General features: G+C 41.5%; 3 protein-coding genes across 4 annotated transcripts; 1 reads left to right on the top strand and 2 right to left on the bottom strand.

Annotated features, from left to right (window-relative positions):
- Window positions 1–22,828: 22,828 nt before the first annotated feature.
- On the bottom strand, window positions 22,829–54,094 carry zgc:113054 (uncharacterized protein LOC541322 homolog). Its single transcript, XM_017691776.2, has 11 exons — window positions 54,006–54,094; window positions 50,193–50,382; window positions 48,800–48,891; window positions 48,477–48,709; window positions 47,169–47,405; window positions 44,705–44,776; window positions 44,297–44,513; window positions 42,130–42,338; window positions 39,651–39,723; window positions 26,642–26,759; window positions 22,829–23,214 (listed from the first exon to the last, which is right to left on the bottom strand). Exons 1-11 carry the CDS (start codon window positions 54,019–54,021, stop codon window positions 23,019–23,021), a joined length of 1,653 nt encoding a protein of 550 aa, XP_017547265.1. The 5' UTR covers window positions 54,022–54,094; the 3' UTR covers window positions 22,829–23,018.
- Window positions 54,095–57,177: 3,083 nt separating this feature from the next.
- Window positions 57,178–62,281, top strand: eevs (2-epi-5-epi-valiolone synthase). Its single transcript, XM_017691777.2, has 5 exons — window positions 57,178–57,505; window positions 58,250–58,883; window positions 58,964–59,200; window positions 59,479–59,731; window positions 61,437–62,281. The coding sequence occupies exons 1-5, from the start codon at window positions 57,363–57,365 to the stop codon at window positions 61,520–61,522; spliced, it is 1,353 nt and encodes a 450-aa protein (XP_017547266.1). The 5' UTR covers window positions 57,178–57,362; the 3' UTR covers window positions 61,523–62,281.
- Window positions 62,282–64,033: 1,752 nt separating this feature from the next.
- Window positions 64,034–71,297, bottom strand: mitfa (melanocyte inducing transcription factor a). 2 transcript variants are annotated; one of them, XM_017691778.2, is made up of 9 exons: window positions 71,094–71,297; window positions 70,513–70,740; window positions 70,306–70,401; window positions 69,206–69,323; window positions 68,724–68,804; window positions 68,293–68,349; window positions 67,898–67,973; window positions 65,586–65,733; window positions 64,034–65,047 (listed from the first exon to the last, which is right to left on the bottom strand). In XM_017691778.2, the coding sequence occupies exons 1-9, from the start codon at window positions 71,124–71,126 to the stop codon at window positions 64,637–64,639; spliced, it is 1,248 nt and encodes a 415-aa protein (XP_017547267.1). In that variant the 5' UTR covers window positions 71,127–71,297; the 3' UTR covers window positions 64,034–64,636. The 2 variants fall into 2 exon arrangements, with proteins under 2 accessions (XP_017547267.1, XP_017547268.1); XM_017691779.2 differs by lacking the exon at window positions 68,724–68,804.
- Between the last annotated feature and the right edge of the window lie 792 nt (window positions 71,298–72,089).

Here is a 72,089-nt window from a genome sequence, read left to right as displayed (position 1 = left end):
GTAGATCACGGCCTCCATTGCACTGCATGAGCTCTTTTCGTAAACCATATAAAGTGAATGCAGGATGGCCCAGTGATGCATGTTCAACATTACAGGATTTGGCTGCAACAAGAGGGGTCTCAGTTTGTGTCCAATTTGCTTATTGCTTGAGTGTAATTACAAAACCGAGTTAATATGGTGCCATAAAAAGCGATTAGAGGCCCATTGTGGTTTTTCCGCACAAGTCATGCCTGCGCAAACAGATGCTTGGTTAAACCGAAAACATCTGCACGTCTTAAACTTTTTGGATCTCTGTCAAATTTCCTGATAGCCGTGGGAGCAGCATGGGCTGTTCAGGTTTTCTAATGGTTTTGCATATGGTGCAAATGTCCCATCATCTGCTCGAACAAATTTATTTCAATATGTCCTTATACAGTGTAATGCGGAGTCCCGGAATGCGTCTGTGGGACCCAGTTCACAGTTTGCAATGTAGAACAACACCACCGATGGATCCATGGATGTTTTGTGCACGCAAGGGTATTCTGAACTGGTACGAATGCGAAAATACCCAAGTTAATTGCTGCTTCATTGACAAACACGGTCTCTTTTCATGGGGTTGCCGTGTTTACATGTTGTTTTTTTCTTTCCTTCTTTGCTTCATCATTAGACGTTTCTTTGTTGCTCGTCTCTCTGTGCCCCTCATTAATGAGAAACAAGACAAGGCTTTCCTCTGAAGCTCACAACACTAATACGATCTCCCATCAGTGGCTTTTTTTATCCTGCTACGAGCAGCCCTCCTGTGGGGCACAGCGCAATGAAATATTAACATTGTGCGTTTAAAGCCTTTTTTTAAAAACAGCAGTGGTGTCAGCATCTCGCCAAGCGTTCCCTAAGCCTCGCTCCGTGCGGAACCGCGCTCCCAAAGGTTTATGTTGCTCAGCGTCTGTGGAATTATTTAGACATGTTGTCCTAATGGGCTTTCTGTGTTAATATCTGCTACATTTTCACTGTGATTTTGAGCAAAGCAGTTGAGGCAGCTGTAAAAGCGGCGCAAGTGGACTCGCAGAGTTCTGTGGTTGTCTTTAAGTGCACGGTATAGTTATTTGAAGAGGTAAATGCTGTTTGTTATATCATTTCTTTTCTGGACTGTGATATTTGGCCAGTTTTTACTAAATAAATCTCAGGTCAATACAACTATCAATGCCATGATGCCTAAAAATATGTTACCAGATGTCACGATTAAAGCACAATATGTATGTATGTATGTATTTGTATGAATAAATGAAGGTTTGAAATGACCACAGTGGCACTGTGTCTTACTATATAACCACTCATAGCATTTTGCATATCAGGCAATCTCTAGGGTCGGGCTGTATGACAATATTTATCATCATTGTTGTGGCCTTTTCAACTCCTTGGGACCACCGGTGGGTCCAAAACGCACTTGGTCATGTTCTTCATAACGTTCATACTCCATAAGCTCCATTCAGAAGCTGGGCGTCGTGTGAGGCTGTAGCTCTTCTCTCCAGTCTAATAGACGGTGACGTCATTTTAAACCCTTATAATAAAAGAAGCTGAACTCAGTTTGTTTTTCTACTGAAAGTCGAGCCGTTTTCCCCCAAATCTGGGCTCTAAACTATAAACAGACGGCGTCTCTTCAGTGATCTGCTCTGGAAACATCACTTTTAGAAAACAACACAAAGAGCGGCCGAGATTTCTGGCTTTCAGCAGTAAATTGTAAGGATGTAGTGATGTGTGGAGATCATAAAACATATTTTCTGTTAAAAATATCTGCCGAGCTCTCCTGCTGCCCACTTCAGACCAGCTGCCCATGCCCCAGCTGCCACCACCTGCCTTGGACTAGCTGCCCACCCTACACTGATGTTCTCATGGACTCCCAGCTATTCCTAATACCAATATTACTGCTATTAATATTAGTAGTATAATCACTTGTAGGTAGTTTGACCAGAGGAGGATGGGTCCCCCCTGGTGAGCCTGGTTCCTCCCAAGGTTTCTTCCTCAGCTCTGAGGGAGGTTCTCCTTGCCATGTTGCCCCCTGGCTTGCCTGCCAGGGGTTTTCTACATTTTTTTTTTTTTTTTTTTTAATTCCTGTTAAAACTCTGTCTTTTCTGGAATTCTGTGAAGCTGCTTTGTGACAACATCCATTGTAAAAAGCGCTACAAATAAATTTGATTTGATGTTAATTTGAGGGGAGCTTTTACAAAAAATAAATAAAAAACTGTGTTTATTTCACGCAGTTGCTGAATAATTTGTCTTAAGATTTGGTCACGAAAATTCAGATGTAAAAACCAAAATAAACCCTGGAGAGTCAGAGGATGAACAGTCTCACGCCCAGGAGTATGTTGTGGATATACTTGAAGAACTTATTTGTGAACTTCACTGTGGAACGTTGCTTAAATATCATCATAGTTTTTGGTAGTATTTATGTAATGTGGCAGTACCGGGGCTTTTTTTCCTTACCAAACCTCAGAAAAAGTAAATGTTGTGGCATCCACCACAGGCCGTGCTGCCGGGTTGTGGGTCGAGTGTCTACTAATCCTAGGACTCCCGTCTGTGGTAATGACCTTCCTACTACTCTGGCTTCAGTAGCTCTGGGATGGTGAATTTCCCTTGCTGTGTGTTCAATAAAAGAGCACTTGCCTGTAAGCACCGTGTTTCCTGCGTCGTCTTCAATGCCAACACCACCATATAATGAGAAATATCGTGTACAAAGAAAATATCTTAAAGTATTGTGGTATATTTTGCCCGCCCCTGCTCAGAGTACAGTCTCTAGTTTACTGAACATCTGATCGTATAAAAGCAGAGAACCGCTCAGTGGTATTAAGAGCAAGGTTGATGTAAGGCCTCACTCAGGATTGTTTTTTGGAAGACCCTGTTTCAACCCACAAGTAGCGCAGAGCAGGGAACAACTTTGGTTTTTACTGAATAATTTAAAGACGTTTTTGAGGTTTATTGTATACAAGCAAAGCAAACACTCCTCAGTTACAAATGAAACCAAATACTTTGCTTCCAGTAGCGCCCATTTATAAACCGTTCAGCTGAGAACAGCAGGAGTGCAAACTAACCCCATAGGTAGAGTTAACTGGAGCAGACTCTGCTGAAGCCTGCTAAATGGATTCGGAGCACAAATGATTCAATACTGTATTGTTTGAACCAGAGAAGCTTTCCAAGTTCAAGTTGGAAGTTTATTTGTCATTTGCATGTTTATTTGACATGTCAGGACATTTATGCATTGGAATGCGTGTGGTGAGGCTCAGCGTATCACTCCACAGAATGTAAATGAGGAAAAATAAAATATAAGAAAAACGGAAATATATTAAATATACACAAAATATAGAGACATTTCAAAGTGACAAGTGACAGTGTTTTTGTTCTTTAAAGCTGAATACATATGTTTACATGATACATGATATAAAACAAAAATATGCTCATTAAATATAATTTTTGTTTCAAACATGGCAAATTTATTTTTGACCATGCAGTAAAAAAAAAAACTTTTTTGATCCCACAAACGGGGAAATTCCACCTCCGCATTTAACCCATCAGTGAAGTGAAACACCACATACACACTAGTGAACACACACACTAGGGGCAGTGAGCACACTTGCCCGGAGCGGTGGGCAGCCCTATCCACGGCGCCCGGGGAGCAGTTGGGGGTTAGGTGTCTTGCTCAAGGACACCTCAGTCATGGACTGTCGGCCCTGGGGATCGAACCCGGCGACCTTCCGGTCACAGGGCCAGATCCCTGACCTCCAGCCCACGACTGCCCCCAGTAGAAGAGTTAATATCAGCTAATTGTTGTTATCAGCTAATAACAACTTAAAATTGTAATGCATTGCATGTATGTGAGATACTTTTTTTTTTTTTTTTTTTTTTTTTTTTAGTATGTGCATAAAAACTTTCTTAAAAATGATTGTGTTGTTATTGTGAATATATACAGGGATCAGGATGTTTTCTTTGGGAGGCTTAAGCCCTACTTGGATGGGATTAGTCAGAGTGAGATTACATGGAGAGGTGGGGTAAAGTAAAGTTTACTTCCGGTTCTGGTAACAACTTTATTTAGAGTGCTCCTTTGTAGATGACTAATAAACCCTTAACAGATCATCATTAACACATCAACAGCGTATCAGTGAGGTAGCAGTAGTGAAGCGTCTATATCTCTATATCTATATCTAAACGTAAATATCTCGTAGATGTTCTGTTGATACAACCTGGAATCAGCCAGAAATGAACCCAACACCATTCGCCAAACTAAACGGGCTGTAAGAAGCTTTACAGACCGGCTGGAACAGAACAACATTAATACTGATCTGGAGAAACTGACCAAACTGAGCTGAACCTGATATTGGGTCAGTTTTACGGCTCAGTCCGATTTGGTCCGACTCTGAAGATCAGACACGTCTGGCGAATGGTGTTGGGTTCATTTCTGGCTGATTCCAGGTTGTTCAGCTGTTCTTCTGTCACAGCTGCCGACAGAAAAGCTGCTCAGTGGTGACGACAGTTTAGGAATTTAGTGTAAGGAGCTGGAGAACGAACTGCCGGCTGAGCAGCGAGTGGGCGGAGCTCGTTACTCTGACGTAGCAACGAGCTGCTCGTTAAGGAGCTCTAATTAGGAGGAAGGAACTGAACATTAAAACATATTAAAGCCGCGTTCACGGCCAGTTTATTCATTTCTTACTGTATTTATTTAACTGCTGTATTAAAGCAATAAAACATTTGAGGTTGTGTGGTATCGCTGCAACATCACAGCTGCCGACTGAAAAGCTGCTCAGTGGTGACGACAGTTTGGGAATTTAGTGTAAGGAGCTGGAGAACGAACTGCCGGCTGAGCGGCGAGTGGGCGGAGCTCGTTACTCTGACGTAAGTTAAGAACTTTATCACATTTTCCTGAAAAGTTTCCGCGTTAGGTGCGGAGAACTGTCGTGCTTAAAAAATGAACACTGAATGGTGCAGATGGAAGATGTGACACCAATGTCCATGCAGAAAAAGAAGATGCGTACAAAAGACAAGAGGAAACACAACAGGCCAGTGTTGCAGGGAAAGGAGATTTACTGAGGTCGAGGGGTGGCTATGAGGAGTTATAGCAGCCTCATCAGCAGAGGCCACAGAGTGTGGGATCGATACTCTCCTAATGCAGCGCTCATTATTTCTCTGAGTCAATCCTCCCGACTCAGGGACGGACACTAAAAGCACCCCGGACCGTCCCGGTGGCTCCGGGACCCTAAAGGGGCCTCTAGCTGTCCGAGCCCCAGACGAGCTCTCAGGACCTTTTACCACCGAGTGCTGAGGGGACACATTAAGACGGAGTCCTTTTGTGTGCTGCATCCGGCATTTTGATGCGGCTAACAAGAACACAATAAATCGTTCCTCATTACGCAGTAATTAACTCCGCAGCCCCACCCCCCCCACCTCCCAGAGCTGAGTCTTAAATCAACCTCCCCTCCCACCTCCATCCTCTCCTCCCCTCCTCCTGCTGCGCGCCTCTTTAATTTCCTCACCTCCGCAGGGGGTAGGGGCGTACAGATAGTGTATCGCACTCCATCATTTCCTGCCATATGTGCCCTCCCCTGCCACGTCAACCCCACCCTTTTTCCTTACCCCACCTGAGGGGGGGGTGGGGGTTGGGTAGATCTGGGCCCCTTATAGGACAACACCTGGGAGAGGGCAGGAGTCTCTTGACCCGGGAGGAGGAAAATGAACTTTGGAGCCGTGCTCCAGCCTGTTTAAGTGGTAGGATAGTCGGAGCGGCGGAAACGGATGAGAAGTCTTTGCTAACCGCTGGTTGCCGTTCCCTGAAGGCCAAGCAAAGTCTACAGAGGTTTTCAAAGAACTTCCACTGTTAATTGTTAAAATGAGGTTATTAATTGGACATAGAGAAAATCACCTGTCACTTCAGATGGGGATCACTTGGTGATTGAAAGGTATCTCTAATGCAGGCCTACAGGCCAGCTACGCAGCCCCCATTGGGGATTGCCTATTGAGTCTAGGTAGCCCAAAGGCACATATCCTAGCCTACTTACTGAGAGGGGGGTTCGGTTTTGATTGTGCACGGAACTGACACACCCTCTCAGATGGCCCAGATACTGTAGGGGAGAGTGGGGTACGAACAAACCCAGGGTAAAATGTAACACAGATATTTTATGTACTTGAACTAATTCACGCAGGTTGTGCTTTTAGTCATCTTCTCGTATTCCTATAGCGACGTCATTGGTGAACTTTCAGAAAGATCATTTTTTGCATCATAAAAGTATTTTTTTCATCATAAGTGGTTCTGATAATTGAGATGCATTTACAAGTCACATAATTCACTCCTATTTAAGCAGTAGAACATCACAGCTGTGCTGTTGCAGCGATGCCACACAACCTCAAATGTTTTATTGCTTTAATACAGCAGTTAAATAAATACAGTAAGAAATGAATAAACTGGCCGTGAACGCGGCGTTTAATATGTTTTAATGTTCAGTTCCTTCCTCCTAATTAGAGCTCCTTAACGAGCAGCTCGTTGCTACGTCAGAGTAACGAGCTCCGCCCACTCGCTGCTGAGCCGGCAGTTCGTTCTCCAGCTCCTTACACTAAATTCCCAAACTGTGGTCACCACTGAGCAGCTTTTCAGTCGGCAGCTGTGACAGAAGAACAGCTGAACAACCTGGAATCAGCCAGAAATGAACCCAACACCATTCGCCAGACGTGTCTGATCTTCAGAGTCGGACCAAATCAGACTGAACCGTAAAACTGACCCAATATCAGGTTCAGCTCAGTTTGGTCAGTTTGTCCAGATCAGTATTAATGTTGTTTTGTTCCAGCCGGTCTGTAAAGCTTCTTACAGCCCGTTTAGTTTGGAGAATGGTGTTCGTGAAAAGGTTCTTCAGATTGAAGGAGAGTCTTTTGTATATGGTTCTGTACAAAAACGTTTTGAAAATGTTCTACGTATGTAGCACCACACAGGATTCTTCTATTGTTATGATAACTGTAATAGAACAATAGAAGAACCCTTTTCAAAAAGGGTTCTTCTTCTGTTATGATGTCAACTTGTAACAGTAGAAGAGCTCTTTTCGGTGCTATATAGAACCCTTTTCAAAAAGTTTATATAGAACCATGTAAAGCACATTCTCCATTATTCTAAAGAACCCTTTTAGAATGCAGAGAACTCTAATCATGCAAGGGGTTCCTTGAGTGTTCGAGGTTGTACATAGAACCATTTTCTGTCCTAAAGAACCCTTGAAGAACCATCTTTTTTAATAGTGTGGGAAGTTTCATTTCGTGGTTTGTCGCCTTCCAGATGATATCAGCCAAAAACAAATCAGTATAATAAAAAAGTATAAAAAAAAAAAGAAAGAAGAACGCAGTCACGTTTTCTGAATCCCAACAAACGGAAAAGGTTAAACAGCGCCATCCGGAACCGATCGTCCAGACTGCTCTCAGTGCCGGGCCTGGGAAACACAACTCTTTGATATGTGACATATGAGATGTGATTTCAGAACAAAGCCACTGTCATCCCGAAGCAGGCGGGCCAGCCTGATTCTTATTGAGTATCCGTCACATGTGATTCACAAGCACCAGTATCCCTGTACGCTTCAGTGTCTGCCGCCGACCCCCCAGAGAAGATCTCAATAAAATCACAATAACGGCACGTAGCATGACGCATCGTCCTGAGCTCTGCATTACGGCGCATCCAAAGTTAGAAAGACATACATTACACGTTTACATTGATGGTATATTTACACTGACAGTGCATCCAGCTGTTGAACATCACGGTGAGCTCCAGTGGTTGAATCACAAATATTCTGTTTTCCTTAAATTCTTATAATATAAGCTTCGTCGTTTCTTTTAATAGAAGTGATTTATTTCTTCTTTGTTGCCAGTTTGACACGCACAATTTGTACTAATACATATTTTAATCTGGAATAAATGAATATTCTAATCTGATTAGTGCGCCGAGTAGCGGGCCCGCTCCTGTGCTGTAGCCTAAATAAAAATGTTTCATCTCCAGATGAATCTGCCTTTGAAATGATCTCTCTAGAAGAATGAGAAGCATGTGGAATGACTGTAGAATGTTAATGAGGGCTTCTTCGGACGTGCATAAATTAAGCGATGAGGTGCTGGCAATCATATGAGGTTGTGAGGAGCCACTATTAATAGATAGAATTTCAAATAAGGCTTTATTTATGACACATGTCTAGAGCTCGTCCTGTGAGGCACTCCGGGGTTTAGAGCTGTGGATGTGTTGCTTGGGAGGTGTTTAGTAAAATAGGACTTTGAGACGAAGCTGCTTTCGGAACAATAAGATCAGTCATCAGTCATGCTGCACGGATTCTTTGTCTATATGCACATAAAGACATTTCCTAAGCATGTCATGGTCAAAACGTATTAGCTGAAGATATTATATTAGTGCCATATAAATTACTCGGAATAACAATTCCTTTGTTTATTGTGTGCTTCTGTTAATGTACAAGCATCCCAATTGGGTGATTAGTTATCTCACTTCCTAGCTCTTGACGTAAAATAAACAAACATCACTCAGCTCCGCCCTCTAAAGACGTCATTAACGACCATCAAATAAACAAACGCCGCTCAGCTCCGCCCTCTAAAGGCGTCATTAACGACCATCAAATAAACAAACGCCGCTCAGCTCCGCCCTCTAAAGACGTCAATAACAACCATCAAATAAACAAACGCCGCTCAGCTCCGCCCTCTAAAGACGTCATTAACGACCATCAAATAAACAAACGCCGCTCAGCTCCGCCCTCTAAAGACGTCATTAACGACCATCAAATAAACAAACGCCGCTCAGCTCCGCCCTCTAAAGACATCATTAACGACCATCAAATAAACAAACTCCGCTCAGCTCCGCCCTCTAAAGACGTCATTAACGACCATCAAATAAACAAACGCCGCTCAGCTCCGCCCTCTAAAGACGTCATTAACGACCATCAAATAAACAAACGCCGCTCAGCTCCGCCCTCTAAAGACATCATTAACGACCATCAAATAAACAAACGCCGCTCAGCTCCGCCCTCTAAAGACATCATTAACGACCATCAAATAAACAAACGCCACTCAGCTCCGCCCTCTAAAGACGTCAATAACAACCATCAAATAAACAAACTCCGCTCAGCTCCGCCCTCTAAAGGCGTCATTAACGACCATCAAATAAACAAACGCCGCTCAGCTCCGCCCTCTAAAGACGTCATTAACGACCATCAAATAAACAAACGCCGCTCAGCTCCGCCCTCTAAAGACATCATTAACGACCATCAAATAAACAAACGCCGCTCAGCTCCGCCCTCTAAAGACGTCATTAACGACCATCAAATAAACAAACGCCGCTCAGCTCCGCCCTCTAAAGACGTCATTAACGACCATCAATAAACAAACGCCACTCAGCTCCGCCCTCTAAAGACGTCATTAACGACCATCAAATAAACAAACGCCGCTCAGCTCCGCCCTCTAAAGACATCATTAACGACCATCAAATAAACAAACGCCGCTCAGCTCCGCCCTCTAAAGACGTCATTAACGACCATCAAATAAACAAACGCCGCTCAGCTCCGCCCTCTAAAGACGTCATTAACGACCATCAATAGACAAACGCCGCTCAGCTCCACCCTCTAAAGACGTCATTAACGACCATCAAATAAACAAACGCCGCTCAGCTCCGCCCTCTAAAGACGTCATTAACGACCATCAAATAAACAAACGCCGCTCAGCTCCGCCCTCTAAAGACGTCATTAACGACCATCAATAAACAAACGCCACTCAGCTCCGCCCTCTAAAGGCGTCATTAACGACCATCAAATAAACAAACGCCGCTCAGCTCCGCCCTCTAAAGGCGTCATTAACGACCATCAAATAAACAAACGCCGCTCAGCTCCGCCCTCTAAAGGCGTCATTAACGACCATCAAATAAACAAACGCCGCTCAGCTCCGCCCTCTAAAGACGTCATTAACAACCATCAAATAAACAAACGCCGCTCAGCTCCGCCCTCTAAAGACGTCATTAACAACCATCAAATAAACAAACGCCGCTCAGCTCCGCCCTGTAAAGACGTCATTAACAACCATCAAATAAACAAACGCCGCTCAGCTCCGCCCTCTAAAGGCGTCATTAACAACCATCAAATAAACAAACGCCGCTCAGCTCCGCCCTCTAAAGACGTCATTAACAACCATCAAATAAACAAACTCCGCTCAGCTCCGCCCTCTACAGACGTCATTAACAACCATCAAATAAACAAACGCCGCTCAGCTCCGCCCTCTAAAGACGTCATTAACAACCATCAAATAAACAAACGCCGCTCAGCTCCGCCCTCTAAAGACGTCATTAACGACCATCAAATAAACAAACGCCGCTCAGCTCCGCCCTCTACAGACGTCATTAACAACCATCAAGTAAACAAACGCCACTCAGCTCCGCCCTCTAAAGACGTCATTAACAACCATCAAATAAACAAACGCCGCTCAGCTCCGCCCTCTAAAGACGTCATTAACAACCATCAAATAAACAAACGCCGCTCAGCTCCGCCCTCTAAAGACGTCATTAACAACCATCAAGTAAACAAACGCCACTCAGCTCCGCCCTCTAAAGACGTCATTAACAACCATCAAGTAAACAAACGCCACTCAGCTCCGCCCTCTAAAGACGTCATTAACAACCATCAAGTAAACAAACGCCACTCAGCTCCGCCCTCTAAAGACGTCATTAACAACCATCAAATAAACAAACGCCACTCAGCTCCGCCCTCTAAAGACGTCATTAACAACCATCAAATAAACAAACGCCGCTCAGCTCCGCCCTCTAAAGACGTCATTAACGACCATCAAATAAACAAACGCCGCTCAGCTCCGCCCTCTAAAGACGTCATTAACAACCATCAAATAAACAAACGCCACTCAGCTCCGCCCTCTAAAGACGTCATTAACAACCATCAAATAAACAAACGCCGCTCAGCTCCGCCCTCTAAAGACGTCATTAACGACCATCAAATAAACAAACGCCGCTCAGCTCCGCCCTCTAAAGACGTCATTAACAACCATCAAGTAAACAAACGCCACTCAGCTCCGCCCTCTAAAGACGTCATTAACAACCATCAAATAAACAAACGCCACTCAGCTCCGCCCTCTAAAGACGTCATTAACAACCATCAAATAAACAAACGCCGCTCAGCTCCGCCCTCTAAAGACGTCATTAACGACCATCAAATAAACAAACGCCGCTCAGCTCCGCCCTCTAAAGACGTCATTAACAACCATCAAGTAAACAAACGCCGCTCAGCTCCGCCCTCTAAAGACGTCATTAACGACCATCAAATAAACAAACGCCGCTCAGCTCCGCCCTCTAAAGACGTCATTAACGACCATCAAATAAACAAACGCCGCTCAGCTCCGCCCTCTAAAATTCGAAAAGGTTGTATATTGAACCGTATCCCACACTTTCTCCATCCGTCTGATCAACCGTATATGATGCGAAGACTCCTTCACGCATGCCAATGGTTCTGTGAGTGTTTATGATCCAAGTCTTCTCTTAAACAGTTTAATCATTTATCATAAGCACTTACTGATCCAAATTGCTCTGACCGGTCCAGCAATAAAAGAAGACTTGCACACCTTTTATACAGTGATAGGAAACACAGTCGCACACAGAAAGCTCCGATTCTATGCGGTAAGGTTTTGAAAACGTTTGTGAATAATATTTTTTCGCCGTTTGAGTATTTTGACACCATCTGGTCCTCTTTGAAGAAAGTCTGGACACCCTGCTGTATAGCTTTCTTTCTGAAATATAGCTGGTTTAAACAAGTGAGGCCTAATTCTGTTTAGTTGCACCCTATTAATTTCTCCTACTGATGTTGGTATTATAGAGCCATCCATTGGATATCCATCCATTAAGCGCTTTGTTTTCCTTCTAAACCTCATTTAGGAGGCTGCCTCATTGTGTAGCGCTCTTGTGTACTCCTGAGACCCCTCAGGGACCTGTAACAGCTACCCTGCTCTGTGGTTTTGAGGAGACAAAACAGTTTTACGCCACGCGAGCCGACTTTTTCAATTCATCATATCAGCACAACACACGCATCGCGCTCCCAACTGGATACTCCCCCAAGGAACAAACGTGTCAGAGTTAAAATCAAGTATACCAACAGAGCGTTAGGTAATCAGACTACCTCATTAATCAACATGAGTTATAACTTGTGTAATATTTAAAACTTTTCTGTATGACAAACTCATGCATTTGTGATGAAAGTTACCCAGCTTGAATTGCAATGGGAGTCAGCGATATTGGAATTCGCAGGAACGTTGGACACAAAAATCGACTTCTTCATCCAAAGAAAGCAGATCAGATTGTGTCTGTCTGGCCTATTAATGAAACAAAGATATAATTAATACCACCACAAAGAAATATATAAATATATATGGCTTTAAATCACTGAACAAAGCAACTGTGATGTGATGGTCAGCAGAAAAGAGCATTAGGCCCAGTGCATATGAGTGATCCACGGTTTATAATGAAGTCAAATATCAGTAATTCATGAAGTGTAATGCCAAACTGGCCTATAATCGGGGCCCGATAGGTACGCTACTGAGGAATGCGCATCAATAATGCACACCTTAGCGCCCAGTTTACTGCTACTATTTGAATATAATACTGCAACCCAGCGCAAGTTGACAAAATGTCACCCTTTTCATTATTTATGGTAAACGTACCGTTCCTACACACGGCGGTGCGGTTTGAAGCGCTGTCTGTCAGCAGGTGAGCCTGATCTGAGCAAACCGCATGAGACTGCAGTCATCAATAAGCCATGAGATCACAAACAGGGCATAAACAAAGCTTATACATCAGTCACTCCCGTCTCCAACCAGGCACGATAACCAACTATAAGTCGAAAGATGTGTGAAGACATTATGTGAATAGTAGATTTAAAACCTCCCAGTGCCCGTGTTGGCACTGTGGTCTGTGTGAATGCTGCTGAACTAAATGTGCTTGACAGGGATTTAATAAATGATTTGCAACAGCCTAGATGGTCACCGAATCCTCCCTCAGGCATAAGCAACTTGGGTTTATCAATAATTGCTCATTTAAACATGCATATAATTAGACCCCACCGCTGTTCCAAGTTCGAATCAAGGTCCCTCAAATGTCAATTGCCTGTTACTTTGTAAACGTTGCTGTTGTGAGGACCCGGTGTGTAAGAGAGACATTTGTCCCTCTTACCGCTTTCTGACCCACCAGACCCAATTTCGGGATTGATATGGACTAAATTATTTCATGTTGCGGCATTTCTTAAAAGTTTTCGGGGTGGGGGCATTGAGGGGTGCTTGTAAAGTAGAAATTATGCGTGGGGAGTTTCTGTTCCGTGTCGGTTCAGCCAAATAAACGCATTCCACCCATTTATATTTTGGAGCTTATTGATTGGTTGCACTCATTGAGGAGAAAAACCTCAGAAACCTCAGAAATTTTGGTGGAAAAAACGCATCTTTCAGAAAGATCCTCATTAAACAGGCAAACGGTGACTCTAGGCTACCTTCCTCTTTGGAAAAGTGAAAGTAGCAAGGAGAGCTTCAGAAACTGAAACTTGGGGTTCTTCCACATATAACTTGGATGTTTGTTGCCCAGTTTGGGCCCCTTTTGAGCTGCTTTTGGAGATTCTGATCCTTGTGATGCCTGCCAAAAAGTTCCAGTTGCGGGACATACCGTCATCTTGGTTGTCGCCATGCCAACCAAGTTAGCCAGTTAGCTTTAATTTGCCAGAATCAAATATGTTCTGTAGTGAACGGAGCTGTTATCATGCTAAGTTAACACCTCTGTTTAACATTCATCAGTTGTTAGACAGATGCCTTGACGTTTGTTAAATGATTGCCTTGAACATTGTGCACTGTGTTCATTTATTTGGCGACCATGTAAGTATACTACTCTTTTGTATTAGCGCTTTTAAAAAAATCTGTATATTTTAACCACACTGCAGAAAACCATGGTAATTATTATCACTAGCTAATTTTTATCATCCAATTTTTATTTAATTAAACATCTGTTTAATTAAATTCAAACAATTGAAATGTTGCTAAACAGTTTTGCCTGTTAGGCTGGATTTCCATCAGGATTTCAATCAACATTTTTCGCCCCTGGGGTTTACTTATCACATATGTGTGTCTTTATGTACCAAATAATTAATTTTTATGGTCATTTTCCAAATACAATTAAACAAGTTGTTTTTATTACTGAGCCTTTAAGGCATATGTAAATGAGCTATGTTCTGATTGGTTGCCCGGTATTATGCCTCATTTAAAAAGCAATCCAAACCGAACTAAACATAAACTACCGCAGTCTAAAAACAAATTTTTGTTTTTTGTGACATCACAAAAACGTTGAATTCAGAATAAGCGGTTCTTACAGCTTAGTTTTGATAAAGGACTGTATGGTGTATTTTGAAATTTTAAGATTTTAAATTTACAAACTACATCAAAAATATTATGAAAATTCAGTTTTACATGTTTATATATCGCTGCTGTCAGAAGAAAACCTTGCATCTCCATTTTTCAGTTTTCGACATAATTTGAAAATGCCTGTTGTCCTTTACATTGTGTGTAAATTTCATGAAGAACGGACCAAAAGAAACGGCCAAAATGACTTGGAAAGACGTCTGGTTCCATTGGCTTACATTAAAAGTACAGTAGGTTTTTTCCTTCTCCTGTAAAGTTACCATTTTGGAGATACGAGGTTTTGATCCGACAACAGCAACATGTTCCTTTTAATAGAAACACTTCTGAGAAATATGGAGTGAGTTCACACAGAAATCTTGAATGTTGGGCAGCTTCCCGTAACTATTTTAATTTTATGGGTGTATTGAGCATCGTAGAAGCCAGCTAAGGCCACAAAAACAGAAGCGCGATCAGTCACGTGACTTTTTTCTACATTATTTACTCAGCAGTTGTGTTTCTATCATAATTAATTACATTACATTTTATCTAAAATACAATAGGTGCACCTCAAGTGAGCATACAAACCTGAATTTTGGTGACTGTGTAATATTTGCCTTTTCCATCAAGTCTTAATTTTATATGTCAGAATTTGCATGAAAATATGAATCACGACAGGACATTTTCATACCGTCCCTCACCTTAAAGGTCTTAAATACAGCTGTGTGTACAGTGTAAGTTCTCCCTGCTCACTGTTGCAAGGTTTAAAAATATCTGTTTACAACCACCAATGTAAGTTAAAACAACATCATTTATTAGTCTGTCCTGCAGGGGTGTCTGCATCCAACATCCTTCGTATCATTCGCATCCTGCTCCCTTCCCGAGCCGTTCTCTCTAACCTAGCTGTACTCCCCTCGCTCTTCCACTGGAGCTGTCTAATCGGACGAGCCTCCACATTAATCAAAGTTGATCTGGAGTGTGCGTGTGCATGTGAGAGAGTGAGAGTGAGAGAGAGAGAGAGAGAGAGAGAGAGAGAGAGAGAGAGAGAGAGAGTGAGAGAGCACAAGTGCCATTTCCGCTGAAGACCTGTTTAGCACAACATGGCAGTGAGTGCGGCCCACGCTTCTGGCGGTAATTGCAGCACAAGGAGGTCATCAATAATGTATTCAAGATCACTTATAGCTCATGAAGCAAGCCATAGGTTTGAAGAGTGATGCTTTTCTCCGCACAAAAAAATCCCGATTTGGCTGCACTTTCGAGGGAAAACAAGGCCTTCCGAGAGGGCTCGGAATCCGTTTAGTGCAATAGAGAAAACATAATAACACGAAAACAGCAGGTTTGCAGAACTCGATTTCGATGCTGGGCTTGTGCCCCGGTAAATGTCACACTGATGTTTGTTCACCTTCTTGAACGTTGAGTTTAGCTGTGGATTGTCTTGTCAGAGAGGCAATGCACTGTTTACATTTGACATGTAAAACAACTGTAGGAATTCGTTGGCCTGAAAGGCAGGCCTACAGTGAAGGATGGTCATTTTCATGACCATTTACAGCCTCTCTTTATCCCCTAGAATTAAACAGGCTGTTTTTGTTTCTCTGCATGTAGGACTGAATGAGCTGTCTTGTCATTGGATGCCCTGTATTGTGCCTCAAACACCAGTTTAGGCTAAAACATTTTTTATAACTTTAGTACAAATAGACGGGTCTAAACTACTGTAGGCTGAATAGGTAGGTGGACACATGTGGGGCCAGAAGAGGAGAGATGAGGACTGAGTCTGTTGCTAAATCATAGATTTATTTTATCCACATATGGACACCATACTGTACACATTGCACTTTCTGCACACCTTATCGCACATCTGGACACTCCACACCTGGACATTTTATTTCAGTATCAATATACGCACATAATTATGCAGCATTGTCATTAGACGCTCTTACCTGCGCCTCCTTGTACAGTTATTATTGCACTGCCTTTTTATCTCAGGGTAGATCTTATTGCATATTGTTGTATATTTCTAGTTGTATATATTTCAACTGACCGACCTACCTACCTACCGACCTACCTACTTAACTCCCCCTACCTACCAACCTACCTACCGACCGACCTACCTAACTCCCCCTACCTACCAACCTACCTACCGACCGACCTACCTACCTACTGACCTACCTACCTAACTCCCCCTACCTACCTACCTACTGACCTACCTACCTAACTCCCCCTACCTACCTACCAACCGACCGACCGACCTACCTACCTACCGACCTACCTACTTAACTCCCTCTACCTACCTACCTACCTACCTACCTACCGACCGACCAGCCGACTGACCGACCTACCTGCCTAACTCCCCCTACCTACCTACTGATCTACCTAACTCCCCCTGCCTACCTACCTACCTACCAACCGACTGACCGACCTACCTACCGACCTACCTACCGACCTACCTACCTACCTCCTGACCGACCGACCAACTGACCTACCTACCAACCTACCTGCCTAACTCCACCTACCTACCTACATACCTACCTACCTAAATATTCGGGTTTTGTGACATCACAAAAAGCTAAAGCCAGAACGGGCTGTTTTTCAGTGCTTAGTTTCCATATATGCGCTGGGGACGAAGAGTACATTTAGAAATTTTAACATTCTAAATTTACTGCATTGAGCTCTTTTATTCCAAAAAGATAATGGAAATTCGGCTTTCCATGGCATGGGCCCTTTAATAAAAACACTAAGAAATTTCAGCGAGTTTACAGAGAAATATTTAATTTGTTTAATTATGTGGTTCAATTCCCAAACATATTAGCGCAGTGAATGACTACGGTGGCTAACAACAACCGTCTGTTGACATTATAATATCGCTGTCCTGTTCTATTTCTTTCTTTCTTTATTGTTAGATAAAGGTAAAACAACTGTTTGTTCACTTATTTTAAATTAAAGAGTTCGACACAGTATGTAAACATTTAAAACATACCATTACCTCTCCAATCAGTACAGTCTAGTTATGCAAACTAGCTGCAAAAACAGACTGTTTTGAATTCATTGTTTTTGTGAGGTCACAAAAACCAACACTTCACATATATTCACCTGTTCAGCCCACAGCAGGTTAGCACCACTCATTCCTACTGAAAGTACAGGGACTGTTTCAGCCTGGACTGCTTTTTCGAATTAGGCACAATAAAAGGCAGCCAATCAGAGCAGAGCTCATTTACATATATCAGTTTTAAAGGCACAGTAACACGAACAGCCTGTTTAATTCAGAGAGGTTGGAAAATGGTTATTTAAAAATGAATGGACTGTTTTTGGTACATAAATCTATGCAAACGTCATCAGTGATCCTCAGTGATCATCAGTGATCCTCAATGTAGAAAATGGGCCCTTTTATAGAAAACGTGGATATTAGGAGATACTGAAGAAAAAATGTATCGTATCAACTCCTTTGCTGTATCCTATGGCTTATTACTTAGTAACTACATAGAGAACAATGCAAACTGACTGCGTTACACTTTAATTATAGACGTGTGTGATAAACTCTGGCCCTGCTGGCTATCGGGTTAAAAGGAGCTTAAAATGCTACATTTATGTCCAGTGAATCACCATTTACTACCCATGAAGGATGAAAGACCGTAGATCACACCTAGTTACAACAGTTTGTTAGTTGTTTTACGTGCAGTATGTTTCTTTCTTTTCCTCACTTTGTGAACAATGTCACTGCTCATACAGCGGAGGGAAAATGATATGATTGATAACCACAGTGATCTATACCACTTCATTCCCAGCAAAGAAAGCATGTGTTAGTCCAGCACCCTGGCTCCAGACTGCCCCTTGGTGGACACGTGCTGCAGTACAGATCACAGGCTTCTTTAAATCCGACTGCTTTGAGGCAGCATTTACAACTTCAACACCTTTACTCTCCGCTAAGATTTTCCCCAAGATAACGGTACCTGGCCATTCATAGGGACAGTCAGGATTAAGATCATGTTATTTGGGCTGGAGGAATGACCATGAAGATCATCGTCCTTTTTTTTCTACAAGCATGAGATTTGATGGACAGCTCGCTACTCATAACTGTGGTTCGAACAGAACAGCATGGAATTTCTAATAGGCCTAACATAATAATGGACCTCTTCAGCACCGGCCTCCTAATTTCCCGTCCTCATTATGTAAATACGTGGCCCTAGTATCGTAGCTGATGGCGTGAAATTGTAGATGCTCGCACACATCAGCGCTATCCTATTGCATTACTAATGGCACTAATTGGCCACTCCTTTGGAATAATTGCACTGACCGGGGTCAAGTTCTCCGCCGGCCTTTCCTTTCAAGTATTGTTTTTGCCGCATATAAACAGAGCAGAGAGCGATGAAGGAGAGCGCGGAGAGAGGCTCTCACAGAGCCGTTCAGGAGAGGTGACAGTGAAAGAGAGATGAGTAGAGGTGTACAGGAGGACACAGAGAGGACATTAGAGAGAGATAGGAGGGGGGTGTGTTGTGTTGTGCTGGATGTGGATTGCTGGCTTAGTAATATTGTCCCAGACAGCTGCATAGACAGGTACGGTATAACGTCACCGTTACGTTATTTTGTGTGATATTTTCATATTACAGCTCGATAACCCTTGTAATTCTGATTTCTGCAATCCATTTATGCAAACTAGCTGCAAAAACAGACTGTTTTGAATTCATTGTTTTTGTGATGTCACAAAAACCGACACTACATATATTCACCTATTCAGCCTACAGCAGGTTAGCGCCACTCATTCCTACTGAAGTTGTAAGGAATGTTTCAGCCTGGACTGCTTTTTAAATAAGGCACAATACAAGGCAGCCAATCAGAGCAGAGCTCATGCACATATATTAGTCTTAAAGGCACAGTAACACAAACAGCCCTTGAGGTTGGAAAATGGACGTTAGAAATGAACTGACCGAATTGAATGAATTTGGTACGTAAACATATGCAAATGTCATCAATGGTCCGCAGGGTCATTGTAATTCTGTTATTGCCTCGTATTATTACCTGCACTACTCAAGAACGCCAGCTGCCCTTTATTCTGCTGTACAACGCTGTGCAGGCCTCACCTGCACGCCACCGACCCTCCTGACGATACTGCGGCATTTTTAATCGCAGACTTTGCTTCTCCTGCTTTTCCCCTTTTCTGTATCTTACACTTACACTAATGGTCAAAGCTTATTCTCTGCTGTTGTGGTTTGCTATCCAGTGTTTTAACCAGAGGAGTCCCCTTTGGAGTCTTGGCTCCTCTCAAGGTTTCTTCTTGTTGCTTTCAGGGAGTTTTTCTTTGCCACTGTCACCGTTGGCGACGCTCATGGGGGCTCGGACCTGGATTTTTCTGTAAAGCTGTTTTTATTTTTCTGTTGTAAAAAGCACTATATAAATAAGCTTTTTTGATTTTCTGTTGTAATAATATTTCAAGGTGAATAGACCAATAAAAATGGCCTAAAATGACTTGGAATAAAATCCTGTGTTAATACACAGTACTGTGCAAAGGTCAAAGATCACTTCGTTTGTTTAATTTACAGTCAAAACAATCATTACATACAAGTAATTACACAGAATATTATTTTTTCCAGAATTTAGTATGGCAACTGCTTATTTTTCCACACCTCCACTGTTATTCCTTGTATATTCCTCTGCTTTTCACAGAGGTTTCAGGGGTTTCTTGAGTAACCCCAAAATTTTGACGTGACAGTCCATTGTAAAGGTCTTCTTATCTTGGATATTCAGTCTCGGTATCAAGTATAACTTTTCACAGTGAGGTTCTTCTTGAACATCTACACGTCCTTTCAGACCCACAGCGCTGAGTGGTCTTCTCACAGTGGAAGGATGGACAGAAACAGCTGTGGATGTTCTCAGATCTGAAGCAGCTTGATCTTCTCCTCTCTCTCAGAGATCAAAGCTTTCAGTGCTGTTTATCTGATGGGGCAGTTTTGATGGGGCTTCCAGGTGGTTGTTAAGAGTCCAGCTTCTCTGCATCGTTTTGGATACACTCTTTCTCCACTCATTTTTCTTTGACTTGCAACTGGATTATTTTAATCCACTTAATCTCCTCTGAATGGTCTCCTGAGAAATATATCATCTGCCCGTTTTGTTTTGTTTTCTGAAGAATGTTTTCTGTTCTGACTATTTTGAAGTTACAACATGCGCTCAATATTAAAAGGAGTAAGAAAGATGAAATGTGCACAGAGAAGAATATGTATTCTGAATATGCCTAAATGTAAAACCCATGAAAAACATTTTAAATAAGTCACAGGCACAATAATTAGCCAATAGCTACACACAGCGCTTCACTCGCCCCCTTTCTTAATATCAGGAATTGCTGAAACTGCACCATTGCCACCTCATCAGTTTTCTAACAGAGTGAATGATAACTGCACATAATTCATGTTTTAGTGGCTGCAGCTTTTTAATGTCCTGTATTTTGTTCTCCACCAAATATTTGTCAGCTTCAGCAAGTTCTTATATGGTCCTTAAAGACAGAGTACATCATGTTCTGTTCCCCGCTGCAGTATCATCACAGCTGGTTAGATTGCTTAAGTGGAATCTGATACTGATTACAAATTCCGTCACTAAAGATATAGTCAATAACATAATCTTTAGCCAATCGGATTTCTTTCGGATAATTTGCATTCTGCCTCATTAAACTTGGTTTTACATTCTCAGACCAAAGGTACTGTACAGGTACGCTGTTGTTAATCAGTGTGCACACAGTGCAACTGTACCTTTAGAAAAGGTACAATGGTCTTAAGTTCCAACTGGGGAAAGGTACATATTTGTACCTGGAGACAAGACATGGTGTGAGGAGTCAATACAGCTTAAAAAGTACATAATTGCAGTAGATGATGGTTCAATTCTCTTTCTTAACTGAAGGTACTGAAGACCAACCCTTGGGCGTACCAGCCCAGTGACGGGAGGGGTACCACCTCAGTGACAGTCGAGTACATTTTTTTGTGTTTAGTGTTCCATTATTCCTTCTTTCTTCCGAAACCAATGACCCATCAGTAACAGTGACACTGCTGTACTCTTGGAAACAGGATTTTCCGAAAAAGCTATAGAGAAGCTGGACTCAATCGCCTGGAAGACCTGGTAGACACCAAAAGTGCCTCCATCAGATAAACAAGCTTTCAACTTTGAGAGAGAGGAGAACATCAAGCTGCTTCAGATCTGAAAACATCCACAGGGGTTTCTGTCCATCCTTCCACTGTGAGAAGACCACTCAGCGCTGTGGGTCTGAAAGGACGTGTATCTGATCAAGAAGAACCTCACTGAGAAAAGGAGACGGACAAAAAAAAAAGTTATACTTGATACGGAGACTGAATATCCAAGATGAGAAGACCTTACAGTGGACTGTCAAGTCAAAATTTTGAATTGGGGTTACTCGGACTGTGAAAAGCAGAAAATACAAGCAGCAGTGGAGGTGTAATTTTTATTTAATCTGTGTAATTTTTATTTAATCTGTGTAATTTTTATTTAATCTGTGTAATTTTTATTTTTAGTGTGGATTATGGTTCAATTCTCTTACTTAACTGAAAGCACTGGAGGCTGACTCTTGGGCGTACCACCGCAGTGACAGTTGAGTGCATTTTTTGTCTGTTTACTGTTCCTTCTTTCCTTCTTTCCATCAAAACCAATGACCTGTCAGTAACTGACTCTGCTGTTATCCAGCTGTGGGCCAACTCATGAAATTAAGAATTCATAGACTGATTTATCAACATTGCCGACCCTAAAATATAACCTTCAAAAACAGTCATTCTTAAAACAGTGGTCAACAACCCGTGTCCTGGAGATCTAAAGTACTGTACAAATGCCAGAGACCAGCTTTTATTTAACTGGCTCTTTCAGTTTTTCAATGAAAACCCTCCAAAGTTCAGTCTGAGAAGTTGGCTGCAATTTCAGATTCCTGATATACAAATAATCCCAAACACATTCAGTGATGTTGCTGAACTCTGGGTGACACTTTCTGAACTTCGTTTTTGGAAATTTCTATTTTTCACTTATTTTCTTTTGACCTTTTCTCATTTCATGTAGATTATTTTAAATCGAATCTCCTCAGAGATATCTCCTAAAAAGTGACTAACTTCTACTTAATGGCTATTCTGACTGGAAGTTAAATAAAGGGTGATTTCTGCACGGTACTGTACCTTATTGAGGAGTTCAGCTTCAACCTGCATCTAACATGCTGCCCCTTAGCTAACACTAATGCGTCTGATCCAGCCACTCAGGGTCTTGAGCTCATCTGATCCAGCCACTCAGGGTCTTGAGCTCATCTGATCCAGCCACTCAGGGTCTTGAGCTCATCTGATCCAGCCACTCAGGGTCTTGAGCTCATCTGATCCAGCCACTCAGGGTCTCTAGACTTTGCAGGTAGATCCCCAGTCACAGGGTTGGTTGTAAAACAATGCCTACAACCTGGTTAAGTATCCAACTCTATTTAATTTTTGAAATGAGATCATGGAATCCAGATTATATGTAGTCCAGTAATACCCAACACTGAATATCATCAAACAGTACATACAAAGGGAACCTCTCCGAATTGCTCTGTGGAGAAAGGACAAGCTTTGTTTTTCCCCTTCTGATCTCAGTCAGTGAAAGCCAAAGTTTCTCTACCACAGACTTTGCCCACCCTCTATGACTAAGTTATGCCCTGTCATGTAGTCTGAGGCTTCAGATGCCAAGTAGACCACTGCCGCTTGCAGGTCTGTCACTTGAGCCAGCCGTCCGGCTGGGATGTCTGACAGCCAGCGCTGAAGCAGGGGCTCCAGACTCTCCGAGTGGATGAGAGGGGTGTCAACTATCCCCCTGAAAGAGAAAGGAGAGAGAAGAAAAACAACCACACACATCAGACTTCAGAGGCGAGGAGTGACAGCGCTGTCTCATAGTCACTGGCCTCAGTCACAGCGACACAAAACAAGACCAATTACCCTTCAGACGATCCAGTGCTGTGAGGAACAGGGCAGCGGTCATGTTTTAAGTGGGATCTTTTGTCATTTAATGACCAGACACTGTGGTTAAGGCACCGTCACCCCTCATGGGTGATTTGACATCAGGTGTCCTAGTTTTGATTCCAGTCATTTTCAGTTCTCCCCAAGGAACTCAAATACAGTTCCATTTACAGAATTGCGTCGGTGTGATTGGTGACGTTTAGCATCAGTGCTGGAAAAAAGAGAACCTAAGTTACACCGGTAAGTGTGCTGTGGTCTCTGTGGTCATTCGGTTTGCTGGAAGAAAATTTCTATTTGATAGCAATCAGGGCTACAAGTGCTCTAATGCTGGCTCCTTCCCTGCCACTCCGCTCAGGGGTTTCCAATGGAGAATTCTATTGACGGGGCAATGTAGTCTAAAAACAGGCGTAGTATGCTCAGAAATCCAGCCCTAAGAGCTGGGACATTAAGCAGATGCCAAGTTCAAGTTAAGCTGAAATCAAAAGTGACCTTTTTATATCTGGTTGGTTTATGTCCCTGGTCATATTAAGCACTATGCACCATAACATACAATTAAAAAGACATAATTATTGTTTTCACATCATTTTTGAGTAAAGTGTAATGAATTTGGCTGCCTCAAAAACTGCATGAACGGTATGATTTTCTAAAGTTTCAGTATATTTAAATGGTTAGTCATTCAGCGTGGTTTGATATGAAATGTGCCATTGTAGAGAAACTTAAGAGTCAGAATTGTTCAGGGAAGCATTTAGTACATCTAATAGCTCCCTCACAGAAAGCTGTTACATAAAATAGTTATGAAAATGTTGCCTGATGGCTGAGACACGGTGTTATAACAGTTCTGAAATGAACTTTTGGCCCAAAATATACTGTTTAAAATCCACTCATGGGCGCGATGGGCATTGTAAGGCAAAATAGCACCCAAGGAAAACTGGCGATTATTTTCTCGATTAATCGTTTAGATGTTTGGTCTACAAATGTCAATCAGTGTTTTCCAAAGCCCAAAATGACGTCCTCAAATGTCTTTTATCTTCTCCGCTTCCCTAAGATATTCAGTTAGGTGTCACAGAGGGGTAAAGATACCACAAAATATTCACAAAATTCACTCAAACTGTTTGATCGATCATGAAATTAATTGGCGATTAATTCAATAATCGACTGCTCATTTTCAGATTTACCACTATTTTATCATTATCCATTGTACATATAAGAAACCCAAGTCATGTGGCCCTCTGCTCATTTTGGGAAATTTTGAAAAAAATCTGTCACAAAGTCAGAAATTTCTTGTTTATTGATTTTTCTTCTTTCAAACAAACGAAAGCAGTTCATTCTAAACTGAAACAAATGCACCTCTACATGGTCTCTAATGGAAACAACGATCAACACGACAGCATCTAAAAGCCATCAGTCATCGCTGCCGTTTAGGGCCAACCGAAATATATTACTTCTCTTGATATCGAACCCAACGTGGAGGTAAATGACTGCTTCCAAAGCGGCGTGTGACACCTTCGGTTAACATATTTCAACCTCAATTATATTTCTCTTCGGCAGCGCTTTATCTGGGAACCCTTCCTGGCAATCAGAGGGCTTGCTGTTTTCCCTCAGCCAATTTTCTAGATAATGCAGCTTATCACCGCAGCGGCTGAAGTTGCCAATGAAATCAGGCGGCAGTCAACCTCACTTGTGCTAATTGTGTCCCCCTCCACGTCCCTTTTATGCATATTTACCCACTGTCACTTCACAGGAATCAGGGGCCCATCGAGAGACACCCCCCCACCCCATACAAGGGGGGAGGGGTGGGATTGCTTCCTTGCAGATTAAAATTAGCAAACAAGCTTGCGATAAATAAAAATGAGGAGAGGGAGACGGAGCACGTGTGCATGCAGCGGATTTGCTGTGGGAATCGCAGGGGCTCGGGGACGCGCTGCTTCGAGCGGCACGCGCATTTCCTCTTCATCTTTTCTTCTCTTTCCTCAGAAGAGCAACGCTGACAAATAGATACAAACAACACTGCCATTGTTGTGCTGACATTTCTGCTGAGGAGGCTAATTTGAATCCCTAATTGAATATGACAATTAAAGAAACTGTTTGGTTGATTCTTCCCTCTAGACGTCATCCAATTAAGCAGGATTGCACTGTTTCGCACATAAATTAGTGCCCCGTTCTCAATTGTATGCCTCTATGGAAAATAATACATTTATTTTTTTTGGCCTTGTCACAACAAATTAAGATTTGGCACAAACACCAAACCCGCCTTTCGCTTAATTGTGACGATACGTAAATACAAAGAAAGTCTTTTTCGTGTTATGTATGAGGAAAGCTGGCACTGGTCCATGCATTTCTATGCATATACATATAGTGTAAGAACGCTGCCAGGAAATATGAGCCTGCTTGAATGTAGGTAAAGGTAAAATAATTATATTGGCGACATTGACAACATACTTAGCCTTCAGACAATGCCACATTCAGTGTAAGGTAACTTGATTGTGTGGTTTTCTGTAGGAGTGAGCAGTATGATTATATTTAACATCTCACTATGCTTTTCTGGGTATCTCATGGATTTTGTCCATCGTACAGGAACACTGACCAACTGCATGTTTTATTATGAAGAGAGTATAATTGGTGCTGTTTAACTGGATGTAGTGCAGTGAAATATGTGAATCATTGAATAAAAATTGCTGCTGATATTTTTTGGATGTTCTAGTTTATCAAACCTCAGTCCAAATTTTGCTCTACATGTTGTGAAAATGTCTTAACCCTTGCGTGGTGTTGATGTGTTTGTTACTCAGTGGTCTGCTGGACCCACCACATTATTGTTTTTTAAATCAGTACAGCCACAACAATTTATGTAAAAATATCAGATGTTTAAAATATCAAGTGTCCAGCGTGGGGTTCTCCTTTAGCAGCTGTAGCCAGTCAGCAGCCTGTCCATGTTGTCCATACGCATGCACACACACACACACACACACACACACACACACTAACAGCAGGCCATGTAGGAGGAGAACAGAGTGAAGGACACAGCACCTCCACACTTTTACTCCCCGCGGGTTCAGCCCAGCACCACATGTGTAATATAAAGGGGGGGGGGGGGGGGGTGAACAGAGTGAAGACCCTGAAAATGGGTTATTTTATATTCTTCACAGAAAATCAGCATCATTTTTTCTTTTGGTAAACACTGAAAGTGGGTCTCACAGACCTGAACACCACACAAGGGTTGACATATTGCAAAATAATGTGTTACATTTTTGCCATATCACCCACCCTCAGATCTCTCTGTCACTTACGGTGAGATGCAGTTGACTCGAACCCCTCGGTCGATCCACTCAGTCCCCAAGGTTTGGGTGAGTTTCACCACTCCGGCTTTAGAGGTGTTGTAGGCCAGCTGTTTCTGAGGGTGAGGTACTGTTAGGGGGAGAAGAGAAAACACACACAAAAAATCTCACCAGGCATTTAGAAATAATGTAAATATAATCACAGCTTCATTTTCTCCTCTCTCAGATTTTCTCCTTTCTCTCAGATTTTCTCCTCTCTCAGATTTTCTCCCCTCTCTCAGATTTTCTCTCCTCTCTCAGATTTTCTCCTCTCTCTCAGATTTTCTCCTCTCTCTCAGATTTTCTCCTCACTCTCAGATTTTCTCCTTTCTCTCAGATTTTCTCCTCTCTCAGATTTTCTCCTCTCTCAGATTTTCTCCCCTCTCTCAGATTTTCTCCCCTCTCTCAGATTTTCTCCTCTCTCTCAGATTTTCTCCTCTCTCTCAGATTTTCTCCTCTCTCTCAGATTTTCTCCTCTCTCAGATTTTCTCCTCGCTCTCAGATTTTCTCCTTTCTCTCAGATTTTCTGCTCTCTCTCAGATTTTCTCCTCTCTCTCAGATTTTCTCCTCTCTCTCAGATTTTCTCCCCTCTCTCAGATTTTCTCCTCTCTCAGATTTTCTCCTCTCTCTCAGATTTTCTCCTCTCTCTCAGATTTTCTCCCCTCTCTCAGATTTTCTCCTTTCTCTCAGATTTTCTCCTCTCAGATTTTCTCCTTTCTCTCAGATTTTCTCCTCTCTCTCAGATTTTCTCCTCTCTCTCAGATTTTCTCCTTTCTCTCAGATTTTCTCCTTTCTCTCAGATTTTCTCCTCGCTCTCAGATTTTCTCCTCTCTCTCAGATTTTCTCCTCTCTCTCAGATTTTCTCCTCTCTCAGATTTTCTCCTTTCTCTCAGATTTTCTCCTCTCTCTCAGATTTTCTCCTTTCTCTCAGATTTTCTCCTCTCTCTCAGATTTTCTCCTTTCTCTCAGATTTTCTCCTTTCTCTCAGATTTTCTCCTCTCTCTCAGATTTTCTCCTCTCTCTCAGATTTTCTCCTTTCTCTCAGATTTTCTCCTCGCTCTCAGATTTTCTCCTCGCTCTCAGATTTTCTCCTCTCTCTCAGATTTTCTCCTCTCTCAGATTTTCTCCTTTCTCTCAGATTTTCTCCTCTCTCTCAGATTTTCTCCTCTCTCTCAGATTTTCTCCTTTCTCTCAGATTTTCTCCTTTCTCTCAGATTTTCTCCTCTCTCTCAGATTTTCTCCTCTCTCTCAGATTTTCTCCTTTCTCTCAGATTTTCTCCTCGCTCTCAGATTTTCTCCTCTCTCTCAGATTTTCTCCTCTCTCTCAGATTTTCTCCTTTCTCTCAGATTTTCTCCTCGCTCTCAGATTTTCTCCTCTCTCTCAGATTTTCTCCTTTCTCTCAGATTTTCTCCTCTCTCAGATTTTCTCCTCTCTCAGATTTTCTCCCCTCTCTCAGATTTTCTCCCCTCTCTCAGATTTTCTCCTCTCTCTCAGATTTTCTCCTCTCTCAGATTTTCTCCTCTCTCAGATTTTCTCCTCTCTCTCAGATTTTCTGCTTTCTCTCAGATTTTCTCCTCTCTCTCAGATTTTCTCCTCTCTCAGATTTTCTCCTCGCTCTCAGATTTTCTCCTTTCTCTCAGATTTTCTGCTCTCTCTCAGATTTTCTCCTCTCTCTCAGATTTTCTCCTCTCTCTCAGATTTTCTCCCCTCTCTCAGATTTTCTCCTCTCTCAGATTTTCTCCTCTCTCTCAGATTTTCTCCTCTCTCTCAGATTTTCTCCCCTCTCTCAGATTTTCTCCTTTCTCTCAGATTTTCTCCTCTCAGATTTTCTCCTTTCTCTCAGATTTTCTCCTCTCTCTCAGATTTTCTCCTCTCTCTCAGATTTTCTCCTTTCTCTCAGATTTTCTCCTTTCTCTCAGATTTTCTCCTCGCTCTCAGATTTTCTCCTCTCTCTCAGATTTTCTCCTCTCTCTCAGATTTTCTCCTCTCTCAGATTTTCTCCTTTCTCTCAGATTTTCTCCTCTCTCTCAGATTTTCTCCTTTCTCTCAGATTTTCTCCTCTCTCTCAGATTTTCTCCTTTCTCTCAGATTTTCTCCTTTCTCTCAGATTTTCTCCTCTCTCTCAGATTTTCTCCTCTCTCTCAGATTTTCTCCTTTCTCTCAGATTTTCTCCTCGCTCTCAGATTTTCTCCTCGCTCTCAGATTTTCTCCTCTCTCTCAGATTTTCTCCTCTCTCAGATTTTCTCCTTTCTCTCAGATTTTCTCCTCTCTCTCAGATTTTCTCCTCTCTCTCAGATTTTCTCCTTTCTCTCAGATTTTCTCCTTTCTCTCAGATTTTCTCCTCTCTCTCAGATTTTCTCCTCTCTCTCAGATTTTCTCCTTTCTCTCAGATTTTCTCCTCGCTCTCAGATTTTCTCCTCTCTCTCAGATTTTCTCCTCTCTCTCAGATTTTCTCCTTTCTCTCAGATTTTCTCCTCGCTCTCAGATTTTCTCCTCTCTCTCAGATTTTCTCCTTTCTCTCAGATTTTCTCCTCTCTCAGATTTTCTGCTCGCTCTCAGATTTTCTGGTCCAAACCTGGTCCAAGCCCTAAATCTAAAGCTGCCGATAATCAAGTAGTTTCACTAGACATTTGTTAATGATGTGATCATTTGTAGATGAGCTGTATGTGAGCCTCAGAATAAGGCGTGACCACCGGGAAACGGTTGCATTTCCACTCATATAAAACCTCTTAATGTGCTGTCTTTACAAAAGCTGTTATTTTATTAATCGTGAAACACGTTAAAATCGATCCAGGGCTTGAACATGTGATCCATTTTGGGCCCAATTACTTCATCCCCCCTCATAACTCAGCGCGTGGGCCTGAACTCCGGAGCTACTCGAAAACACTTTCATTAGCTTTCGGGACCCCGCGGATGAGGCGATGTAAAATTAATTACTCTGGACGTTCAGTTGTGCACCGTCTTCAGGAACAAAGGCAACATGCCATTTGTTTGCCTTGACCGTCGCAGATGCTCAACGCCGCATGCAGTGGCGAGAAGAGGGGGCTCGCTCTCCGCTGCCCGATTAATCATCATGAGGGAGGCTCCAAGTTACATACAACTTTAGTAGTTAACCCCGTCACCCGGTGATCTCACTGCCAAATTGCCGGGGTTGGGAGCGGGATGATAAATACGGCGCAGCTGTGCGCAGGCAGCGGCTAGGCCATGTGGAGACAGACTCACGCTCTCTGGACCTCGTTTGTTTTATGCTGCCTTCATGTGCTGTCCGAATTATCGTAAATACACGTTCCTGACCTAAAAGTTGCACACGAATGTCCCTTCAAGCCATAATTACAAGTAGAAACTTTGGAATCCATTTCTGACAGCCGTGTTTCCGATTTCTACTGGCCTTTATCCGTTCCATGGAGGAACGTACAGTTTAAGTGGTAAATGGTGGGAAATCTTTATTCATCTAAGTGCAACTCACTTACAGTCGTCCCTGTTTAGGCCCTAGACCTTTGCCTTCATCTGTGGTTGCATTATGTATAGTCATATGCAAAGCGGCATTGTGTAAGAAGGAGTATTACTGAGAAAGGAGAAAAGAAACACATTCAAATATGGTGAGTGTGCACTGTTGCAGGTCACCGTTTCAAGCCTGATATAGTCACTTAGAAGTCAGAGACATCGAGTCGAGTTTTTTGGACCACGTTATACGTCTTTACATACTAACGTCAGACGCACAGGCTCAAAAGGAAGGTCCAGCTCGGTGTTTAGGTCGCAAAAACGCAAAATCAGCATGTTACTGATGAAGATACGATGACAACAGCAGATCATTTACTCACATCCTCAGAAGACGCGTCCTTCACCAAGTATTGACTGAGAGTTCTTCTTCAACACACTTGCAATCAGCACATTCATCCACTCATGGACGGGGTTCGGTGTACAACCCACGTTACAGAATGTTCTTCTGCACGTTACATGTAATTACACATCTGCAAATCCTACGTAGTGTAGCTCTAATGTATTGGAAAAAAAAATCATAAAATATAAGATGTGCCATAACTTTTGCACAGGCCAGACTTTGTTTCATTTTTGTTTCCAACATGTTAAATTCAGAAAATGAGCAGTAATTTGTATTTAATTTGTATTTAATAATGTATTTTAATTTGTATTTGTACTTAATGTGTATTAAAATGTGCAGAAGTGTGTTCTCTGTAGAGGGTGTGTTAATGAGGCATGGGAAGAGGGTAAAATTGATCAGCCTAGCTACCAAACAGGCTTGAGCCAATAATCAATATTGAATACTGCAGTAATTGAAAAAGTGCTGATGTTGTGCAAATTCTTGCTCTTTAGGTTTCTTTTGCATGCCTGATTTTTTTTATTGTTTTGTGTTTATTTAGCAAGCACAATGATTTGAATCCATGGTCGGTTAAAAAAAATTAATACAGTAGATAATATTGCACTAATTACAGGCTATACAAACTAAACGTCAACTATTCATCATTTACATTTTGGGCGCTTTGGAAACACTATAACAGATTTTCTGACTGATAGAGAAAGCTGGAGAATATGCAAATGAACCCCCTGGTACAGATCTGAGAGTACAATGGAAGAGCTTGTCCAGAAAAACGGCCAACGCATCAATTCTGCAATATTTTGGCTTCCAACCAAACAAACACAGAGAACGACTGGATGCTAATAGTGTTACATGCCATCTGTGCAGAATACTGTCATTATTGTAAATTACTACGGGTCCAAATCATTAAAAATATTGTTTTCCTGTTTTTATAAAACGAGGTTTAAAGAGTTTGATTAATTATGTAAATATGGTTGAAGTTTTAAAGCGTAACATTAATTTCCCAGTCAATGCAAATCATATAAGAAAATGAAACAAAACAGCCCCTTTAGAATTCAGTTTTTTGTGATGTCATTATATATTTACACGTATCCGGCTATTCAGCCCCATTCATGTAGAGGTTATAAGGCATGTATAAGCTGCCATCTGAATGAGGAACAAAGCAGCACAGCGATGCAGAACTGCGGTTATTTACATGCATCGATTTTAAAGGCACAGTAACTAAAACAGGCTGCTCTCTGGAGGTTGGTGGCAGAACAGAGGATGCTCAGTAAGCTGTTAGCCACCTTGGACAACACCTCACACCCTCTGCATGATACACTGGATGAGTGGAGAAGCTCATTCGTTGGCGTCTGTTACAGCTGCGCTGTGTTAAAGAGCCGTGTGAGGTCTTTCTTACCTCCTTACTGCAGAGACGGTACTGATCTCCTGCTGTCTGCACTGTGACCCACCTCACTGTATCTCCTCTCTGATTAATACACACTGTGCAGTTTATCACAACTATTACTGTACCGACACTTTTCACTGCACTTTACACTACAGTACTGATGCAGCTCAGAGTTAGTGACGTCTATAATCTGTGCTGTTAGACGACCTCGCACCACTCAGTGCCTGCTGACTGTAAATACAGCGAATCTCTCATACGCCATGTAAATATGTAAATAGATAAACTTTTATACTTCATTTTATTTCTCTTGTACTTTAACTTCTATATAGATTTATTTCTATTTTGTATTTTTCTGCATAGCTTATGTGAAATTATATGTCTTGCTACTGAAACACTGCAATTTCCCTCCGGGATCAATAAAGTTTCCTCCTCTCTCTCTCCCCCCCCTCCCTCCCTCCCTCTCTCTTTCTCTCTCTCTCCCTCCCTCTCTCTCCCCCCCTCCCTCCCTCTGTCTTTCTCCCTCCCTCCCTCTCTCTTTCTCCCTTTCTCTCTCTCCCTCTCTCTTTCTCTCTCTCTGTCTCTCTCTCCCCCCACCTCCCTCTCTCTTTCTCCCTCTCTCTTTCTCTCTCTCCCTCCCTCTCCCTCTCTCTTTCTCCCTCTCTCCCCCCTCCCTCTTTCTCCCTCTATCTTTCTCTCTCTCTTCCTCTCCCTCTCTCTCTGTCTCTCTCCCTCCCTCTCCCTCTCTCCCTCTCTCTCTCTCTCTAATTCTAAAGGATAGTGAGGATAGAAAATGGTGTAACAGTGAGTGTGTTTACATTCATGCAATAATCCGATCATAATCAGATTCAATTATCTGATTATTCAAATGGTCATGTAAACAGCATACTCCAAATGATTAGACCGGAGTGTTGTCTATAAATCTGATTAAGAAGTCTGATAAGACTGATAGAGCTGGATTTTAGCTCAGTAATCAGATTTCTCCGTGCTGTAAACTCTGATCAGTCCGTGAAACAGACGCTGGCGCCAGAAATAAGCAGTGTTGGCCCACTTTTGGAGTGACACTGAAACCGACTGCATGCTTGAGGAAATTAAGGATTTAGTCTTCATCTTCTAGATGATGCATGTTCAGGTAAACTGGCTCGATGTTTTAAAAAAGCCGTGGCGTGAAGTTTGAGTTTTACATGACACTAACATCTCGTCTTCTTCTGTGAGTTCATTGGCTGGTTGCAAAGCTGAAATCTGATTACTCACTCCGTTTTCACATCATCGGATTATTCAAGTGCATGTAAATGCTCAAATGATTATAATAGTAATTATAGAAACTGCAGAAATTATTTTGGCACGTAAAACACAAACGTTATAAGTGGACTTTATGGAATATTAGTGGGGCCCTTTATGGAATAAGCTGGTGCTGATGGTAATTACATGGCACTGGTATTGCTATCAGGAGAAATATAAGATATAACATAAAGCTCTATATCACTGACATGTGGAACTGAATTGGGATCGCGGTGATAACAGTTGCCGCAGTAGATCTGCAGACGATTATCATTTCTCTCAGTTTACATTACGTCAAGGCTGAGTTTCTAACCTTAGCTAAAACCACGTTTCCAACCACAACATAAGTAAAAAATGAGCCTCTCCATTGAGGATGTGAAGGCTGCAGTAAATGAGAACAAGGTTGAGAAAAGGGTGTGATGTCTGGTGTGATAGCATGAGCTGGCAGCCTGACACGGAACCGGTTCTTATATACAGTTTCCAAAAATTCCAAATCCATCTTATCGGCGCTCAGAAAAGCCCAACACGCACTAATCCTTGCAGATAGACGCCGCCAGCCCTCGTAAGTGCGGCCTTTAATGCCTAAAATAAATCCGCACTGAGGACGCTCTTAAAGAGCGGCGGGCCTGCCCTTCTGAAGAGGGGAAGAGGGTGTGCGTGAGCTCCAAGACACATCTAAGCCCTTTTCAACATCCATCCAGCAATTTAGCCCTCTTTCAAGTGGAGGAAAACAAACTCACTGTCTCGTCGTCTCCTGTCATTCGCAAAATTCCACAGATTGTGGAGGTCAGGATGATTCCACCACGTTTCATTCAGCCGCTTCTAATCGCAGGCCAACCAGAACCTGTTTTGTTTTGCCTGACCTTATTTCCAGGTATCTTTCTGTCCAGGGTTAAGACAGATGGTGTTTGGTCCACAACCCCGAGTGCATAGCATTGCAAAGGTATAAGCTATTTGAATTTCTAGCCAAAGAGGCATATAAACTTCGTCTCACTGTGCAACCAGGTCACATACTTTCACTCTCCAGAGACCGGCAGGAGGCGGAAAACAAAGAGGGGGAGAGAAACAAAAGTGTTCGGTTCACCAGATGGACAGAGCCGCTGTCACTGTGCATTTTAATTGGACTTTCATAGCTGTATTTTCTTCCCTAACTTGGCTACAACAGGCCCCATCTGATTACACATTATGACAATATTATAACAGATGTCCAGGCCAATAAAGCAAATTCCTGAAGGACTGCATGTAATGTGAGTAATTGATCACTTTTGTCCTCCCTCTCTCTCTCCGTTGCTCTCCGTGTAACAGCATGCTCCTGTTCTACAGATTGCCCCACAGTTGGGACTAGTGTCCATATGGTACACAAGTTTATTGGCTACTTGACTACACTGTTGATGGAGTGCTGCTGTTGCACCGCATGGGACCTGTTGGAGGAATTGTTACGCGATGTCACAAACTACTAGCGCTTTTATTTTTTTTTTTACAGCGCGGCACAAAAAGAATCCATCTTTCCGCCATTAAAGCCCGAGCCTCTGGCACCGGACCAGCGAGATTCGCCAGGAAGTCCCTTTACGCTAGCTAAACCACAGGTTTCAGTTTACAGCCTTGTAACTCTCTAACAGCATCTACATATTTATTATGATGCAAAAATGGTCCTACAAGGGGCAATAAGAAGGATGGTGCTCTGTAGCTGCACAAATAGTAAAAGGGTCAATGAATTTAGGGTAGTGGTCATATACGGCCCTGTAAAAGAACATTAGACAGCTTCATGAGTGAAAATAAAGCAGAATAAACTGTGGTGTAAATTTAAGCGCTGAGGTTCAGGCGCATATGGTCTACAGTAAGAGAGAAACTGCCTATCAAAAGTTTGGGGACGCCTTCGCGTCTTTGAGTTTTGTTCGTCAGGTTGCGACGTTAAACAACAGCGGTGCACTGACACACTATTATTTTCAGTGTTTGTGTTAAAACATGTTTTATTTCTACAGAGCTCTAATTAAGGACCATATATTGTTATAATTAAAGTCCTTATAATTAAGGACTTGTTACCTCACTTTTCCCCCGTTTTTTGCCACTATACATCCTTTAACTGCTGCTGCACTCAGCCCTATAAAACAAGACATATACCTTGCATAATGCAAGGTTTACAGGTATGATTGTGTGTGTGTGTGTGTGTGTGTGTGTGTGATGGTCCAAGTGCGATGGTAGGAATGCCTGTTTTATTTTATTTAGTACTGTAAAATGTCAGGTACTTGTGCACTGTGAGCTCCTGTAACCTAAACCAAATTCCTTGTATGTGTAAGCAAACCTGGCCAATGAAACTTGATTCTGATTGATTTGTAAGTGACTTCAGAAAAAAAGATCTCATTTGCATGTGGATGTGTAATTAACATAAGCCCGCTTTACTCTGATAGGCCAGACGCCTAGTTTTGATCGCTGAAAATTTCACGAAAATTATTTCCGTGAAATACAGCAAGTGACAGATGTGCATCATTTGCTCATCAGTTATTTAAATACGTGGAATTCTGAAATGAATACACCATAACTAAGCAAACAATATCACTTATGTAAATATTAGTGACAATATTAAAGACAGTGTTACTTTGGGAGCGAAGCCAAAGTCCACATCCTTCATCTGACTGCTGACGTCAGCACTCTTATTCTACAGGGTATAAATTGGTTTGTCCAAAATTATTCAGTAACTGCATTAAATAATTGAACATTTATTTTTTCTTAAAGTTCCCCTCAAATTTTATGATCTACACACATCACTACATGCTCACAATTCACTGCTGAAAGCCAAAAATCTGCGCCGCTCTTTGTGTTGTTCTCTAAAAGTGATGTTTCCAGATCAGATCACTGAAGAGACGCCGTCTGTTTATAGTTTAGAGCCCAGATTTGGGGAAAAACGGGTCGACTTTCAGTAGAAAAACAAAGTTCAGCTTCTTTTATTATAAGGGTTTAAAATGACGTCACCGTCTATTAGACTGGAGAGAAGAGCTACAGCCTCACACGACGCCCAGCTTCTGAATGGAGCTTATGGAGTATGAACGTTATGAAGAACATGACCAAGTGTGTTTTGGAGCCACCGGTGGTCCCGAGGAGTTTAAGAGGCTAAATCACTTTTGGGACAACAGAATTTCAGAGTGTGCTTTTAACACTTGTTTAGAAAAGAAAACTCAGGTATTTTATTTATTTATTTATTTTTTACTAAATCAAGTCAAATTTATTTGTAGCGCTTTTTACAGCTGATGTTGTCACAAAGCAGCTTCACAGAATTGCAGCAAAGACAAAGTTTTAACAAGACTGTAAAACCCCCAGGTGGGCAAGTCAGGGGGGCGACAGGGGCCAGGAGAACCTCCCTCAGAGCTGAGGAAGAAACCTTGGGAGGAACCAAGGCTCAACAGGGGGGACCCGTCCTCCTCTGGTCAGACTGCCTACAAGTGATTATACTACTAATATTAATAGCAGTAGTATTAGTAGTAGGAATAGCTGGGAGTCCATGAGAACATCAGTGTAGTTTTCCAGGCAGCTAGTCCAAGGAAGGTGGTAAAACTAGTACACACACTTTGATGTGTGTTGTAGCTATAGTTCTTTTTTTCTGCAGATGTTAATGCAGAGTTACTTTATATTTGATTAACCTTTTAAAACGTTTAGACAGCCTTCCAGTTGTAGAGTCTCAGAACATAACTCGTTAGTGTTAGGCAGGCAAGGAATTGTCATCATAAATGATTTGACCTGTGGCCTCATCGTGAAAGTCATGTCTGAAGTATGCAAAACAACATCCAGATAAGCCAGAGGCACTTTGGAAATATGTGCTGTGGACTGAAGAAGTAGGAATAGAATTCTTCAGCCACTTTTTTCTGGAGAAAAAAAGGAGCAGCATTTGATGAAAAGTACACCTTGCCAACTGTTAAGCAAAGGGGACCTTTAGCACTTCGGTATTGTGTGGCACTCAGTGGCAAAGGAAACATGGGTAGATGGTAAAATGGATTCAGCTGATTATATCAACAAATTCTGGAAACAAAAGAAAATGGCAAAGGTAAAACGAGGCTGGCAGCCCAGTAAAACTTCAATTCCACCATGAACTACTTCAAGAGACGCAGAGCTGAAGCTGCTGGACTGGCCCTCACATCCCCCCGACTCAAACATCACTGAAAAACTGCATGCAGATCTGGCAGAACTTGAAGTGTACTGCAAGGAAGAGTGGCTGAAGATTCCTTCAACGAGAATAAAAAGACGTTCAGTTGGCTGTAAAAAGCATCTGCCAGCTGTGATATCTTCCCAATAAGGTTTTACTAAGTACTGACTTAGTAGGGTGTCCAAACTTTTATATATATCACAATTATTATTTTATTCTTTCTATTTTTAAATGCATCAAATATAAGCTAACTAAAATGTACATTAACATTTGCAGAATAAAGGGCCTCATTCACAAATATCTTCCTGAGTTTTTCCTTAAATGTGTTCTTGAGAAAGGTCCTGAGAATCTACGTCAGATCCATTAAACCGCAGAACTGTGCGCTGTGTAGATAAGAAGACACTGCTACATGTCAAAATCTTTGTAAAAACTGCATAAGTGGATTTTAAGAAGACATTTCTTCTTAAAAACTGTTGTTGAACAAGGCCCAATATTATTATTATTTTTAATGTATTAATTTTTATTAGTTTGCTGCATAGTGTGACGTTGTGGTGGAGCGATGAGGAGGCGGACGCGTGTGCAAAGAAAAGCGAGATTTTTTAAGGGTGAATCCAGGTTCAGGGTCAAGACGGAGAAAAGGAGGGACAGACATGACAAAAGAAACACAGAGTAGAAACACACAATGGACTAAACAGTTCAAACACTTCATAGAAACAGTACAAACAATACAATACAAAGACCAACAAACAAGGAGGGAAAACACAGGGCTTAAATACAAGAGGGCTAACAAGGGATAACAGGACACAGGTGGAAATCACAGGTGGCAACAATCAGGGGAGGAGTCAGAAAACAAGGGGGCCGGACTGGGAAGGAATCAAAACAAAGAAAGCAGATGGACTAAACCAAAACAAAAAGCACATGGAAGGCTGGGAGGGGCCAATCGTGACAGAGTGTGTTTACTTCTTCTCACTTCACAAATCAACAAAATATGTGGCCAGACGTACCAAATGTTTTGCAAATAATTGAGGACGTTTCCCTGACGTTGCAGGGGAGTTCTTTAGTAAAGAAAAACAGAACCATGAAAATTTTGCATCAGGAAAGTGTTCCTCAGATTGTTGGAGAATGTCCTACAATGTCCTACCTGGAGATGGTCCTACATAGCACCCTTTTCTAAAGGGTTCCATATAGCACCAAAAAGGGTTCCACTATTGTTACAAGGCCAAGAACCCCTTTTTGGTACTATATGGAACCCTTTTTGCTAAGAGTGCAGACACTGGGACTAGCAATATTCAGCACAGAGTTTTGTTGGCGATATGGCAAAAATATCTTCCTAAGTTTCGTCTTACGTCTCGTCACCACATCGGATTAAAAACCCTGATGCCTTCAAAGCCAAAACCGGACCACCCCCTCCCGACCTGATGGCAATGGTCAAAACTCGAACTGTACCTCGAGCCCTTTGAGCTTCGAGTACAGCTCAGCTTGACCTGCCATCCTTCAAGATGCGTGGAAGAGAAGCATCGAGACTGTTCTCTGTCCTGGCGACCGGGTGGTGGAACGAACTCCCGCTGGCTGTCCGAACAGCAGAGTCTCTCACGGTCCTCAAAAGCAGTCACGTCTCTTTATACAGCACTGAGTTTAGTGCTTATTGTAGTGTATTGTACTGCACTTACTGAAATGTATTGCGCTGTTGTGTTTAACTCTGGGCATCAATATGGACTTCTGTTTCTAGCAGTATCTGAGCTCAGGACCGGCTTTCTCTCTAATCTATTCGTAACCAGCAGAAATACTTTCTCTATGAAGCACTTCTTGTCAGTCACTCTGGATAAGAGCGCCTGCTAAATGCTGTAGATGTAAATGTAAATATAGTATCACCACACTTTAGGACATTTTCATGAAATGCTATTACTACATTTAGTTTTCTGAGGTTTGATGAGTTGGAACAGAAAAAAGGACCCATAGTGCCATTTTTTATACAATTCTATGAAAAACTGGTGATTTTTATTCAACGTCTCACACACTGTACTGCACTAAATCCAGCTGAACAGGACTAATTACTGTAACGAAATATGCAGTGGGTCATGGTTCTTTAAGCAAAGACGACATGCATTTATCGCAATAAACGATACGATAAATATCATATCGCCCACCCCTACCACAGCGTCACCAGATCAGCTGCAGAGATCGAACACATCATAAAACACGCCCTCTGTGAAGCCTCTACTTTTCTTTCTCTTACTTAACAAAGGTCTCTTTTCCTCCCTAAACCCTCCCTTAGACATTGGAAACCAGTATTAAATTCAGAGCGAGTAATATCTGTGGGTACGGCAGCAGAAATTCATCACTCACCTATTAAACTGGCCATGGAGGCGGTGTTGATTATCTTGCCATAGCCTTGCTTCAGCATGACACGCCCGGCTGCCTGAGGCAGTAATTTAAGGGAGAAAAGAGACAAATGCGCTTTCAGAGGCACGCCACAGTATTGACACCTTTACTAATCAGACCACAGCAACGTCTGGCGGGAAAAGAAGAGCGCACCCTCAACTACGGAGACAGAAAGAAGCAAAAAGTGTCAGGAAACATGTCTGAGCTCATTTAAAAGTCTGTAAGACATCTCCATCAGCTTTCACTGTGGTGTAATTCACCTGGCTGTGGATTATCTAATGGCTTACATTTTTCCTTTTCCTTGCTCCAAAACACCTGATCCATTTCTTACATGTCCAAAAGGGTCTTGCTGATATATGAGAGTGATTAGAATTCAGTTCTACCAAAAACAGTTATAGCTTTTCTAGAATTTGGGCCGCCCAATAAGGACAAAACACCATATTACACTTATATTGCCATATATTGCGAGTGCAGTATGATTCACAATATATTAAAATGAACTGGTGACCCTTTATTAGAGATTGGCCTGCACTGTTCTGACCGAAATGTCTGTTTCTTGGATGATATGAACGCCGTAACACAACAAAACGCCACATCTGGAACACCTGGGGTTCCCAGAATGCTCACAGCGCAGTCAGGCTGATTCGTTAACAATTCATATAAAATACAGTACTGTGCAAAAGTCTTAAGCCATTTTTTGAAAAGAATTTGTCTCAGCAGTGTGGTGCTTGTAAAAACACTATATGGCATTAGAATATAGACGATGTTCTCGGAAAAAACCTCGTATCTCCAAAATGGTAACTTTACAGGAGAAGGAAAACACTTACTTTACTCTTAATGTAAACAAATGGAACCAGAATTATTTCAATAATTATTTTGGGCTGTTTCTTTTGGTCCATTCATCATGAAAGTTACACACAATGTAAATGACAAAAATGAAAATATGAGGTTTTCTTCTGACAGCAGCGATATGTGAAAACAAACCGAAATTTATCAATTTTAATAAAATGAATGTCTAGTGAGCTGGTTAGGAGAACACGGGTTTAGTTTAGTTTTAGTTTTAGTGCCCGACAGATTATCTACAGATGTTCAAATTGTCCACAAACTATCTGTTGAAGCTCAGATGATTCTAAACTATGGTGGGGTTAGGGTTGGGATTTGGACCAGGGTTAGTGCTAGGACTAGGGTGAGGTTTGGGTTTAGGTTTCGGGTTAAGGTTAAGGTTAGATTTAGGATTAGAGCAGGTTTAGAGTTAAAGACCAGGTCAATGTAGTGGATATTTAGTCGAATGTAACTTGAAAGTAAATTTAGTCTCTACAAAGCGTCTGAAGTGGACTGTCCAGATAAAGTGTTACCCAAACTCCCTCAGCAGCACACTTCAGTTAACCCTTTCATACAAGGTGCCTTTACATGTGGACAGATCATTTGAGCCCACTTGATTGGTAAAGTTGGTAGCAACCTCCAAATGACTTGTTGGTTCGACTGCCTTTATATGTGAACATTATGTGTCCTAATATTTAATGCGTCCACATTCGAACCGTACTGTCACGTCTTAGTAACGCTCGTTTGAACGTGCTGTTAGTCATAAATAACATCATTTGTGTATTTATTTTAAATAATTTATGCATGAAAGCGTGAGATAAAGAAGTGCCAGACCACTTCAGTGTGAGTGGGCGGGGCTAAGCTGCTACACTCCGAAAGGGTGGATTTATGGAAACCTTACAATAACATTGCAAAAACAGCAACACAGGTCAATTTTGAGGAACTACGTCAAGCTCTTTTATAAAAAATATAAAAATAAATTAATTAAAAAATAGACAAATGTGGTTTTCCATGATATGGGCCCCTTAATATTATTTATTTTTATTCTTTGTGTTTTTATTAGCAATTGCAGAAATGCATAACTGACCAATAAAACAGCATTTTTTTTTTAAATATATATTTCTTACGTGCCTAAACCTTTTGCACAGTACTACAGGGTGAGTCAAAAGTCAGGACACCGTTTTTTTTTATTTTTTCATGCTGTCACAAGCCTCCACGCTGCGGTGCGGAAGGCGGTGTCTGTTGCGGATTTTCTCAGCATACACAGTTTGTTTGAGATGACCCCAGAGATAAAAGTCGATCATAAAATAAAAAATAAAATAAAATAAAACATGTCCTGTGATTTTTGACTCGCCCTGTATATTTGGCAGCCCGACTCTGAATCATCTAAAGGCCTAAAAACCGTATTTTCAGTTCCTGTTCCTCTCTCAAGGACACTGATCCATTATAATCCGGTTGTTGATGTAGTGATTAGCAGCATATACCAGTGATGATTTATAAAAGAAGCCATTGTGCAACGACTTACATAATCTACGCAACTGACTCTGCGCGTTCCTCAGAAAAGCCGTTAGACTGAGTCGGAATGAATGCAGCGTCTGTGTAATTATATTGAGAGGAATACCTGGCAACACATGAATGCTCCTCTGAGATTAACATTAAAGGTTTGGTCCCATTCACTGAGGCTGGTGTCTTCGCTTGCGGAGTTCATGTTGATACCTGCGTTGTTGCAGGCGATGTGAACCGCACCCCACTTAGAGATAATGCTGTCAATCATCTTTTCAACATCCTCTGGCTTGCTGATGTCTGCAGCCAGTGCCATGCTTGAAATCCCTGCATTTGGGACGAGAACTGTAATTATAATGTAATTGTTGTAGCATATAACTATAATAATAGAATTAATTTAATAACTATATAATATTCCATACACATCAGTCTGCCTGGGAAAAACATATGCATTTGAATGTATTACATGATGCAGTAATACAAAAATATTACAACTAAACAGGATTTTAAAGCTACATACAATAAATCATACATAATAAATAAATATATAATATGTATATCCTAAAAAAGTATACTACTCTATATATTATTGGCAGTCAATACAGAATATGGATTATGTTGTTTACAAACAATAATAATGTAACCAAAGGAACCAGAAACAAGACCAAATTTAAACAATTTAGTCCTTAAAATATGGGGCTTTGTTTCTGAATAACATAAGAAATAAAATTTAAAAAGCGAATTTTTAAATATAATGAATGAGTGAATGACACTCGGAGCACCGGAGACACAGGATGTTATTCTGTTCTCTGATAAAAGGGCTCCATCTGCTGGAAAAAGCAGAAAATTCACTCTGATGCTACATTTAAAAGGGAATTAGACAGATAATAAAAAGAACCCTGTATAATTTAATATATAAGATATAAACAGAGTCATTCAGAGTGACTTGATGTCAGATGCTCTGTTCTAGAGAAGCTGACTGGGTCAGTATCGTTCACAGTGGTGGGGATAGGAACCAGACGTCTGAAAGGTTTAATACATACAATTATTGGTGAAAAGAAAAGTTATGAATACAGTGCCTAATGTCTTATTAACGGTAGTTTTGAGAAGATTTATCACCTAAAACATTTTTATATGGTAACAGGTGAAGAAGTGCATGCAGGATGGTGTCAGGAAAAACAGACTTCCACTATTTTACCATCATCACTGTTACATGTAGAACCCAGGTGACACGTGGAGGTTCACTGGTGTTTTGGATAGTAAATATAATGGCTTATGTTTGTCTTGTAGACTTTAAGACCCCCCCCCCTTTTTATATTAAAAAAAATTATATTTATATATTTTTTAAATATTTTATATCATGTCATCGCCTTAAAGCAATTTGTCTGTAAAGCACTTTGAGCTGCCACAGGCATGAAAAGTGCTATATAAATAAAAATATTATATTATTATTATTATTGTTTATTAATAATCATACAGATATAAGGTGCTGTGGTACCACAACCACCCAACCCCTTCCACCCACCACAACAAGGCAGAAGAAGTAAAGAAAAAAAAAGATCAACAGCGGACAAACTGGACAGGACAGGACAGACAAACAACATTTAACCAAACAGTAAACAGGGTAAACATAAGTCCTTCTCCTTTTTCCCGCTATAATTATAATGGTATTTATCAACTTCTGTGTATGTGGAAAGATAAATCAGCTCTCAGGATATTGTGAAAACTGACCAGGTTTGCTTGAATGAGTTTGTATTATTTTTGCTGCAAGTCTTCCCAGATGGCAGTGATCCATTAGGAGGTTAAGCTGTTCAATGCTTTATTGAAATGTTGGTTCTGTCCTTCGAGTTTAGTGGTATAACTTTTTTTGCCAGTGGTAAATAACATTAATATAAAGGATTTGAGTGCTAAAGGTGAAGAAAGATGCTACAGTGGGACATAAATGGTCAGCAAGGCCCAAAATCTCTGACCCCTGGATTCTATCAACACCACTGTAGCTTCTCTACAATGAATCATTCACATCAGACCTCGCTGAATGACTCGGTTTACATCTCAACCATTTAATGATGCAGAAATTTTAAGAAACGAGTGGAATTCATTTTCAAGCCATATCAGGTGTATTGAGTTCTGGAGCTGGCTCTCCAGCGTCCAGCACACGTTGGTGGTTTCATTGTTCAAACATTCCAGATTCATCTCATCTGCTGTGTTTGAACAGTGAGGATATACTCGACCCTTCGGGACAGAACTCAATTCCCCTGCTCTATAAACATAAAAGCAACACAGACCTTTCAGACCGAGTTCCTGGGTCACTCTCTCTGCCTTGCCTTTGTCCATGTCTACGATAGCCACTTTGGCTCCAGCCTCCCCCAGAGCGTGAGCAAAGGCTCTGCCGATCCCCTGACCTGCACCCGTCACGTAGGCCACCTTTCCATCCAAACGCAGCCTGGACAGGATCGTCTTCCCCTGCACACCTCGGAACACTTCATCATAGGTCACTGTGTTCTGTCAGTCAAAAGGCAGGGAATTTTAGATGAAGATTATGTTATGAGACAGTTTGTGTTATGAACCTAATAGAGATAGAATGCCAATTTAATTGGTCTAGATATATAACAGAATCACAGAACATTTAATAACACTAACTACAAATAAAACAGAAATAAGACAAGTAAACCAGTACTTTGGGTCGGCGTTACCTGCGCGTCCATCTCTGGGGAGTAAGGAACTCTTCGGATAATCGTGACACCATCCCTCAGCGGAATCACAACCTTTTTTGAGCAAAGATAAACAATCGGAAGAAGGCTGAAATCTTCACCTTATTGTGTTTAATGCTGGAAAATATCTGGCATCCCATTATTAAGATTATTGGGTTACTGAACTTCAAAGGGCAGGTCCAATTATGTGAATAAACCTCATGCGGTCTTTGTTAAATGCAACGTAATGTGAGTGATTATTGAGCAAAACCTTTGTTGGATGATAGTCCATTTAACCCTTAAAATCCCAGGCTTATTACATAATAAGGCCGATCATTTAGTAACTACAGGGGCTTCAATGCGAACCGGATGAGCTGTTCTGGGGTCAGAAGTGCACTGTTGAAAATGAGAGGTCAGCTCAACTCATAATGATATAGCAACTGATTCCATGGCTTTTCTTGAGTTGATTCAACTTGAGAACACCAGAGTTCACTCAAGTCAAACTTCTTAGTTGAGTCAAAAGCTTTTTTAGTTCTGCATCTCGGTTAGGTAAATAAAATGGACTTGTTTTTTATACTCAACTTACAGGACTCTTTCCATCACACAATCCTGCTGAATTTCCTCTTGAATACGCACTTATGGATGGCTATGGCCTCGCTGGGGCTCAAACTCACAGCCTTCTGTTTGAGTGACGGCTTAGTCCACTACACCACGTCAGGAACACGTGAAGCAATTCAGATTTTGTGTCTATAAATGTTTAATACACTGGAGAAAATATTTGTTTTAACTTTAACTTAAAACCGGTCTCATTGGTACGACTGTGTAATAATTCATCCCAACATCAGGAGATTGTGAGTTTGAATCCCAGCACCATAGCCGTCCATAGCCGAGTACCATAGCTGTCCATATCCAGAAGCCCCAGAACAAAATATGCCAGATGGGACTGTGTGATGGAAGGAGCGCCAGCTAGTGGAGAAAATGAGTAAAAAAACACAAGTTCAGTTTTGTTTATCTGACTGAGATGCAGAGCTAGAAACAGTAGCTGGGAGAACTTTGGACTCAACAAAGTTTGAGTTGTGTGAACTCTGGTGTCCTCAAGTTGAGTCAACTCACGAAAAGCCACGTAATCAGTTACCAAATCATTTTAAGTTACAGTGTGTATAAACTTTAGGCCTGCCAGTGCTCCCCGAACCATTTACGGCTTTAAATGCTACTGTTCATGGTCCACTCCTCCTGAAGTAGCTTCACCAAACTTAAGTAGATCTATTATAACTAATTACTTCTCCTAACTAATTACGTAGCTGAAAGTCAACTTGAATGGGAAATCACGCATTCTTCTTCCGTACCGTGACACATTCCTAAGTGAAACACGGAATCAGGGAAGATTACTAATCTAGCTGAGCGTTTTCAATCAGTGATGGGAACGCTGGCATGGAAAAACCAGATGAAATACTCACTGGCCATTTTATTAGAAACACCTACCATATGTCGAGTTTGGTTATTAACGATTAGGCTTTATGGTGGTCCCTTTCCACTCATGGATGGAGCAGAAGACAGCTGATAACATTCAGTAGCAGAAGGTAAACCTAAAAAGCGCACCTGTGTGGTAGACTTGAGTATTTCATGTGGTCTTTTCATTATTTTGATCACTCACTGTAGGTTTGGGGGGGGAAGATGTTTAAGAGGCAAGGCAAAAGTGAGAGAACAATAATTTTATCGTTTGAATCATATAATATTAACATGAGCAGGAACATGAACTAACATTATAAAATAGTCCAATTTAAGGTCGAGTTTAAGGACCCATAGACTACTTGTTTTCTATTTCATTCTTTTCTGTGGGGGGTCAACTTATATCCTCTGTGGTTTTATGTACAAAAAACAGGCATCATTTATTTTCACATAACCATTTTCCAATCTTATTTTTTTTTATGCCTTAAAATTAAACAGGCTGTTTTTTGTTACCAGTTCTATAGAAAAATATATGTAAATGATCTCTGTTTTGACTGGCTGATTTGTGTTGTGCTTCATTCTAAAAGTAGTTGAATAGTGTGCTGAATCACTAGTTATGACTTCAGCGTGAATGGCCGGAGCTAACCTGCTGTGGACTGAATAGGGGATATAAGCAAATGCATTGGTTTATCTTGTCATCACAGAAAGTTTTTCATATAGCTCAGTTTCTATATATGGATTGTACATACTGGAAAATGAGCGGTACGTTTTAAAACTTTAGCAATGTGTATATATTACATAAAACTGTTATTTCAATAAAAATGAGGAAAATTTGATTTTTCATGATACAGACTCTTTAACTATGAAGAGCAGACTCTATACTTACTCTATACTCTATACTCAGTAGCAGATAAGCAGATGTAGTGCCCCCTGTGAATAGCACCCATTATGAACACCACAGAATAGTGGTTATTATTGTATTATGCTGTATTATTATAAAAGAGACTGAAACACTGACCTGCTCTACTCGTGGGTCGCTGGCAACAAACTGGTTGAACTCTCTCAGTGTCAGTCCATTCTGGTCTGTTGTGTCATTCAGGTAAACTGTCCCTTTAAACAGGGCGTTGTCCACACACAGCACTCCGTCCATGCGCAGCAGGTTGTTGTCCAGCAAGAACGTGTAGTAGCTGAGGTAGTTGTTTTTGTCTGCGTCAATGAACACCATGTCAAACTGCTCACCTGCCCTGGCAAACTCCTGCAAAAATGCAAGGTTAGAAAAAAAAAAACACATATTCAAACTTTTACGGCAGATTTTTGCTCCAAACACGCAACCAGAAAGTGGCCAGTTTATGACGTGAATAATAAGGATGTTAAGTACACTGTATCTGATTGGTGCTACTACAGCTGCACCAAAATGCCTCAGCATAACTGTAAACTCATGTGCGAAGCATCCAGTCGCCTCTTACTTTCAATGCAGCATTTTATTTGAGTTATCTTATTTATACAGGCAACCAATTATTAGTTTAAAAAATGAAATGCCAGTTTGTTCCATTAACTCTGGCTAAAAAGAGAGTAATGAAAATGGTTGATATGTTTATTCAACCCACGCAGAGTGAACTTCGGATTTAAAAAAGGCCAAAAAAAAAAAGAAATCAGGATCTGAATTAGCAATAAAAATCCATATCAGTGAACACTAGTGTAGAGTTATGTGTTTAGATTATAACCTAATACATTTTCATGTCATACACTGTAGTGTACGGAGCCCCGCTGGTGACATCATCCCGTATAAATAAAAATAATGCGTGGCTACGACTTAGTAAGGCATGGGAACAAGATCATTTAGTTGTGGCCATGACTTAGTAAGGCATGGGAACAAGATCATTTAGTTGTGGCCATGACTTAGTAAGGCATGGGAATGAGATCCTAATGCGTGGCTAGGACTTAGTAGGGTGGTGGAATGAGAAAATTATGTCATGGCCACTACTTAGTAAGGCATGGGAATGAGATTCTAATGCATGACCACAACTTAGTAAGGCTTGATCTCGTTCCCATGCCTTACTAAGTAGTGGCCATGACTTAATTATCTCATTCCACCACCCTACTAAGTCATAGCCACGCATTAGGATTTCATCCCCATGCCTTACTAAGTTGTGGCCACACGTTATTTTTATTTACGCAGGATGTCACTAGCAGGGCTCTGTAGTAGTGTCCAGCAACCATTCCATTCAAATAAGAAAGTGCCTCGGATTTGGGATTTGTCATGATGACGGCGATCTTCTCCAAACCCAAGATCGCTGCAGAAACCTAAAGCTGTGTCCTTGCACACCTTTAACGACTCCATGGCTGATCCAACCTTCACAGTTATTTTCTTGCCGTGTGGGGATTTGTCGAATACGGGCTGGACGAAATCCTTCAGATACGGCTCTATCTCACAGGCGATGAGCTGTCCATCCTCTGGTAAAGCCTCAGCCATGGACAGAGCTCCATAACCCGTGAACATTCCGATCTCCAAGACCTTTCTGGCCTTACTCATGTGGACCAGCATTTTCAAAAACTGTCCTGCAAAGTCATAAAAATCTTGAATCAATGAAATATGCTGTGAAAGATGAAATGACAGTATGGTAATATTTTCCTGAACTGAACTGATACCTTCAACGTGCCCAGTAATGCACTCCTTGGGAAGTCTAAACATGGTTTTCCCATCTTCATACACTTTATTCCATTCATGAGAAACAGTTTTCCTGTCAGAAATAAGGAATCTGATTGAAGCTGTAAACTGACCTTATACTACATAAGCCGTGTAAAATAATATCAATAAATGGCATTTTTATGAACTTTTTTTAATACATACTCACACACACACGTGTGTGTGTGTGTGTATTTATATGTGTTTATAAATGTACACACATATAAACACATATATACACACACACATTACATATATATATCCAGCAACCCCCCCCCCCCGCGACCCTGACGGAGAAGCGGCTTAGAAAATGGATGGATGGATCTTGCTGTTATCAGAAATAAACCTTGTATCCCAATTTTTGATGTTTTTCAGTTTTTCACATAATTCGATTGTCCTTTACATTGTATGCAAATTTCATAAAGAATGGACTAAAAGAAATCACCTAAAATGACTTATAAAAATTCTGGTTCCATTGACTCACATTAAAAGTAAAGTAGTTTTTCCTTCTCCTGTAAAGTGTTGGAGATACGAGGTTTTAATCCGACAACATCGATATACAGGAAAACCTTGTATCTCCCTTTTTACCCATTACCCTTTATGTTGTATGTAAATTTCATAATGAATGGACCAAAAGAAATGGCATAAAATTACATGGAAGTACTTTTCTTGGTGTCTGCACCAAGTTTGACTTGTCTTCACGCTGCAAAATGACTAATAGGGCAAAAACAGATTTGCCAACATCGGGAACCATTTTCATATTTTTGTGCCACATAATGTAAATTTTCACTCAATAGCACTGAACTTGTGGAGGAGAATTCACTTGGTGAGACGTGAATATAGTGAGGTTGAATACTTCAGGCCACACAGTGGCTGTTATCAAGGCTGGACTTTTTCAACAGTTATCCACATAACATTTTGTGATGACTATGAAAAAAATCATGAACTGTTTATTTTGCATGACAGACTGGACTTTGACCCTGTCAAATTATCAGTGTTGAATGAAAGCAACATCTACCTGCTTTTGAACTTGGCTCCTCTGAAAACTGAAATTATCTGACTTCCTCGTCATCAACTCACTTAATTTGACAGGACGATATTTTTCAGGCTAAATAATTTTACTTAATGTGTTTATGGTAAAATTGAACATTTAAAAGTCACACTTTTACCAGGATTTCCGTGAGCTGAAATCTAATTACCCCCTTTTTTAATTACCAGCAATAACTACGACCCCTAAAGCCTGACCAACAATAAGCCTTACAGTCATGCATGTCAGCAGTGCATCCATGTCTTCTACTATGCCGGCATCTTGTGGTGTGTGGTGCCTGTAAAACCGGTGTTGTGAAATATACTCACTTGAATAACTCGGCTAACGGTTCACTCTCAGGGCTGCTCATTCGTTCTAGGTACATGTCCAGTCCACTGGCAATGTCCAGAGCCTTTTGAAGATTGCAGCGTAGCTCCTCAGGAACACTGGCATTTCTGTCTGCTATCTCTTTGGCCTTCAGCAGGTATTCAACAATAAACTCCAGAGGAGTGTCGGAAACTAAGTTTGAAAAGGGTTGAAGAGTCATACAACACAACATATTTATGTCTCAAGAATACTACATATGATTCAAATGGTGAGCATATTCAAAACTGAAATACTAAAAAAATTAAGTATGAAATTCTCTTCAGTGCTCAGACTCCATCTGGAGCAGGGGTGTCAAACTGAGTTCCTTGCGGATCACAGCTCTGCAAGGAACTGCAGAAGCTGCACTCACCGGCCACTTTATTTCATTATGTTCAGTTGCTTCTTAACACAAATAGCTAATCAGCCAATCACGCGGCCGCAGCTCACTGCATTTAGGCGTGTAGAGGTGGTCAAGACGACTTGCTGAAGTGCAGACCGAGCATCAGAACGGGGAAGAAAGGGGATTTAAGGGGCTTTGAACGTGGCGTGGTTGTTGGTGCCAGACGGGCTGGTCTGAGTATTTCAGAAACTGCTGATCTGCTGGGATTTTCACGCTCAACCATCTCTAGAGTTTACAGAGAACGGTCCGAAAAAGAGGAAATATCCAGTGAGCGGTCAGTTGTGTGGACGAAAATGCCTTGTTGATGTGAGAGGTCAGAGGAGAACGGGCAGACTGGTTCCAGATGATAGAAAGACAGCAGAAACTCAAATAACCAACCAGAATCTCTGAGGAACGTTTCCAACACCTTGTTGAAAGTGTGGCACGAAGAATTAAGACAGTTCTGAAGACAAAAGGGGGTCCAGCCTTTTACTAGCACCACTCTGATTGACTTTGATTACATCTCAGTGCTTGAATTATGTAGAAATTTTGAACAACAGGTGGAATTCCCCTTCAAGCATAGACCAAGGTCAAGGGCCATTCCAGAAATAACAGCCTAACCCAGTGGTGCCTAACCCTGCGGAGATTTTAGAGTTTTTCCTGCTCCCAACATTCCCAATGAAGCTAACAAACTGAATAACAAGTTATTCCTGAGCAGAAGAGGGTGTTTTAGAGCAGGAAGACAAATGTGCAGGACAGGGAGAAGTCCAGGACCAGGACTGAGAACCCGTGGAACCTTTATAGACTGTTTGGCAGCCTTGTACAAAACTATTGCCACTAGACACACTGCAAAATGATGGTTCTTCAGAGTTCTTTAGTAAAGAAACATTCAAGAACCATCATTTTCAAGGGTTTTTTCATAAAGAAAATGGTTCTATATAGAACAATGAACTCTTAAAGAACGCTTTGCACAAATAAAGGGTTCTTCGCATTGTGAAACCGTTCTATGATGCAGCATGTTTCAGCGAACTACATACACTCTTAAAAAAGATGGCTCTTCAAGGGTTCTTTAGTAAAGAAATTGGTTCTATATAGAACCATGAGTTGGGATGTTGTGTAAAACATAAATAAAAACAGAAGACGATGATTTGCAAATCCTTTTCAATCTATATTCAATTGAATCCACTACAAAGACGAGATATTTAATGTTCAAACAGATAAACTTTATTGTTTTTTGCAAATATTCACTCATTTTGAATTTGATGCCTGCAACACATTCCAAAGAAGTTGGGACAGGGGCAACAAAAGACTGGGAAAGTTGAGGAATGCTCAAAAAACACCTGTTTGGAACATTCCACAGGTGAACAGGTTAATTGGAAACAGGTGAGTGTCATGATTGGGTATAAAGGGAGCATCCCTGAAAGGCTCAGTCGTTCACAAGCAAGGACGGGCGAGGTTCACCACTTAGTGAACAACTACGTGAGCAAATAGTCCAACAGTTTAAGAACAACGTTTCTCAACGTGCAACTGCAGGAATTTAGGGATTTCATCATCTACAGTCCATAATATCATCAGAAGATCCAGAGAATCTGGAGAAATCTCTGCAGGTAAGCGGCAAGGCAGAAAACCAGCACTGAATGCCCGTGACCTTTGACCCCTCAGGCGGCACTGCATTAAAAACCCACATCATTCTGTAACGGATATTCCCACATGGGCTCAGGAACACTTCGGAAAACCACTGTCAGTGAACTCAGTTCGTCGCTCCGTCTACAAGTGCAGGTTAAAACTCTGCCATGCAAAGCGAAGCCACATATCAACACCACCCAGAAACGCCGCCGGCTTCTCTGGGCCGAGCTCATCTGAGATGGACTGACGCAGAGTGGAAAAGTGTCCTGTGGTCTGACGCGTCCACATTTCACACTGTTTCTGGAAATCATGGACGTCGTGTCCTCCAGGCCAAAGAGGAAAAGGACTGTCCGGATTGTTTTCAGCGCAAAGTTCAAAAGCCAGCATCTCTGATGGTGTGGGGGGGGGGGTGTTAGTGCCCATGGCAGGGGTAACCTGCACATCTGTGAAGGCCCCATTAATGCTGAAAGGTACATACAGGTTTTGGAGCAACATCTGCTGCCATCCAAGCAGCGTCTTTTTCAGGGACGTCCTGCTTATTTCAGCAAGACGATGCCGAGCCACATTCTGCACGTGTTACAACAGCGTGGCTTCGTAGTAAAAGAGTGCGGGTACTAGACTGACCTGCCTGCAGTCCAGACCGTCTCCCACTGAAAATGTGTGGCGCATTATGAAGCTCAAAATACGACAGCGGAGCCCCCCGGACTGCTGAGCAGCTGAAGCTGGACATCAAGCAGGAATGGGAAAGAATTCCACCTACAAAGCTTCAACAATCAGTGTCCTCAGTTCCCAAACGCTTATTGAGTGTTAAAGGAAAGGTGATGTAACACAGTGGTGAACACGCCCCTGTCCCAACTTCTTTGGAACGTGTTGCAGGCATCAAATTCAAAATGAGTGAATATTTGCAGAAAACAATAAAGTTTATCTGTTTGAACATTAAATATCTCGTCTTTGTAGTGGATTCAGTTGATTATAGGTTGAAAAGGATTTGCAGATCATCGTTTTCTGTTTTTATTTATGTTTTACACAACGTCCCAACTTCACTGGAATTGGGGTTGTACACACCAGTCACAGTCATACTGTTCACTCTTAAAAAAGATGGTGCTTCAAGGGTTCTTTAGTAAAGAAAATGGTTCTATATTGAACCATGGACACTCATTTCCATTTTGAAAGGGTTCTTCATAATGATGGAGAATGTGCCATAGATGGTTCTATAGCGAACCTTTTTAAAAATGGTTCTATATCACACCCAAAAGGTGCTGTTTTATTGGTGTTGGTTTAGGTGTTGTTTTATTGTTACTTTGTCAATAGGAGAACCCTTTTGGATGCAATCTGAAGAACCCTTTACGCATGCAAAGGGTTCTTTGAGGGTTCATGCTTCTATATAGAAACATGTTCTTTACTGAAGAACCCTTTAAGCACCATCTTCTTGGTAGTGTAGGAGGCAGAAGTTGGCTTCTGTTCGCCAGCGTCTCGTTCGACTTTTCCGTTCCACCTTAAATGGTGCAGCGGTTGCATTCTGGCGAACGTGGAGTAAATTGTAAGCGCCGCACCATTTAAGGTGGAACGGAAAATTGTAAGAGAAGCCGACGGGCAGAGGAAGCCAGGCTCAGCCTTGTGTTCGCCCTGCCCTGAAAACGCTGAGCGCTAAATAAAGCCCCGCAGGAATGCCGGACGCTGCCCTACACGTGGCTCATGGACACGACGCCAAGTCAGCCGGGGGTCACTACATCAGCAGCGCGTGCTAAACTGGAAAGGTGCCGAGCCCTACCTTTGTCCACCTGCATGGGGGTCCCTCTGAGAGCGCTCGGCCGCCGGACTGACTGGAGAAGTGCGCTTGGTCTGGCGACCTGCTGCGCGTCTGCGTTACTCAAAGCGCGTCACACGCGGTCTTACACGAGGGGGCGCGAGGCAGTTAGTCTGGGGTTGTATCTCACGTATTCGAGGAGTGGCTTTCTGACCTGTGCAGCGGTGTTATGTGAACTGCATAACTGGAAATACAAGTGTTACGCATGCATGACCTGCTGTTCCAGGCTGTTCGGTAGTTTTTGTAATATATAAGTGTAACATATAGCAGAAGTGTGGGCGCTCCTGGTTAAACAACCTTTATTATTAACTGTTTATAAGTGTAAATAGGTGAACACGTCCTCTACAGACAGCGCAGTTCTCAAATCACCATTTGTTTGCCGAGTTTAACGTATTTTGGCTTGTGCTAAAGTTATATACACACACACACACACACACACACACACACACACACACACACACACACACACACACACTCACCGGCCACTGTTATTTCTGGAGTGGCCCTTGACCGGTGTATGATAAGACATTGGTCTATGCTTGAAGGGGAATTCCACCTGTTGTTCAAAATTTCTACATAATTCAAGCACTGAGATGTAAACAAAGCCAATCAGAGTGGTTTGACTTGTACTAGACATTAAAAAAGTATATTAAGCATGTAATAATTACTTTATCTTTTAGAATGGTGGTGCTCCGTCCTCCAAGCTCAGTTTCAGAGACTTATAGCTTCTATGCTGAAGAGCACTGAAGCTGTTCTGGTGGCTCATTCTGGTCCAGCACCTCACCAAGACGCTTATGCTGTTATTTCTAGTACTGTAAATCAGCCTTTATGCTCCTAAACAAACCGTTTAAAGCTATTTATCGGCACAGTAAGTGTGTTCTTGCTTATAGAACACCATATAGCCTTGGAATATGTGCAATCAAGTACAAATGTGGCAGCAGGCAACAAAAACGCTTTGTTTTCAGAAAAGTACTCGAGATCCTGTGAGCTGGTATGAAGAACACAGGTGTGGTTTCTGACTTGTCAGTGCCCTCCAGCCACTGCATGGATTTGTCCAACTCAGCAACTGCTTGTAGAGCAGGACTGCTGATCTGGGACCTGTTCCTGTCAGTAACAGCGTAGTCAATAAGAGAGCAATCTGATCCCAGATCAGCACTCTTATTCTGAGAAGCCTTGTGAATACAGGCTTTAATTTAATGAAGGATTAAACTAGGTGTTAGATGATGACTCCAAATAATGCTGGGCTGCTGTGAGGAGAGGTTTGGAAATGGTTAAACAAACACAGTGACCTTCATTGCGATTGATATTTATTGCATTTCTTCTGGACAAATAACACTTTTTGTCCAGTTAAGTAGCTTTTTTAATGTTATTTTTGCCGACGCCTCAAACATTAGCGCCAGCGGTGGACAGTAACTGAGTAACTGAGTAAATGTAATGAGTTTCTGTACTTTAGTATTTTTGGTGTATCTGTACTGAAGTTTCTCCGTTCTGGGCGTCTTTTTCCTTTCACTCCACTACATTTCAGAGTCTAATATCCGACTTTTTCCTCCTACATTCTGAGAAATCTGTCGTTCCTTTTGGTTTCTGTGTTTATAAAAACGTAACATGTCAAAACGAAAGAAGCGCAAAGCCAGAGCACCAATCAGGGCCCAGCGGTCACTTTGTTTAGAGCTGGTTTTGACCTGTTGGTCATACCGACCCAGTGCAGCACGCGGTTCAACGTCAGCGCAGCAGCGTAAAACTTTGGGAGAGTCTGTTCAACATAAATGATGAACTAACCTAACTTTGTGTAAATAGAGCTCAATATAGAAATATGTCCACATATGCAGTCGAGACTGACGCGGCTTTTTTCTGAATTTCTACAAACACCATTTCATTTTATAGTAAATGAGTTTGGGCTGGTTTATGTTTATGAACAGACGCCTACAGATCAACATAGTAAAGGAGCTCATCTGTGATCCTGAGTTTAAAGCCAGTTTTTATTCAACTTAAACTTGGAACTAAGTTGTAAATAAATCTGAAACTGAAACTTTGCTTGTGTGTAAAAAGTGATTTCAGAGCCACTCGGTTCTCCCTGATGGAAACTGTTTACCTTCAGTGTTTTGTGCTTCTGATCATTTTAATAGACGTCAGCGTCACTAATTAATGACGTTCTATTAAAAGACTGGTTTACCAAGAGAGACGCTGGAGGACTTTCACCTGAAATGAGTTCATGAAGCCAGTCTGGTTATAAAAATGATAACAGGACATCAGAGCCAGAATTACTCTTGTAGTACTTTTACTTTATACTTAAGTACATTTGAAGGGAAATACTTTAGTACTTTTACTCAAGTGGAGGTCTAAAGGGAGGAACTTCTACTTTTACTGGAGGAATATTTTACCCTGGGTGTCTCGACTTTAACTCAGGTACATGGTTTGTGTACTTCGTCCGCCTCTAATTAGCACCAAACTGAATATTAGGGTAGCTTCTGTAGAGCACATGTTATATACAAGTTTAGAACTGTTATAAATACTATGAATAATTTAATAGTGTGTTATAGTAGATGTAATGTGGTGTAGTGGTGTTATAGCACTACTGCTGCTTTATTCATACCATTCTGCCGAGTCAGCCAGTCTCTGTAGATGCATGTAGTGACCTGTATTAAGCTAATGAAATGTGTGAACCTCACAGGCTCTGAACCCTGTGACACCAATGAGCCTGAAGAGACTTTGAGTGATTTTGCAGTGGATTATATTGTACATATTGCCAAATGACAGTTTCATCTGCTCGCCTCCACTTTTGATCGACTGTTTGGTACAGTACCTCTGGTGTTGTTGATTTTCTAAGTGATATTAAGTTGACACATCTTCCACTTAAACTCAAAGGTTTTACTTAAACCTAAAAACATATAGCAAAAAATAAAATTCACTGGGCAGCTGCCCCAGACGGTGTGTCATATTTACGCTTTTCTATATTTTTGCTTAACTTTAAAGAAGAATTTGGGATCTATTGAGTGTTTGATGAGGCTGGGTAACTACAGTGGTATTTTCCTCAGGGCTTTTTTGCTGATCTTCCTCTGACACGTACAGTCTTTCGTTTTTGTCAGGAAGCCTTTCTCAAATTACATTATCGCCTGAACATAACAGGCTACGTAACATCCATTCAGAGTTTTGTAACCTAACCGTAAGGCACGGCCGTCTTACATGACCATTTTGTAACGTTGTGTAAGGTGAAAAGGTGTGAAGAAAATCTGCTTGCAGGAGAAAAAAAAATGATGCTTTCATAAGAAAGCTCCACCCTCGTTTTTGCTGTTTGTATATATTGGTGGAAACATGGAGTGAATGGAGGAGTTGCAGCAGATCATGGATGAGGAGCAGAACATTACCAAAGACACAGATTTCAGCCTGGTCCAAGTCAAAGGGACATGGAAACGCCAAAAGGCCTCATGCCATGGCCATAAGGGACGAGTCTCAGCTGCAAAGATGTGAGTATGGCAACTGTGTCTCAGGCAGTGCATTCATAATCATTTTATCTAATAGCTTTCTGTGATGGAGCGTTTAGAGGTATTAAACTGGTTTAGTTCCCATCTGAATGACCTTGAAGGTTTAATTATACTGAAACTTTCAAAAATGGGACAGGGACATTATAGGAGACCACAGGTGGTTTCCTGTCTTAGCGTTTGTATATGCAACAGCACCAGGATGAGGCATCACCTGTAGGAGCTTTTATTAGACCTCAAAATTTCATAAGACGTGTTTCAAGTAGCTTGCTGTAGGTTCATGAAAGCAGCTGACGCATGTAGAGCTGGATAAAGCCTAATCATGGTCTAAATGTCAGTCCCTTTTTACACACATATGTCCAAATGTTTGTGCAGACCTGCTCACCCAGAGTTTCTTCCAAGGGTATTAAAGTGGAGTTTGTTAACCTTTATTGCAGTAACAGCTCCTGCTCTTCTGGGACGGCTTTACGTTAGATGTTGAAACACTTCTGTGAGGACAGATTCTGATGTTGGATGGTTAGTTCACTCTAGATAGTTAGAATCATACTCATCTCAAAGGTATGAGATGGAGCTCAACCCAACTAGCTGACATTTGGCATTGGGCATGGTGACCTTAGGCCCATGATGCTGCTCCAGAGTGCCCCATTCTATTTGTAGTGCTTTTCTATGGCTGTAAGCAGTATATGACTTTCTGTGCCTATATGTCTTGTTTTTGTCTGAATGTTGTAGCTGTGAAAGCACTTCCTCCCATGCCATTTCATGGACAGTGGTGAGTCCCATCACCTTCACCTACACTGTCACCCAGACACATGATCTTCTGAACCCCAGCAACGACACTCTCCTGATGGGCCACATCAGAGATCCCAAGCAGCTCGAGGACCTCAGCTCCAGCACCAAGCCTATAAAGCGATTCGTAGTAATGGATGAGACGGTGTACAACCTTTATGGCTCTCAGGTCACTGACTACTTTCGGGCCAGAAATGTCCTCTACAGAATCCTGCCACTGCCAACCACAGAGGAGAACAAATCCATGGACATGGTGCTGAAGATCCTGGAAGAGGTCCACAGGTTTAGCATTGACAGACGCACTGAACCCATCATTGCCATTGGGGGAGGTGTTTGTTTGGACATTGTTGGTCTGGCTGCCTCCCTCTATAGAAGGCGTACCCCCTACATTCGTGTCCCCACCACCCTGCTGTCCTACATTGATGCCAGTGTCGGAGCAAAGACCGGTGTGAATTTTGCAAACTGCAAGAATAAGCTGGGCACCTACATCGCTCCTGTTGCGGTATTCCTGGACAGAGCTTTCATCCAAACTGTGCCCCGCAGACACATATCCAACGGACTTGCAGAAATGCTCAAGGTATGTTGGAGAACATTCATTCCCTCATTCCCCATGCTCACCATACTGTTGTAACAGTCCTTGCATTGTTCCTCCTCTAGATGGCACTCATGAAGCACAAAGGCTTGTTTGAGCTTTTGGAGACCAAGGGAAGGTTTTTGCTAGACTCCAAGTTCCAGTCAACCTCTGGACTACATGGCAACTGCTCTGACCCCGCCTCAGTGTCCACACGGCTCGCTATAGAAACAATGCTAGAAGAGCTGGCCCCAAACTTGTGGGAGGACGACCTTGATAGGCTGGTTGATTTTGGTCATTTGATCAGTCCTGAGCTGGAAATGGTAACTTTTCTTGCACAGATTCACCTTCTGCATGGCCACATGAGTTTAACCACAATAAAACTGAAACACTGCCCTGTTTCTCTGAAAATGATATTGGCTTCTCAGTAGCTTGTGGGTTATTGCTCCTTTTAAAGAAGTGTGAGAACCTTTTTAATTTGCTTCAAAGCTTTCACTGTGTGTCAAACTAGGCTTTAGAACAAGAGTGGTCTTGGTTAAAGTTTTCCCAACCACGTATTTCCAGCATGATGGTAATGCTCTAGTTGTTGTTCACTTTCTAGAAGATTCTGCCATGCCTGCTCCATGGGGAGGCAGTGAATATCGACATGGCCTACATGGTGTATGTGGCCAGTGAAAGTGGGTTCCTGACCGACGTGGAGAGGATCAGAATCATCCGCTGCATGCTCAGGCTGGAGCTGCCGGTGTGGCATCAGGCCTTAAGCTTTACTCTGGTCCAGAAAGCTCTGAATGACAGGCTGCAGCACTGTGGAGGCCTGATGAGGATGCCTTTACCCATTGGCCTCGGAAGAGCAGGTACATGTTTAACACACATGATTATGTTATAGGCTTACTATGGGCCTATTTTCAGCTAGCATAGTTGTATGCAGACGTTAGGGTTTTTTTGCATACAAATTTTTAATGATAATTGCTTAATAATAATTATAATTTCTTGCTTTTTTACTGATGTTTACCACATGTTCTCAGCCCTGGTCATGGTGTAACCCTAGTCTTGCGTGGCCAGACTTGATCTCGTATTGAGAATACTATTGAGAGACGTTTGGGGACAACTTTTTGTTGCTGAATTGCACTGAAGTCTGGGTATGACCCCAGTAAAATGTAACCTGGAGTATGATATTATGGCATCGTTGTAGAATAAGATGCAGGAAGCATTGTGTTTTAAAGGCAAATGCTCTTTTATTGAACAGGCAGCAAGGGCGAGCATCAGCTTACATAGCTTATTAGCAGGCAGGTGACTTCTAGCCTCACATTTTCACTTTGTGGTAGTCACTAACACTGACAGTACAACCCCTCAGCACAATGCAGTAAAGCACGAGCAACATATCAGCCATTGAGCCAACAGCGACATCTTATCCACAAGGAATGTCTCTTCTGCTGCAGGTGTGGCGCCTCCCGAAAGCCTCTTTGCATGGCTACTTTGCATGGCCATGACTCCCGTGCCCCTACAGCAGTGTGAGCTAGTGGCAGGACTGCACAATATATAACACAAGCTAAACAAGCTAACTTATCTAACAAAGTAGAATAGCCGGCCAGTAAACTAACTAGGTTGTTTTTCCCCGTTTTTCAGCATGTAATGTGCTCTCTGCTCACACAACATGCATCTATGTGGGACTTTTTAGCCACACTAAGTTATGTTACCCATTGGTAGCTGTGGTAACGAGTACCCATCAGCCCCTACTTTGAGCTCTGGCCTCTTGAGGTGTTTGACTGGTTTAGAAATGTCACTCTCAGTTTTTCCCCACCCTAATAAGTCTACAATCCCACCTGCGTTTAGCCCAAGATTTCTCAGGATTGCCCCCAGACGTTCTTGGTATAAGATGATCAGTTAAGCAATCTGTTTGTTAATAACTCCGGTAACACTTTATTTGAAGGCTACCTACATAAGGGCTTTATGACGCATTCATAAGCACTGAATAATGTGTTTATGAAGCACTACTTGAACAGTTATTAAGTGCTTATGTCGGTTCTCGCAACCTGACATAATAAGAATAAACGTTGAACATATTTACAGCACTAAACATATTTAAACCCTATACATAATCGCATCAATCATCTGATCCATGCCATGGAGGGAAGAGGGGGTGGTTTCCAGGCATATTTAACCTGATATCAGTACAATGGTCTTAAGAATGCTGACATAAATAGTTACGTATAGTGTTTTAAATGTTTAGTGCTGTAAATATGTTCAATGTTTATTCTTATTATGTCAGGTTGTGAGAACCGACACAAGCACTTAATAAATGTTCAAGTAGTGCTTCATAAACACATTACTCAGTGCTTATGAATGCGTCATGAAGTCCTTATGTAGGTATCCTTCAAATAAAGTGTTACCATAATAAATAAGTGAACTCGCAGGGCAGGGGGTGAACTCCGGGACCAGGCTTGGGAACCTGTGAAATATCGTTACTGTATTGCAAAATAAGTTGTTTTCACTTAATATACACTACTACTGATTTAACGTGCTTCCTGTGAATGCGCTCACTCTCTGGTTCTTTTTCAGAAATATTTAATGACGTCAGGAACGACACTCTCTACAAAGCGTATGAGAAGTGGTGTGATGACCTGGGCCCTGGCTCAGAGCAGTGACTGCACAAATTCTGCTTTTATGATGATTTCTCTTAGATTATTCTTAGCAAGTTCTTGTAAAACGTTTAGGTTTTTCTTCTGATCTTTATGAGATCATGAATCCACTGTTAACGTGAGGCGACACATTGGAGTGTCACGGTCGCTCGTACGGTTGTGAGCATGGGGCGCGAGTGCACATACCAAATCATTCAGGCCAACTATTTCTTGGCAAGAATTTAAGCTTGTGTCACAAATAACATTGAATGACTTTGGAAGTTAAAGCCTAATGCACTTCTGGCACACAGTGCTGTAATGAGGCTGCAAATAGTTTGAGAACGTTTTAAAAGTGCTAACAACCGATTTTACAAAGTTCTGTTGCACTTTCATGAAATGTCGCACCGCACGACGCCTCTTGAACATGTTTGTTTTATTGGCGCATAGCTACACTAAAGGGAACGGACTGTTTGGTTTGTGTTTAATGGTTTCATAGTACTGTATGATGACTTTTTATAAACTGGGAAAAAAAAGTGTGAACAAGGTTGCGGGTCCGAAAGAGAACTGCGTTTATTCTAATATTTAATCTAAAGAAGTAAAAGTTATAAAAATGAACAGAAAGTGGTTTTGATATGAAATACTGTCAGACATGCCAACTAAACAGGGACCAAAATAGCAGAAAGGAGCATTTCAAAAATTCTCTTTTTTCTTTTTTCATCAGTTTTGTAAGGTATGTTTTGTATGTATAAGCATGCACATTTGCATTAAACACCATTTTAAAGAAAACTAACACGTCTCTGTGTGTAATTTCCGTCGAAATGAGCTTGAGCTTGACAGCAAAATGCCTTGAACTAATGGCACTTCTGTCACTGTCTCTCAGTGGTTCTCAAATCCACCACATAACGGCCCAAAAAGCTGATGGCCTGGTCATGAACTTGGATTTAAAGCAAACTAGACAATAACAGACAACAGGTAATAGACAAACAAACCTTCTACATGATTTTAGTTGTAATAACTTAAGTAAAAATATATATTTGCCTTAAAATTGTCTTTTGCAATTACAACAGTCAGGGCATACAACAGGCCAGAGTACTGGTGTTATGTGTGGATAGCCATTAGTTCTTTCTGTGGTATTCAAAATGAAAAATATAAGTTATTGTTAAAAAAAACAAAAACATGATACCCTACATACAGACATTTAAAATAAATGTAAAAATGGCATATTAAATACTGGGCCACCTCCAGACAACGGGGCTGGTGAAATTGCTCCTCCAAACCACTGTATTCTATAATCACTGTTAGTCTTATTATCTATATCATTCGGTAACAATAACTTGGAAATATAGGATTAGATTTATCGGTAAAATCTACCAGAAATGTAGGAAAGAGCAAACATAGTGTGAAAACAGTATTAGCGCTCTCTCTGTTGTTTTATCTAGTCTAACGGCACACATTAAGTCTAAAATACAAAATTTAAGCGAAATTGTAATTAATAGAAAATGTAACGATGCCTAAATAGGATGTTCCTTGTGTTCATGGTGCTTTCTGGGACCCTTTCACCTGTCTAAACTTTATTATTTATTTATTTATTTATTTTAACTACTACATAGCAAGACTTTAACCACAAATCTTTGCTTCATGCTTTACATAAAGCAACGCCTGTGATGTGTGAATGTGCTGATTTCAAAAGGCTACGCTCTTTCCATTTTAATGTGAATGTCAAATGTCTCTAATCTATTTCACACTAAGTTATGCCGGCTCAGATGCCAGCCGAGGGTGAACGTCAGACTGAACCACTGCTCACCGCAAATGGTTCATTATTGAAAACCGAAGATTTGCAGGTTACGGTTTCATAATCGCTGATTACTCACTGAGTGGATCCGTTCACAGTTTCCTCGCACGTCGATCGCAGTGCAGCACCGTCGGCAGCTTTGACACGCCACATGTTTTCTTTGACATGCTACACTTTAAAGGGGAATTTGTTTGCATAGTTCTCTGTTGAGATGTAAACCGTTGTTTCATGTGAGATCACATGTTCACTGTAGAGAAACTAAGCAACTCAGTATTTCTTTACAGTGGTGGTGATGGGAACCAGGGGTCACCATGTCTACAGCACAAATATAGCCACTTTATTTATATCCAAAACCACCAGTGAGCCTACACGTGTGTTTTTATATGTATATAATGCTGATGATAGTAAAATAGTGGTAAATCATGAACAACAAAGTTTTCTCTAGGGACTGTTTTGCTTTACGACACCCTGCATGTACCACTCTGATCAAAATGAATGATAAAAATTAGTTTTAGGCCAAAAATGTTCTGAAAAGTGTCGCCAACCGTTTCATGTGATAACTTTCTGAGATGGAGCTTTCAGAGGAGGACGTCTGGTTCCTGTCAACACCACTGTGAAGAATTCCGTCTCTAGAACGGATCGTCTTCACATCAAATCACTCGGAATGATGGCAAAATTGTTTAAACATTGGTGGAATTCCCATCCAAAGTATGAACTGTGCTGCAGGCAGCGGCAGTTACTGGAAGTGATGTTCTACACTCTGTTTAATTTTGCTTCTGATTGAGATTATAAACCCAATATGCTATTAATAAGCAAAGTGACATAGGTACAACATAGGTACCTCTTTTAAAAACACAAGGTGCCAAAAAGGTCATACAAGAACCACATTTGCTTCCCTAAAGAGCCTCCAAACTGACGGTTCTTTAAGGGAACCTTTTTGTAAATGAAAAAATATTATCATGTAAAAAAAAACGTACAGGTTTAATACCCGTTAAAGTGTTTACCTAGAACTGTATGTCCAAGCCAAGAACCATCTAGGAACCGTTTATTTTTAAAGAGGGTTGAGGTGTCATTGCCTGAGGTTCTTCTTGCTTTGCTGTCTTGTAGTGTCACTAAAACGTCGGATCATGACTGAACACACAACAGAAAGCTGTGAAAATGAAAACAGAGCATATAAAATGTGAAGGAAAGTGTTCTCAGTCCTAAGAGGTCGTTAGGAGATCAGAGACTCCTTTTATACAGTACTTCAGCGTAGCTGGCGCAGTCATCCTGCAACACGGGCCGTGCTCTGCGTCACAGCAACAGCCGTACAGATAACAGCTTTGGTTCATTTGCGTTCGTTCACAGTGCTAACAGCCCTTGTCCTGCTCCTCCGTGCTGCTGCTGCTGCGCCTGCTGCTGCTGTTGGAATGCGTGGGGGAGCCGGAGGAGAGCAGGGGGTTGCTGGAGCCCATCGGAGAGAGAGCGTTATCCATAAACATGTCCTCCAGCTTGCCGGAGGCTTTGTCGTGGCTGCTATAGAGCCCGCCGTCTGGCTCCTCTGTTGGACTGTCGTTGTAGCTGATGGTCCCGTTGTTGAGGTCCAGGGTGGTGGTGCGGGTCAGGTCCGGGCTGGGCAGGTGTGTGTGGGCGTACAGGTCGGACGAGCAGTTGCCCAGGCCGGGCTCTTGCTTGATCGCGCGGGCCACCAGCTCGGTGGAGCAGAGCGCCGTGGAGCTCCCCACAGTCAGGCCGTGAGCACGGGCCTGCATTTCCAGCTCCTGATGAGAAAAACACAGAAATGCATGTCCAGATTTTGTCCACAGTAGATGGCAATTTGCTCTCAACTAAACATCGCTGCTTTTTCAGTTTTTGACACAGTTTGAAATGCATGTTGCTCTTTATATGTGTGTAAGAACCCTGTGCGGCATCTTTATTTGTAACAGTGCAGACAGAGTTTCAGCTTGTTTCCTGATATTCTGTGCAGTTGTAAATTGCATATCTCATTCAAAAACCTCTGACAAATTACAAGTTAATCCTCGCTTTATATCATGAATTTGTCCCAAACTTTAAAAGCCTGGTTCGAAGATGAGTTTGGACATCTGTATATTTGAATAACCACAGCCATGCCTGGTTAAATGGTGTGAAAATGATGGGAATTTCCCCTTTAATCTGTGAATGAAGTGGAACGTTTCCTGCTGCCGTAGTACTGAATACCCTTTACAAGAACACTACCACATTGTCGAACGAAAAGATCTAGTGTTTACAGAAATAAGAGCTAAAATGGGAACGCTTCGGTGGTTATTTGTGTTGGGGTACCTGAATGCGGAGCAGGAGGTGTCTGTTGGCGTGCTCCAGTCTCTTCTGCCTGCTCTCCAGCTCTTTAGCCCTCTGCTGCTCTCTCTGCAGCTTCCTGATGTAGTCCACCGAGGCCTTCAGAATGGTCCCCTTATTCCACCTCATGTCCCTGCAAAACAAGACGCATTCATGCTAAAATCAATCTCACCCTTTCCAGCATCTTCACTAAAGGCGAAATCTGTTTAGCTCTTGAACTTATTATATCCACAGTTTTTAACTGGATCCATGAAGATTAGTATTTTACACACATGGTACTGTGCAAAAGTCAGAGACCACCCTATCGTTATTTAATTTCCAGTCAAATTAGCTATTAACACCTTAAATGGCCAAGGCCCACCAGCAGGCCCAAAGTCCTATTACACACTTTTATAGCCTAAGATTAGCTCAGGCAGTTTACACCGAAGTCCCTGTAGTTGCTGAATAATAAGCCTCAGTGTGGAATAAGCCTGGGATTTTAAGGGGTTAAACTATTCATGTTTCAGTGTCAAAAAAAAGGCAGACAACAAATTTAACATAGAAGCCTACACCCTAATCCCAAAGCGATTTATGCTGTATTTACATTACGATGACAGGAGCATCGCAGTGACCAGAGGAACGTTCCATCAAGAGTTCAATTTTCCTAACTTTTGCCATTTTCGGAGCCACTGAGGGATTTTAAGGGGTGACGCTATTCATGTTTCAGAGTCAAAAAAGGCAGAAAGCATATTAGACACAGAAGCCTCAAGGTGACTGAAGTATGCTAAATAAATGTAATAACATTTTTCGGTTTTTCGGGTGTCCCTCTACCTTAATTACAGTCTCCGTTCTTTCTAGGAGACTCGGTTTTTCAAAGAAATCTGCAGACACACCTCCAAAGTTCAGGCTTAGAAGCTGCTTCTCACATAATCCCAACTACAAATCTAGACGCATCAATAAACCCGTCAATAAAAGCTCACTCCACGTCTCGGATGTTCAGTTTCAGTGCTCTAATGCAATTTTGCCTCTTTTTCTCTTGACAGCTGAACATCTTCTCTCTGTTATCTGATATCTAACCTCCTCACAAATGTCTCCTCTAGCCATTTCAGACGTACATGAGAGGGAAATCTGAAGGCAGCCGAGTTACGGAGTTGTGACTGAGCTTTAAGATCAGAAGGATGGAGGAGTTAAATTAGCAGTAGGTGCACAGAAATAAAGAGTGGAATTAAATACAGACAGATTTTACATTGTATACTGTTTTTTGATGCTTCTGTGTAATTTTCTATTAAATACTGACCAGCCACTCCATTAAAACTGCCTGTTTGTTTCTACACTCATTGTCCATTTGATCAGCTCCACTTACCGTACAGGAAAGTGTAGGTAAAAGGAGGTGTACTTGATAGAGTGGCCGGTCAGTGTATATGTTTCCTGCCTTTCGCTGACACTGGAAAACGAACAGCCTGTACCAAATTATCATTTTGATCAAAACTTAAATAAATGAAAGTGACATAAGTTTATTCATCCTATACAGAGACACACGTCTGCACAGTTTAATGCACAATTATTGGAAACTGAAACTGAAAACGTGGCCTGTGCAAAGTTTGTTATGTTAAGTTCGTCCCTGTAGAGGACATGTTGACTTATTTTCACTTCTATCACGTGAGGCTGTTCAAACTTTGTCTTTTGTGATGCGTTTTATTGTTGTTATTATATCACTGGAGCTGAATAGATAAATGACATTTTAACCTCTTATGCTCCAGGGTGTATTTTGGTTTGTCCATCTGAATTTTCGTGACCAAATCATAAGGCAAGTTATTCAGTAACTGCATGAAATACATGGACATTTTTATTTTATTCATTCATTTATTTTTTGTAAAAGCCCCTCAGATGAACAGATCGTGTGTTTTATGATCTCCACACGTCACCACACGCTCACAATTTACTGCTGAAGGCCAAAAATCTCCGCCGCTCTTTGTGTTGTTCTCTAAAAGTGATGTTTCCAGAGCAGATCACTGAAGAGACGCCGTCTGTTTATAGTTTAGAGCCCAGATTTGGGGAAAAACGGCTCGACTTTCAGTAGAAAAACAAACTGAGTTCAGCTTTTTTTATTATAAGGGTTTAAAATGACGTCACCGTCTATTAGACTGGAGAGAAGAGCTACAGCCTCACACGACGCCCAGCTTCTGAATGGAGCTGATGGAACATGAACATTATAAAGGATATGATAACGTGTGTTTTGGGACCACCTTTTTTTTGGGACTCAAGGAGTTGAAGAGGTTAATGTTTTTTGTTTGTTTGTATTGTTTTTTGAGACTTACGGATCATTGGACTTGGGAATTAATGTCCCGAGTTCCTTAATTCTGTCATTTATGTTGAAGCGTCGTCTTCGTTCAACTGCAAAGAGGGAAAAGACAACAGAGACAAAGAGTTTGTTAGACTGGCTGCAGCACCACATTTAAACTCCTTTTACAGCTTCATTCATTACAACCGTAAAAGCTCCTTAATCTGTTGTTTTACACCATAAAAATCCATAATGAACTACATAAACTGTACCAGCACTAAAGCTCGCCAAATCCTCTCTGATACGCAAGCTTTTACAGCACAATTCAACGTACAGCTGCAGTAAAATAAACCCAGTGAGTTAAGCTTATTTACAAGGCAGTTCAACACCTATCTAAGCAGGCTACTTCGTTAATATGACAACTGTTCTCACTCAGGTTGTGGTTGTCCTTCTTTTGTCTCTCCTTCGCCAAAGCTCTGACCTCTGCTTCTGCAACAGATAACAATATAAACTCATTCACATTCGCAAGGAAGTCTTTCCAGTATTGCAAATAACATACAACTATGGAAATGGACTTAAGCACACTTGCAATTTGCTTTATCTCTATGATTAGTCACACAATGTGCTGTTTAAAAATCAAGAATCCATATTGTGTGCAATTTATCTTCAATTATAATTTCATTCACAACAACAAACAGTAAATACACATGGTGAATCCTGTGAAAATGCTCTGATCTTGATCGCTGCACAGCAAATACAGTTGAAGATATACCAGAAATATACGAAAAACAGTCCACATGACTAACATGATGTGTGTATTCTGATTTGAGTTTGCCTGAGAGGCCAAGTAGAGGGGAACATACCTACTGGAAGGCCTTCGGGCCTCTCATAAGAGTCAAACTTGCCACATGGTCCAGGTTGGTCCAAGTGCATCATGCCAGGAGCTGGAGTAACCATTTGGTACAATATAGTTTTTATTCATAATTGCAATTGTGTACTCAAAATTGCACACAATATGGATAGATCTGTGATGACCTACACCTTTCTTTGGTCAGATTTTTGACATTTTGCATCTATTTGCAGATGGGGTTTGAGCTTCAAATGCTCTAATTAAATTTACTTCGTGGTAATTGTTTTTCTTAATCTGATTGATTTTTGATATTTTTGTCAAATTGTATCGGAGTGAAATTCACAGATTAATCATTCACAGATTAAAGGGGAAATTCCCATCATTTTCACACAATTTAACCAGGCATGGCTGTGGTTATTCAAATATACAGATGTCCAAACTCATCTTGGAGCCAGGCGTTTACAGTTTGGGACAACGTTAACAAAGCTGATATACCTGAAAATTCCCTTTTCACGTTGGCTAAGTTAGATTGGCAGGAGTTTCCAATGGTCACCCCAGCTGGAGGAAGAGTGTGATTACTGTATATGTCCAGTAGATTTGTGGAAACAGGGATCTAAAAGGAAGTAAAACATAAAAATAAACGGACTTAACAAATGGATTATCTGTTAACTATTTAAAACAGGCGTTGCAAGCTCACTTAACCCTTTAAGCAACAAAGCTTTATGACACACTTCTATAATCTAAGAATACCTCAGTCAGTACTTGTAGTTACTGGTTAAGGCAAAATTGTACCGTAGGAAACGTAATCTTTTTTTCAGATTTGCCACTATTTTACCATTACCAATATTATGAAAAAGTATATAGAAATATATAAAAATAAATATAAAAAGTAACTTCACACTTGAATGAACATTTTGAGGGACACTGTAGTAAAACGAATCATCCACAAGCGGCACCATGCCAAAAAAAACAGGTTTATAATGCCCACCAGGAGGTCAGTGAGACCAAATACAAGCTTTGTATTGGTCTATTCAAAGTTTTCCCTTCATTATTAACCCTTTCAACATCATCATATATGTTGAATGTGACTCTAAAGTGAGGTAAATAGTTTGTTACCCTGAGGCAACATTGTGCAATAGAGGATTAAATACTAAAATAATTTCAGTGAACCCAATAACATCTTTATCATCTATAAATGTTTCAAATCAGTCAAACCATGTGGGTTAAAGGTTCATTTATTGTACTAAATCTAGTGTCTTGGTCTAAAGAGATTCAGATAGGTGTTGTTAATCCAAGGTATAACTAAACGATGTGTCGCAGACCCGGGCTGGAGAACTGTGGTTCTTGAGGGCTGGATTCCTGTACAGTTTGGTGACTTTCCAAGTCAAAAGCATTTGATTCAGTTCAGCAAGTAACTGCCAGGTTTAGCTGCTGTGCAAAGGCAAAGAAATCTCCAAACTGTGCTGGAATCCGGCCCTCGGTTTCCCACCTCTGCTTTAGACCAATCAAAACAGTTCTGTGGAGTCATCGGACACAACGTAGTGGTCGGACACTAAGTTCCTGTGGTTGGACGCTATGTTCCTTATTCAGATTACCGTATTTGCCATTTGAAGTCCTGTATCCATGAGCCCAAGGATATCATCGTTATAACTGGACTCCAAGCTGATAATGTCTTCAATTACGTCGTCCATCTACACCAGCAGAGAGAATGTGTAAGCAAGAAGATACGAATCACACGCAGACGTTGCTTGAGATGGAAACTCAAAGAAACGTTATAACTGTAAGTCTCTGGGTGTACGTACCTCTTTCTCGCAGTTGGAGGTGAGGGTGAGCAAGGCCATAGGGCTGTTAGGGGCGCTGACTCCTGGGCCGGGGGGCATGCCGTGCTCCGGGGGCTGGCTAGGGCACGGCCCGTTGCTGGCCTGTGGGCTGAGTTTGGCCCCCAGCGTGCTGGACAGGTAATGCTTCACCTGGTGCCGCTGGGTCTGCTGGAGGTGGTACTTAGTGGGGTTTTCCAGGTGAGACTGTACCTGGAAAGGCCAGCAAGTTAAATCAATACTACATATATTTGTATCTATTTACATGTATGTGGAATGGATGGCCAAATAGATTTAGCATGTATTTAGTTCAAGACTGATTACTATGTATTTTCATCCAACATCAAAGTATAACGGTAACAATACAAGCAGTATACAACATATTACAACATCACAACATATCACAATATTAAAAAATGGACACAGCACGTCAGCATAAAAACATCAAGTAAACAATCAAGGCTAGAAACAGCAAACATCCACGATAAAACTCTCCCAAACTCGTTCCTATTAATAATCCAGCTTCTTCACTTTAAGCAAGGTCAGTCACCAAAGTTGTACCTCACCTGGTAATGACTGTACTCGAGCATCTCCAACATGCTGTTATGTGCAAAGAATCAATTCATAAACGTCAATAAATATTCCCTTAGCGAACTCAGCCCAGCTTCTGTTGAACCGAGTAAAAGAGTTAATGAGCAAAGGAGCTTCGACCAGTTACTCTCAATGCCAGTGACAACCCAAAGAAAACATTTAAGCAAGGGGAGGAGAACTTGTTGCCCTCATACTAAGTCGCCCCCCCAAATGAAGACTTTATGCTTTTATAGAGTTCATTTGACGTCACCATCCCCATTTGACAAAAGCCTCTTTTAGCTGATGGGTTACTAGTCTCTAAACTGAAACTGGCTTACGGCTAACTACTGTTTCATCTTTAGTTCCGCTCGGCCTGCATAAAACATTGTTTGTTCTGAGCGTCCACGATACAATCGCCACCACTGTTGGTTCAAGAACAAGGCAGAGTAAATCCTGAAACGTTGCAGAGTGGAGACAAAATCGCACACACCACAAACAAACAGCCACACGCCCTCCACCAGCTCTTATGAATTTCCAAATTAATTCAGCTCGTCACTGACGAGACCTTTTATGTCAGTTAAGTGTCTCATAAGGCGTCCGTTAGCTAATTGGCAAGTAGTCTAACTAGAAAGAGATTTTTTTTACGGGGGTAAAGGACAGTGATCCGTGAGTAGTAAACTCAAAGGTAACGAAAGCAATCAAAATATTCTCGGCTACTGTTTTGACATGTCTTTGGCTCTCATCCTTGTTGCTGCATTGAGTCTACGTGCTTAAGTGAGGGTTAAGTAATGGATTACATGTTTTCCAGTTACTATGCTTGCAACTGCTAGACCTACAGCGCTGGTACTTCATTAGAGGCACGTTCATTAGCATATTTCATTACAAATGATTCAATTTCCTGAAACCTACTCTAGGGAAATGTTCATAATGAAGCCTGACACTTGCTGTATGGCAGTAACATAAACCTACATAAACATTTATAAAGGTTTATT

Source organism: Pygocentrus nattereri, chromosome 26, assembly GCF_015220715.1.
Source record: "Pygocentrus nattereri isolate fPygNat1 chromosome 26, fPygNat1.pri, whole genome shotgun sequence".
Taxonomy (NCBI): Eukaryota; Metazoa; Chordata; class Actinopteri; order Characiformes; family Serrasalmidae; genus Pygocentrus; species Pygocentrus nattereri.
Note: the sequence above shows the minus strand (reverse complement) of the source record. Positions and strands in the feature narration are given on the sequence as shown.

Coding starts and splice junctions, on each gene's coding strand:
- eevs (XM_017691777.2), top strand. CDS start 57,363: ATGGAGGAGTTGCAGCAGATCATGGATGAGGAGCAGAACATTACCAAA. Junction 57,506..58,249: donor CGAGTCTCAGCTGCAAAGAT/GTGAGTATGGCA, acceptor TGAATGTTGTAG/CTGTGAAAGCACTTCCTCCC. Junction 59,732..61,436: donor CATTGGCCTCGGAAGAGCAG/GTACATGTTTAA, acceptor GTTCTTTTTCAG/AAATATTTAATGACGTCAGG.
- zgc:113054 (XM_017691776.2), bottom strand. Junction 48,892..50,192: donor CCGTTAGCCGAGTTATTCAA/GTGAGTATATTT, acceptor TATTTCTGACAG/GAAAACTGTTTCTCATGAAT. Junction 39,724..42,129: donor GAGCATTCATGTGTTGCCAG/GTATTCCTCTCA, acceptor TTACTGCCTCAG/GCAGCCGGGCGTGTCATGCT.
- mitfa (XM_017691778.2), bottom strand. CDS start 71,126: ATGTTGGAGATGCTCGAGTACAGTCATTACCAG. Junction 70,741..71,093: donor TCGAGTACAGTCATTACCAG/GTGAGGTACAAC, acceptor TGGCCTTTCCAG/GTACAGTCTCACCTGGAAAA. Junction 68,805..69,205: donor CGTGAAAAGGGAATTTTCAG/GTATATCAGCTT, acceptor TGGTTACTCCAG/CTCCTGGCATGATGCACTTG.